This window comes from Macadamia integrifolia, chromosome 7 (genome assembly GCF_013358625.1).
Source record: "Macadamia integrifolia cultivar HAES 741 chromosome 7, SCU_Mint_v3, whole genome shotgun sequence".
NCBI classification, from domain to species: domain Eukaryota; kingdom Viridiplantae; phylum Streptophyta; class Magnoliopsida; order Proteales; family Proteaceae; genus Macadamia; species Macadamia integrifolia.
The window spans coordinates 11,834,471-11,906,559 of NC_056563.1; the positions used below are offsets into that span (position 1 = coordinate 11,834,471).

At 38.1% G+C, this 72,089-nt stretch overlaps 2 protein-coding genes, 1 long non-coding RNA gene and 3 pseudogenes across 4 annotated transcripts; 2 read left to right on the forward strand and 4 right to left on the reverse strand.

Moving 5' to 3' along the window:
• Window positions 1–14,734: 14,734 nt before the first annotated feature.
• On the forward strand, window positions 14,735–17,272 carry LOC122083802. Of its 2 annotated transcripts, none has more exons than XR_006141725.1 (2): window positions 14,735–15,365; window positions 16,618–17,272. It is a non-coding gene; the product is annotated as an uncharacterized LOC122083802 (long non-coding RNA). The 2 variants fall into 2 exon arrangements; XR_006141726.1 differs by lacking the exon at window positions 16,618–17,272 and adding an exon at window positions 16,163–16,495.
• Window positions 17,273–20,546: 3,274 nt separating this feature from the next.
• LOC122085179 (putative RING-H2 finger protein ATL69) lies at window positions 20,547–21,244 on the reverse strand. Its single transcript, XM_042653643.1, has one exon. The coding sequence runs from the start codon at window positions 21,129–21,131 to the stop codon at window positions 20,616–20,618; it is 516 nt and encodes a 171-aa protein (XP_042509577.1). The 5' UTR covers window positions 21,132–21,244; the 3' UTR covers window positions 20,547–20,615.
• Window positions 21,245–25,011: 3,767 nt separating this feature from the next.
• On the forward strand, window positions 25,012–28,817 carry LOC122083445 (annotated as a pseudogene).
• Window positions 28,818–29,719: 902 nt separating this feature from the next.
• On the reverse strand, window positions 29,720–36,867 carry LOC122083316 (annotated as a pseudogene).
• Window positions 36,868–38,072: 1,205 nt separating this feature from the next.
• LOC122084329 (exocyst complex component SEC15A) lies at window positions 38,073–41,633 on the reverse strand. Its single transcript, XM_042652492.1, has 2 exons — window positions 41,353–41,633; window positions 38,073–40,690 (listed from the first exon to the last, which is right to left on the reverse strand). The coding sequence occupies exon 2, from the start codon at window positions 40,675–40,677 to the stop codon at window positions 38,308–38,310; it is 2,370 nt and encodes a 789-aa protein (XP_042508426.1). The 5' UTR covers window positions 40,678–40,690; window positions 41,353–41,633; the 3' UTR covers window positions 38,073–38,307.
• A 7,430-nt stretch (window positions 41,634–49,063) lies between these two features.
• On the reverse strand, window positions 49,064–50,453 carry LOC122084740 (annotated as a pseudogene).
• Window positions 50,454–72,089: the final 21,636 nt, after the last annotated feature.

Consider the following 72,089-nt stretch of genomic DNA (forward strand, 5'->3'; position numbering starts at 1 on the left):
ACAAACTCATGTGAAAGTAGTTATTAGAGTGATTAGAAAGGCAAAGTGATCAGAGTAACGCTTTTGAAAACCATGTCCAATAACAACGCTACTAAACTTATCAAACCAGGTGTTTGAGTTTAAAAATATGTTACTGCAAGCGTACGGTATATTGTAGCCAACGGGTCAATCAGAAGGAGATTAGTCACTCTATTTTACCTACTCTAAGTACGGCGAGAGTGAACAAGGGATGGTTGATTTTAGATTATGGTCCTAGAACATGCATTTAAACGAAAGAAAACGACCTATACATTCAACATCTAAATTAAACAGTTCTAACGTCGGAGTACTTTAATTAGAGAAGTAAAATAAATGTTGAAAATAACAACTAAAAAAGAATCTGCAAATAATAAAGCCAAACTAACAAATAAAGAACTAAAATAGAAAGCAAGTAAGTAAAGAAAAATTCTCAATACATCGGCCGAATTTTCGGGAGAGGCACTACTGTAGGCAACACCTTCAATTATAACACATATGTAAATAAGAACACAAGGAAAAGAAATAAAGGAAAAGCATAAAAATCTTAATTCCACTACTTGTATTTAAATAAAAATCTTAATTCTACTAATAAATTTTGTCATACCTTGATTATATGTAAGCTGAATTGAAACTTGATTGATTTGGAGTGATGGTATTGGAACCGAATTATTGATGAAGAACTTGCTCTCTTGAACTGGAAAACTCTTGATTCTTATCACTTGAACCAATTCTTTCCTAGAACTAGAAAGTTTGAAAGCTAGAACTATGGATTGCACTAATTAAATTAACTAAACTATGAACTAAATTAACAAGGTAAACTAATAATTAAACAAACTAACAATTAAAAACTGAATTGCATTTTCATTAATCACTTGAATAAAAAGCTTGAAGAAACATAAGGAGAGAGAGAAGAGAACTAAGCATAAACTAGAAAATAAACTAAGGGGAATAATCCTCCTAGGAGGGGGAGAAAGGGGCTTTTATAGGGTTTTAGTCTTGCCTCATTCCTTCTACAAGTCTTCTTTAAGAAAGAAAAAAAAAAAAATTCAATCTTGGTAAAAATCCTCATTCTCTGAGATATTGTGTGAGGAAAGAGAGAAAGTGTTTCCAAAATTAACAGATTCTATTTCTTCCCTACAATATTAACCAATATCTTGCAATCTTTACTAAATCAGAAAGGAATCTCTGCATAACATCTTCAAGATCTTGTGAGGTGGCAAGGACAGAGAATAATCTTTAGGATTTTGTAGGAGAGAGGATGTGGTACCAATGAGTGGACTGCCTTTGGACAAGTTAGTTCAAGCTTGGACCGGTTCTTGGTTCACTTTAAGCACTTTCTCTTGTAGACTTGGAAACTGTAAAAAAAAAAGAAAAACAAAAGTAGTACTATCCAAAGTGGGGCAAAATATACACTTATATCCCTAAGATTTCACACATTATTGTGCTCATCACCAGGCTCGAGGAGATTTTTTCAAACCATAAATAGCCTTTCAAAGCTCAATCCTTTCCAACAGGAGGTGGTCCATATAAACTTCAAGCAAATCACCATAGAGAAAAGCATTCTTAATGTCAAGATAAAACAAAGGCCAATTAAGATTAACATCAATGGAGATGAGCACTTAAACAAAGCACTGGGGGAAAAAGTTTTCAAAGTAATCAACACCATACGACTGAGTATAGCCTTTGGTAACCAGTCAAGCTTTTAATCTTTGAATAGTATCGTGGGATCATGCTTAATGGTATACACCTAGTGTCGTTCACCATATCCCATGTCCCATGACTTATGAGAGCATTCATCTCCTCATCCATAGCATGTTTCGATTGAGGTTGAAAAAATGATTCATGATAGGTCTTAAGAATATAAGCGAAATATATGGAGTCAGACGAGGAAAAAGAGCAAAAAGAAAAAAAAGATGGTATTAGGATAAGAAGCTAAGTTATTTTGGTACAAAAACGGATACCTTTCCTAATAGCACATGAATATCAATATCAGTTCGAGGAGCTGGATCTCTCGATGAGGTACCAAAGTGAAGAGGTGATGTAGATCCGAGGTTTCAGCATGGCTCAAGATCTCGGCGAGATCACTGAGATCTCGATTTTTTAGATTAGAGAGACGAGATCACAGACGAGGTGTAAAAACGACAAGATCTCGCTAAATCTCGTAAAAATCTTGCCAAATCTCACCAGATCTTGCCAAGATCTCGCCTCTCTCTACTTTTTTGAAGAAAAAACACTAAGGGACAAGAATTTTGGTGCTTTTGCTTGAGGATCTCCATTCCTATCTTATGTCATTTCAAAATTTCAAATGTATGCTAATGTGACTCATCAGTCATCATTGTTAATTGTTAATCAATTAAGTAATTATCTATAATGTCTTTTAAATTCTTAAGATTATGGTGTGTCATGTGTTGGTTGTGGAATGTGGATTGTGGAATAGAGCATGGTAGCCTAGGGTCCGAAGAACCGTAGACTACTTACATAGGGTATGAAGTCAAAGTACCATGTTAAGTTTGATTTTAAAAAAACTGATGTTTCCATTGTGTTTAGAAGTCCTAAAATAGGGTAAATACCTAATTTCAGGGACTACAAAGACCATATGATGACCGAGACCAACCACCGAGTTGACCGCAAAAAAATACATGATCTCGGCGAAATCTGGCGAGATCTCTCTGTTTTGGATTAGCGAGATTGGGGGGGGGGAGAGCGAGATCTTAAACCATGGGTTCCAGTACAAGCGTAGCTGCAGGAATAAGGCCAAGAACCAGTCCAGAATCGCTGTAGGTGACACTGTGGTTCTTGGTTGGTTCAATGGAGCACATTCCAAGGGGCCTTAATTAATTTCCAGATTTGGATAGGTATCCATAGAAGGGGATTTATTTCCAGAATTAAAGTAGGAGATCACAGTTATTTAAGAAGATATTTTATGTCCTATTTCCTATTATATATTTATATATAGCAAACTATTTCCAGCACATTATGAGTTGATTGATTAGCTATTGTCCTGCCTGTCATTAGCTGTTGGCCAGCCTGTCATTAGCTGTTGGCCAGTCTGTCATGAAGGGGCTATTTTCTGGAATTGAGCCGATTGATTAGGAGGATATCTTGTGATCAAGTGGGCCCCACAGCCAGCTAGTGAATACAAATTAAAGACTCGATTGGCAATACATGGAAGGCTCCTACAACTGTTTAATTAGATATTAGGATTTTTTTTTATTTTATTTTATATTTTTCTTAAAGTAGTTATCTTTATGTAACCTGACATTAGAAAGTCAGTTGGGATTTGTTTCCAGTCATTAGAAGAGATTTTATTCTATCATCATCATCATCATCTCCAAAACCATATCCCAACTTAATGGGGTCAGCTACAAGGAGATTCCAAGCAAGGTAGAGCGCGAGGATCCATGCAAAAAGATTGACAGGTTATGGCTAATTATAATAAGTTGCGGCTGTCAACCTGACGCTCCACTACAAATAAGCCGTAGGCTTTTATCGTCAGACTATAATAAAGTACCGACTGTACCTGACTTACCATAAGAGAGATTTTATTCTATGTGGGGTTTTATTTGTTTCTAATAAAGAGCTTAGGATATAATCGATTACATTTCTAAATAAAGCTAAGGTTGAAATACAGCCCACGATTTGAGACAATGAATGTTTGAAGTTTTCTTCATGAAGTTGTGTGATTCTGTTGAGAGGTGAGATGCCTTGAGAGGGTGAGATACCCATGGGTGAGAGGCCCGGGAGAGGGAGAGTGACTCAATCCAGTTATCCTATTCTTATATTCTATCTTCTCTATTTTTCTGTTTTATTTTTCAATCGATCTCTGCATGGATATCTGAAGACTACTCAAAAGGCGTAAATCTGCTGCTGAACAAGGTGATTGATCTCCTGTTCTGTCCGGCAATTGAATATCAACTTTTGGGGATCAATTCTGCACCTAGTGAAGGCTACTTGATTGAAAGATCTGAGCCATCGGAGATTCTTAAAGTCTATTTGGAATTCTGAGATTTAACCTATTTTCTGCCATCTCAGATTTGATTATGATTGGGTTATTGTGATTTGTTACTTGAGTCTCAGATTTATTGATTGTGTTTAAGATCCTGCCTGGGGTTGGGTCATTCATGATCCAACCTTACAAGAAGAGGTCAGTGAAGAGGTAGCTTCATTAGTAGATTTAGGGTGCTGCTTATACAATTGCACAAGCTTTGACGACCCACCAGTGGGAGCCTGGGAGCAACAGCCTTGGAGGGCACATCACCGAGAGGAACTAGCAAAGGCATAGGTGGAGGAGATGCAGAAGGAACAAGACAATAATCAAATAATGAAGACGATCTCGTATCACTTCTGTGTACGAGAATAGCCAAGAAAAAACACATTTGGTAGCATTAGATGATCGTTTATCAAGTCTAGGACACAAATTATGAATGGAACAAACGCAGTGAAACACGTGAGGTAGTGAAGACAACCAATATAACTGAGGAAACAGGAAACATAATAGGAAAAGGTGATTTATTTCCAAGAAAGGAAATAGGCATTCAATTGATGAGATAACAGGCAGTATGGCAAGGAACTGTATCTCCCCCCCCCCCCCCCCCCCCCACAAACCCCCCACCCCCCACCCCCACCCCCCCCCAACCAAAAAAAAAAAAAAGTAAAAAAAACTTGGGAACACCTGTGAATTAAGGAGTGTGCAATTTCTAACAAGTGATGGTTTCTTTCTTTCAGCCACAACATTCTGCTGAGGTGAGTATGAACAAGAGGTTTGATGAATAAAACCATGTCCAAATAAAAGGAAGAAATTTCACTGTACATTATCAAAACGAAAAGACTTGAAACTTGAAAGTTACACTGAATCAAGTTTTTATCTTTGCGGTAATTTGTTTTGAAACTGACAAGAACTTTGAATGATCCTTCAGAAGATACTCTTGGCATGACATTGAATCCCAAATATTAGAATATACTAAAGAAGACAAACTAGAACTTCTAGGCTTGACACAAGAAGGAAGTGAAAGCCGATGATGTTATATAGGAAATGGATTTGCGACCTTTAACAATTTGCTGGATCTTTGAGAGAGACAGATGACCTCACTGATAATGCCATTGCATAGGAAAAACAGTACAATGTGAAAGTGGTGTAGCAACGGGAGAAAATGATCAGAAAAATAAATAATCCATCCTCTTTATGCCCTCCACCAATTGTCCTCCTTGTTTGGAGGTCCTGAAAAGTATAATAAGATAGAATAAATGTAACGGAACAATTTAGGGACTTAGAGAAGTCAACTGATTTACAGAAAGGAAAATCAACGGTAAAATAGGAATATGAAGAATATGCAATAAAGATAAAGATGAATTAGAGGTAACAACTCCATGGCCGGAAACTTGAGCGGATGACCCATCGGCTAGGATAATTTTGGAAGGACTAGAAGTTTATTGGAAAAAGGAATGCATCGGGCTTACTGGTCATGTGAGTAGAGGCACCTGAGTCAAGTGACTCAACAGGAAGACGATGGAGAGGTTTATAGTGCAGCTGTGCCTGTACGGGCAACATCTGCAGTGGATGAGGAAGGAGGTTGAGTCTTAAGTTCGTACACCCTACTTAGAAGACCTATAATCGTCATGGGACATAGCTATGGATCCTGTTGGTCCAGGTGAAGTGACCACATCAGTATCACTGGAAGAAATATTCTGAATTTGTTTCTATGTGGATTTGCTCACTTTGGTTTCGCATATTAGTTGCAGCACCTGTCCACCATATATGATTATCTATGCATAATGAGAACATTGACGTGGAATATTATTCTGTTCCTGTCCACCACGGCCAACCTAACTTCTGCTATGTCCTCGCCTCGTGGCATGGCCTCTACCAGGAACAAAACTCTTCTGCCACAACTTCCACTATTAATGAGTAATGACCGAGTCAAAACTTTTCTTGGAAGAGAGAAGTGATTCAGTTGTATTGAGGAAGGAGAAATAATACGTGAATATGAAAGAAGACTTCATTCATGGATGGAATACTCTCATAACCAAGGGTTGAATCCTAATTCCAAATAGGTTGGAGTCCAGAAGTAAGACTAGACAAGAACTTAGCAACTTGGAACTCTGTTTGCTGCCATTTCAAGTGTTTCAAATCAGTAGTGAGAGGCTGATATGCATTGAGTTTCTTCAACTTTCTTTTAAGAACACTCTATTACTCTTTCACTAACTTGTTGCTTTGTTTAAAATTGAAAATCTTCTCATATTAGATCATAAAAAGGAGAAATTTTTTTATGTTGAGAGGAACTTTCCTTTATATATACCTGAACACCTTTGGCAGTAATATGGAGCATAATATTGTCGAAGTTCTATACTATGCCACAGCTACACTAGAATAGTGTTATTCTCTGATCCATTCCTCATACTCCTCAGAGTCTTGGGCTGGATGATTAGTTGTAAGATATTTTAATTTTTATTTTGCATTAATTAACACTTTCACAGCTTGTGACCACGGGAGATAATTAGAATCTCCTTGCAGTTTGATGGCTTTGATCTAAACATTCATTGTATCAACCACAGCCTTAGAATCTCCCATTGTAGACAATACGATATCATATGCGGCAAGCCACACAAATCTACGTGGGTATACACTCTAAATACTAGATCACAAAACAATAGCATACACAAAAAAGGATCTACCAGATCCCATGTGACTTATGCCAGTTTCAGGTCACGAAACAGAGTTCTGCAAAATAATGAGATAACTCCAGGGAAAGAACAGCACATCGATCTTAGATCTAAAACTAACGATCCAATCCTATTGATTGTATGAATAACAAGTCTTCAGCTCACAAGAACAACAAAAGTGGCAGCAATAGCCATTGCTGCACAGCTCACAACCGATTTTTATGTAAGAACCTGGGTTTCTAGAAGCCTAAGATATTAGGTTCAGAACCTCAGTTGAAAACCAGATTTGCAGTGAAGAGGAAAAAACCAGATTTAGAAAAAAAAAAAATTCAGTAAAAATTGAATGCTCAGATAGGTCCAATAGTCTGATCGAAGGTCAGAATTAGATAAGGGAACAACTGTATAAAATGAAGTCTTGATCTGTTGGTCCGATCTGAAGTCATGTTAATATCCTATTAGGAATAGGATTCTTGAAGTGACTACCAATAGCAGATCTTGATGGGCTCAAATCAGTAATCAAACTGGATCAAAACATTAACAGAGTTTCTTGATGGGCTCCCCTCAAATCAGTAATCAATTTTGTTCTTAAAATAGAATAGAACTAAGAATCCAACTTGAAGTAGGACCCTAGATAAACAGTAGGATGATAAAAATTTGGAATCGTGGATATGTTTACAGCATAATCTGATTGCCAAAACTGAAGTCTGATTTGAAATCTCAGATATAAACAATGGAGAGATTGAAATTCCAGCAAATAGGGTATGTGCAAGAACCGAGCAGAAACTAGGAAAAAAACTGAACTGATTTGATGGTGTTTAAGACGAAGAAGAATGGAAGAAAGGCAGAATGAAATGGACCAAGCTTCTTGTCTGGAACTAGATTAGAATTTCATTAGACTTACCTTACAGCTAACCAATGGTTGCTGTGTCTCACAATTGGAGCAGAAGCCTTTATCCAACATAAAATCGTGGAGAGGCTTTAGGCCTTGCATGCTTAAATAGAAACTAGTAGGATAGTTGTATACTGGCCATGGGACAATGTAACATCCAATAGGAAACCAATTCTCAACAAATAGTGAATAGAATAAGAAGAAAAAATGGATTAGACTTCCTAACTGTAAAACAGTGTGAGACTTCTAATTCAACTGAAACCCTGTCCAAAGACCTTAGAAGAGGCTGAGAATTAATAGGGGATTCCGGCCTTTTCAAGTAAGGAAAGAAACTATAAAAAATGGGGAAAAAAATCCCAACTAGGCCTCATGACCTAATTCTTTTAGGACCAGAACCTGAACTGCAAGCCAGTAAACTGGTCCAAAAGTGACCCAAATTAGAACTGCCAGCTTTGGTTCTAGCCTGAGTTGCTTCTTCTTGCATTGGTACTTCAATTAGTACCTAACTTGATACTGACCTACATCAACTCTCCCTGGCTTGAAATCATTCATCCTCGATGAATGCATAAGGGTCATGTAGAGCTCATACAAATCTGGCTTGAGATTTTTTAAATCATTGGCTTGCATCCACTTGCATTCAGTTCTTGGGCAGCCTTTCCACTTGACAAGAAAAGAATGGTAACCACCTCCCTTCCGAGTAATAGTATTCTTGCTGTCCACAATATCCTCGATTTCATCTTCAGCGGGTGGAGCAAATTGAGGCAACCACAAGGTTTGTCCACAATCTCCCTCGTCCAAGTGATGACCGAGTAGATCGTAAGATCGGCCATATTGAAGATGTTGCTTATGCATATTGAAGATGTTGCTTATGGCCATATCAGTGGGCAACTTGAGAACATAAATATTAGGTCTAACCTTTTTATAGACCTTGTGTGGACCCATAAATAAAGACGGTGATACCTAAAAGTGACTATTTTATATTTTTGGGGTCAACTATAAATAAAGAAGGTAATATAGATGATGTTTCTCAGAGGATTAAAGTGGGATGGATGAAGTGGAGAACATAAATATGTGTAGCAAAGATGATGATGTTGAGATGGATGTGCGGCAAAACTAGGAAGGATAAAGTAAGGAAGCAACATATTAGAGCTGATTTGGGAGTTGCCTTGGTCCATGATAAGCTTTGAGAAAATCATTTGAGGTGGTGTGGATGTGTTCATAAAGGCTTGAGGATGCACTAGTAAAGATGAGCGATTTTCAAATTGAAAGAACTAAAAAAGCTAGGGATAGGCCTATAATGACCATAGGAAAAGTTTTGAGGAAAAACAGACATATTTAGGCCTTGTCCCAATTATAACCTCGAATAGAGTCAATTGTAGGGCAATAATTCATGTAGCGGACCCCATTTAGCTGTATTTCTACATTTTTTCTGTTATTATTGTGCGACTTTCCTTTCACTTTTACTATTTTTTTTATGTCCTTGTTCGGATCCATGTCGCGGACCCCATTTAGTTGGGATAAGTCTGAGTTTTTCGTTGTTGTTGTTGTATGGACCCATTTTTTTGGTGGGTGGAGCTTTGTATGTGTCAGGAGGAATTATTTTGTGGGTAATGCAAACAATTACCATGTTTCCAGGCTGAAACTGTAGAAAACGTCGATGACAGTCAGTCGTTGCTTTGTAAGAATCATTGCTAAGAGTTATACGTCAACATATGTTGGCATAAACCTCAGTAATATGGTTTATGAACTCATCCGCTTCAATACTAATGTGTGCTTGAGGTGGAAGAGGAGCAACGAACATGGTCGGCATGTCAATTAGGTTGAGCTCCAAGAACAATATCAAATGGAGTAAGACCCATAGTTGATGCAAGAGCGCTTCCTTGGACTGGCACAAACCCGTTTGGGAGCCTAGACGGAGATGAACAAGGTCCAAATTGGTTTTTGGGTCTAGTAAGATATTTGGCGATTTGTATGCTTATTCGAGATTATGTTGGGATATTTATTTTATGAAATGTCAGTTAATGTAGGAGATTGGTTTCTTGGTTTGAGGTAGTTACCTAGTTTACAGTTTCTATTCTAGATTGCTTATATGAGTCTTTTTCTTTTCTTATTTATATGCCTGGTAATGGATGGAGATTATTAGATAAAGAGAATTTATTAGTGTGTTCTATTCAACCCCAAAAAAGAAAAACTTTATTGATTTTTGGTTTTGAGTATTTGCCTGCATGGCCTGTTGCCAGAGCCGGTTGGTGCTTGCATCCTCTTCTCTCTTTTTCCCTCCCTATGAACTCCCTTCTCTCTCCGGTGAGTCTAGCTTTCTTTCCCCTTCTCCCCCTCCTTCCTCTCTTATTTTTCCTATTTTCTTCCCTATTCCTCGATATAATCTGTTTTATTCTCTTTCCTTGGCAAAACAGGGGTCCGAATTGAGTTTGGATCTGTGGTAATTTTAGATTGGATAGGAATCGATAGAGCTTTTTATTCCTCTATCTATTGAGCCCAAAGCTTTGAGAGCGAATACGGAGCCTTAGGGCGACCCAACTTACTGGATTTGAGATCCTAAGCTTCTTTGAATAGTGAGTTGCAGAATCAAGTTTGGTGCTGGTTCTTTCCTTGCTGTCAGTAATGATTTCAGAATGTTGTTAATTGGTTAGTACTTGCTTGGCGGGTTTTATGTCTTGGAATTTATATGATTGTAGGTTGCGAGACTATCTGAAATCTTAGGTTGATTGGCTCTCAATTTGCTGAGATTTCACATTTGAATCGAAAAGGGGATCGGGTACTGGATCTTTTTTCATTCGAAGGAAGGAGATGATTATGGTGATGGTATTTTTATTGCCATCATATCTTCTCCTTTCCCAAAATAACCTCCCCTTTATTTCTAATTCAGCCTTTGTCCTTTATGTTATTTCGTAGTCTATCCTTGATCAATAAATACTAATTCCTTTGGTATCTCTTCGCCCTTTTCATCTCTCTTAGTTGCCCTTTTTCACTTTCTGGTTAATTACAGATTTGGCACTCCACTTATAAAACTTGGAGATGTCTACAGATTTGCTTCCAAATTTATTCCTTGAGTTGTTTAGCACTTGGGTGGGCCCATAGGCGATACATACTGGCCTTTGGAACGCCAAATTGCATCAATTGGTATCAGATCTAGACCTGACTGTAGATGCCATGAATCCCTACGAGCAGTTTATTTTCTTTGAAGAATTTCAATCAAATTGGGAACACTTGTGAATGGTTAGTGAGCATCTTGAGGAATGTCGATAACTTGAGCAACTAAGAAGTTAGATGCTGTTGCCGTACCTTGAATGGCTGGATGCTTCGTTCAACAAACTGAGCTGTCATTGAACAGTGGGTTGAAGAACAAGAAGATGAGCCACCGATGATGGAAGACCAAGTGGATCCAGTTATCATTGAAGAACCATCTGTGGAGGAACATACACTAGTTGATATTTTTGATTGAACCGATCAAATTTGTGCTACAACATTGTGACTTCAACAACACTGCTTATCATTGATTTCATACCGTTGGATTGTGTTCTGATCGTTGGTTTCATCGGGTCGAGTAGAATGGATGCTGATTGTGTGTCGAAGATCCTCTGTTCTTCAAAGCTCGCGGGCAAGTTTTTTTTGAACACCGAGGGAATTGATGCAGGAGTGCTTCTTTGGATCGGCACAAATCCATTTGGGAGCCTAGACAGAGATCAACTGGGTCCGAGTTGAGTTTGGGTCCAATAGGATATTTAGGGATTTATTGGCTTATTTGAAATTTTCTTTTAATTTTTATTTAATGGAAAGTAGGATAACATAGGGATATTGGTTTATTGGCTTGAGGTAGTTACATAGTTTACTCCAATTTCTATTTTAGAATACGTGTATGAGTGTTTTTATTTTCTTATTTATATGCATGTAATGGATGGCGATCATTAGAGATTAAAGTATGGAATATTGAGTTAAAGTTAGAGAATAGTTTTCATGACATCTAGGAGACACAAGGCATTGTAGGGGGCCTGGAGGCATGGTGACACCAACAAGGTGACTCTGCAGATTTTACTCTCTGCTCCTTCTATATCTTCTCCCTGGTTCGATTTAGAACCCCTCCCATCAGATACCATCTTCTTTCCTTCCTCTGTTCATGTTTCTGTTCTCTCTTCTTGGTTCATCTTCTTCTTCTTCTTCTTCAACTGATGATATTGCTATTTGCTCTCTTTTGGTTCTTGTATTGGTGTTACCTTAGGATCTGGCTGAGTGCTCTGGAGTTTCCCTTACACAACCTAGTTCGATCTGGTACTTTAGATGAACTCCCCAGTGCAACTCAGACCCTAGGTCCCCGCTCCTATTAGTTTCCCCTTGAACCATAACCTGCACCTAGGTCTTCTCCTAACATTTCCACCCAGTCCTGCATGTATCAAATTTTATTAAAGTGATACATACTCTCTGGACTGGTGTTTGGCTGTTGGTAAGATGCGTTAGGGGTTATGAATCCGACCTCAATGTGTCATTCATATTGGAAATCTGGCAGAGAGTTTATATCAATCTCTTTGGTCCTGGTTTTCCTTGTATGACTGAGAAATCGTGAAGAAGTCATTGGTGACAACTGTTATATGTTATCATTTTCCCTTCTTTCCAAAATCACCACCTTTTTTTTTTCTAATTCAACCCCTATCCTTTAGTTTCAAGTTTGATCTTTATCCTTTAATTCTACTTCCCTTCTTATTCCTTTGCCTATTTAACTACCAAGTTGCCCTTAAGATTCAATTATTTACCAAATTGCCATACTCCTTTGGGAACTTAAGTTTAATTGCAGTTTTGCCATTTTCTTTCAGCTTTTGGCTAGTGTACACTTGGGGTGGGCCCATAGCGATCTAAATATGGGTTTCTTGGACCCATGGTCTCATCAGTAGTCCTGTTCACTCAACTATTATAAACGTATTTGTCGACGCCAAGAATGGATTCTTGATGAGCCAAACCTTCTCATAGTCACGAACAAGGCAACACAACAAGTTGCCAAAACTTCTGTTAACAACCTCCCTGTGAGTCTGTGACCGTCTGTTTGTGGATGGAAGGTTGTAGAAAATTTAAGTTTAGCATTGGTCTTCATCAATAGTTTTTTAGAGGAGACTCATAAACTTGACATCTCAGAGTACTGCATTACCCATCAAGACTACTACCACATGTTGGATATATATATGAAAAATTAGGGTGTCTAAAGTAAAAGAAGCTTTAAGGAGGGTGAAAGTAGGCAAGGCACAAGGCCCAGTTGTGGTCCCAATAGAAGTGGGGAAAAGCTTAGGAATTTCTGATTTATCTTGGTTAAACCAAGCTGTTTAATAAGATTATAAGCACAAAGAAAATGCCAGATGAGTGGAGGAGAAACAATGTGGTTCCAATTTACAAAAATAAAAGTGATATTCAGAGCTCAAATAACTATAGAGGCATAAAACAAATGAGTTGTATTATGAAATTATAAAGAGGGTTATTGAAAGCCTCATAAGACAAGAAACTACTATTATAGAGAACTAATTTGGTTTTATGACATGAGCTCTTTACCTTCTGAGGAGACTCATGGAAAGATTTAGAGATTGCAAGAAGGATCTCCATATAGTCTTTATTGACCTAAAAAAGCTTATGATGGAGTCCTTCGAGAGTTAATATGGCAAGTATTAGAGAAGAAAAATGTTCCACGTTGATATGTGGACATAATTAAAGATATTTAAGTAGAAGGAAGATGGGGTATATGATGTGTAACTTTAGTTACATTAGGGATGATAATGAGATGGTGAAAATCGATTAGCTGGACATTCCGCAAAGTGATTATTTTAGGTATCTGGATTCAATCATAAATGAAGAAGGTGATATAAAGGATTTCGTTTAACACAAAATTAAAATAGGATGGTAGAAGTGGAGAGGTGCGTCATTCCTTTAAAAATGGAGGGAAAATTTCAAGGACAGCCATGTGATCGGTATGATGTATGATGCAAAATTTTGGACGGTTAAGAAGCACCATATAGATAAACTCAGTGAAGTGGAGATGAAGATATTGAAATGGATTAGTGGCAAACTTTTGTTTAATATATGTTGTTTTTCTCTTATTAGGTCATTACTAGAATAATTATGTCCTATATATATTATTATATGTTGATTTTCTCATGTTAGGTCATTTCTAGCATAATTATATCATATTGCATTGACATGGCTTCTATATTGCATATAAGCATAGTTATATAAAATTACCATTGCTATATGTAATATAGTCATATACTGCATGCCTAGGACACCTAGGCAACTCTTAGGTTGGCTCCTTATTGCCTAGGCGCCCCTCCAATGCCTTGGATGGTTGCCTAGTCACCTCGACAACCATGCAAGTATAGCTTTGAATCGAGATGATTGGAGAAAAATGATCCATGTAGCCAACTCCATTTAGTTGGGATTAGACTGAGTGAGTTGAGTTGTATAAATGTGAAACCTTAAGGCATGGAAAACGTGTAACTGCGAAGAGTACTGGGTAGCCTAGCTGTTTGCCTAGGCGTGGTATTGTGGTCATTGTGTTCTGAGGGTTAAAGATGAGGTCAGGATTTCAGGGACTCTTTTTATTTTATCCGAGGGACTCTAATTAACTCTGATTGCATTTCTTCCAAGATGGAAGAGAAGATAGGCAACCTCTCTTTGCAGAGTTGTTGACCTATTAAAGAGAATAAATTTTGTGATAGGTCCTGTTCCTGGTCAGAGATTTGGTGGAATTGCTTTTCCTATTCTTTCCTCGGACCCTCTTTCCCCGGATCCCACTACTGAGAAAGATGTTCACTAACTGAATTATCTCTATTCTTCAATCTGCTATATCTCAGAGGTACTTCTCTGGTATAAAATATTTAGAGCTGAAGGATACATAATGATATGCATTTTCTTCAAAAATGTTGAAATTTCTTGTCTTTGAGGAACTTGAAGATCTTGCATCCATTTGTTACAGTATATGTTAAATAACTAAATTTATTTGTTTGTTTCTTGCTGTAGGAAATAAGATGAAAGTCATATTGATCACTGTTTTAGCTTTATAATGTTTTTTTTTTTTTTTTTAGACATATTATGCTAATTCCTTTTATGAATTTATTGATCTCCCAATGATTAATGTTTTCTCTAGCTTATGTTATCTCATTTTTTATGCAGATGAATGGTGGTTACATGGCAATACTTGAAAAAAAAAAGTTACTTCCAGTTCACAGGAAGAAGTGGAAAGAGGCCAGAAGAATAGTCTGTTGTTGAAATTGATTTGCTGTCAACTTATTTGGTACACAGAATTTGCAAGATGGTGAACTGGTGGTTAAATTGTGGAGCATGTATTTGAAGAGTTGTAGAAATATTCGATGACATGTCAAGGGAGGACTGAAAAGAAAGATCATCTTAATGTTTTTAAGTCTTACTCAGTATGACAAGAATACTTGACAATTGGTTTGCGGAATAGCCTCTGCCTCTGATCTTCCATTTGTCTGCTATATCCAGTTCTCTTGGAAGGTGTTCAAGGAGGTGAGGCGATAGGAAGACATTTGAATAGGATTAACTTGAAATAACCCAAAACAGGTGAATAATTTCTTGCTATGCGGTGATATGGACTCATTTTCTCATTCTCCTATGACCCCAAAGATCTTGTGAAAGGACAAAGTGACATTAATGATGGTAGGGAGGAACATCAACAGAGACGCAGGAGGGATACTGAATAATCAGGTTGATAGGTGCTAAATCCATGAGAGAACAAGTGAACAGGAACCTTTGCATGGATGCCATCTTCTATGGAGAGCCGCAGGTATGCCAATATGCTTAAATTAGGGGCCCGTTTGATAACGTTTCAAGAAACGCGTTTCTGCCGTTTCTGTTTCCAGAAACAGAAGAAACGGAGCTAAAAGCGTTTGATAAAACTGTTTCGTTTCACTTATTTTTAGAAATAGAAATAGAAATTTTTACTTATTTATGGTTCAAGAAACGACCCAGGCCGTTTCTTGAAACAACTTGTGGCAATTCTTTCACCGGTTACCATCGACTTCTAAAAACATGACTTATCAAACACCTTCAATTTCGTTTATGTTTCTAGAAACGGAAATTTATGTTTCTGCCGTTTCTTGAAACAGAAATGACAGAAACGTTATCAAACGGGCCCTAGGTTTATTTGCTTGACATGTCTTATTTACTTATTGTTTGAGGCATATTGGCTTCAGTTTTATTTGCGATTTCTTCAATGCTTTTCAAGTTCATGTTGCATATCAAGTAATTTGTAGATTAATTTGCTACTTTTTCTTTTTGTTTCCCGGTAGGGTGGGGGGTATTACAAGGAATCCCTCATAAACCCCCAATTTAACTTCCACCACATAACCACCTCCCCGACTAAACAACTCCCTCCCCGCGAGAGGGAATTGATCCTAGGTCTCCGATATCAATGATGGAGACTTTACTACGAGACGAATGATGGTGCCTCAAGTAACCTTGCAGGTTCAAATGCTGTGAACTGCAATTGTTGCCATTTAAGCATCTCCATTGACATTTGCAGCTTAAAGCATAAATTTGACTATGGATCCATGATGTTGGATATGGAATCTTTCTTTTCAGGTTGTGAGTGAAAAATTCAGCTGATTTAGAGGATAAATGTGGTCATTTCCCATTTATGAAGAGAATGTGCCATTCCAAATCATATTCCAAGCCCTGAAGACCTGTCCCCTTACCCTTACTATACGGGGTTTTGTGTGATTTTGTGCTTTTAATGCATACCTTAACATACATATTCAAGTATGGACATGTAGATGAATGTCTATAAGGTCGTGGGGTCGTGGGCTGTCATAAGCTACCTGTATGTGCAATTTGGTCCGTATTCTGTATCCATAGCCGGTGTTCGGATAAAAAAATGAACTGCAAGTTTCTTATATCAATGTATACTTATAATTAGCTGTTGATGATAGTAGATGATATCATTTCATTTCCGTGTATGCTAAGGGATAATTGAGTTAAGCCTTTTCAGTTGGATTGCAGAAGTTCTAACGATTTGGAATGTCCTCAATTTGTAGCAGATCAGGTGGTAATACTTGGCTATTGTGGGACTTGCGTACTTGATCTCCATGTTCTCAGCTTCCATGATTGATGATCCAAACTGATGAGCCAGTCAATCCGGTCAGAAAGTGGTGGTAATTTTTTCATTTGGGTAAAAGTGAATGGGAAAAGAAAAACCATAAAGGTTCTTTACATGGCCCATAGAGGAAGGCTCTCATGTGTTGTGGTCTGCCCCTTAGTGACCGAATGGTTCACATAGGTGTGGTGCTTCTGCTCATAATTCATGATACCATGGTCTGAAAGTCATAATGTAATGTGCTTGATAATGCAAGTGCTAGCTAGTGTAGCTGCCAAGGGTCAGAGCTGGTTGGTTATATGGGCGATTTTTCTGTTTCTCAATAAAAAAATAGAAGGAAGAACATTTAATTGGACAATTCTAAACCACAAAATCGATCAGAGTCTCTAATAGAGAGTAATATAAGGCCCACAACAAGTATAATTGCATCCCAGTGTCAAGGCAAGGTATGCATGCCTCTTCAGGCTCAATCGCCCCTCATAACTCTTCTCTTCTATCCAGTTAGACCAAGGGGACCACTCTGCCTTCCTGGCCTAGCTCGTTTTCTGTTCTGCTTGTTCACACACAGTTGTTAATTGATCGTATCGAGTTTTACCCTCTAAGCCTTCAGCCTGACTAGTCCTTTGGGTCTATATTGACCCAACAATTGTATGTATCCGATCATTTCAGGGTTGAATGAAAAACATTTAATTTTTATTAGTAGCAGTGAGGAGCAATAAACATACTCCCTATGAGGTAAGAGGCGTTGAAACGTTGAAACTTACGTTATTTTTGTCAATTTGCCTGCAAGTTTTTTGACAATACCAACTTAACCCTCTGCAAAGTGACAGCCGTAGGCATGTCTCATCAATGGGCAATCGATGGATTAACTCTTCCTTAACTGTGTTCCTGGATAATATCTTCTACTGGTTTGGAGCGACCTCATAGATTGATAACAGTTGTCAATTAAGCTCCTCAAGTATTGCAGCAAAATTGACAACTCTAACCTCTTGCATCCAGCTTGAAGATTGAATTTGAGCAATTACCCGTCTGCACCAGTGAGGGTGTAGATGATATCCCATCACCTTTGGAACCTCTCTTTAATTTGCCAAAAGATGAGGAATTTCCACCCGTCAAATGAGAACATTTCAGGACAGGGCAGAGCCATTATATCGACAGAGTTGCTGGATGATTTAGACCACTCACCATTATCTCTTCCGCTCCTCCTCCTGTCCCCAACCACCTACTTCATCCAAGTGAACAATACCCAGCATACTCGAGATGAGATATAAGCTACGTGAGGTGCAGAGGAGTAACTGGTTGAACCAAGAGCAAAACCTTTCTGAATGTCAAAATTGAACTGGCCATTTTCATCGTGAGGTGCTGATGAGTAACTGGTAGAACCAAGAACAAAACCTTTCAGAATGTCAACACTGACCCGGCTATTTTTTATGAAGGTTCAGACTGAAATAGCGTTAGTTTGCCAGAGCTCCCAGTGTTATTGATCCATGAGAGAGAAGTCTCACACTTGGTAACTCCAAAGACCGACTCATTGATATCTTGTGAGAGCATTCTCACAGCATCATGTGCTGGTTAAATAGGAATGTGAGTGGGCGGCATTGGAGCATTGGTTGAAGCACAGATCTAATTTCTGGGTCGATCAATCCCCTTGGGTCCATCTCTCTCTCTCTCTCGGGCACTCAGATTGCTTTGAAGATGGGATCAATCAAATCCTTCGGATGGCAACCAGGCAATCTATCCCTTTATTGTGAGGGTAGGCACAAGCCGAACAACCCTATCTTAGATCAGGGCATTTGGTAGGCCTCATGCGAATGGCATGCTAAGGTCTCAACGCAGGCAAACAAGCCCCTACGTTCTCATTTTCACTATTATCATATTCGATTTTTCTCTGTGAAATGAAGAGCAAAACACCTGAACTTAACTTTCTCCCTCATACTATGGTTTCAAGTATCGATATCATGGATTGGTTACCGGTATCACTTCAGGAGTAAATCAGTAAAAAAAAAGAAAAAAACTTTATCTTTTTGATTAAAAAATAATAATAATAAATAAATACTTCCTTTTCAATAATTAAGGGCAAAGTGGTTGGTACCTAAATCTGAGCCTCATACATTAAAGCGCATACCATAGGTTCATTGCAGTTTTCTTAGATAATGTAGTAGATGGGAATTAGTGGTGTTAATATGCATTTATTACTCATCAGCCCTAATCCCTTTGATCCTGTATGACTAATTTTTTTTGCTTGGAGGATCTCATGCCTATAGATCATGGTTTACAATTTTACATGGACCAATAAGCAAAAGCCACCCAATACCATTAAGTGACATCTTGACTGCTGCTTAGGGAACTTGGATGGCTTTCCCCGTGGCATAATGCATACTCCTAACACTTTTCCATCTGTAGGATCTGACCACACTTCTTGGTTGCTAAATACTTCAACAACAACAACAACAATTCAGTCTTTTCTCAATTAATTGGGGCCGACCTCTGTTGCTAAATACTTCAAGGGTTAGAATATTGTTTAGGAAATTATTCCACTTCCAAACTGCTGGTAAGAACATCTTGACTTTCAAACTTTTTTCACAACCAAATGGGAATCTGTGGAATAGGGAATCTAAGACACAAATAACCTAGCTGTACGTGTGCGTTAAATGTACGGTTAGATGATGACATCCATCTCTCGTGTTACCATCATGAATGCATGGGAGGGCATTTATGAAGAAAAAAAAAATGCATGGGAGAGCATTTATGAAGGAAAAAAGAAAAAAACAGAAGGATAAATATCATCACCTAACCATTTGTGAAGCATAGATGTATTTGGTGGTGATTTAAACTTGAAATCTGAGTCAAATTAAATGGTCCAATTTCTTGGATAGCCCACTAAGGCCTTCTTCATCATCCTAATATCTGCTATTGGGCCAAACTTTTGTTAGCATAGGAAGGTTTATGGTCCCCTAATGACATGTCAAGATTCAATCAAAACAAAGTACGAGATAAACTAAAAGTTTGAAAATCCACATTAAAAGTAGGAAAAAAGTTTTCAACTCATGAAAATCGGTTTATCCATCATCCTAGAGTTCACAAACCCTTTTAGGGTTTTAGTACCAACACAAATACTTTCCTGATACCGTGCATGCATCTCAAGCCCCATGATCAATAGATTTCCATTCACCTTGGCACAAGAAAACTCCATCTTTAAATATATATTATTTTTAAAGAAATAAAAATGAATGCTTTAAAGGGTAGGGAAATTTTCAATAGGTTTTAAAATATAATTAACTGGCTCTAAAAGTTGACAAGTGGTCAATTCAAACCATACACTAATTATCCAATGTTTGAAACCGGCATGTCACCTCACAATAGGGAGAAGTAAATCCTTCCTACATAAAGGGAAGATGGTTAGAGTGCGGCCCTTGCGCATAGACACATGGGAGGGGGGAGGAAAGATCTGCTCACTTCTCATGAAATGGAAAATGATTTACATCTCTATTGTTTTCATTGGTCCTTGCACATATATGTGGAAGCTGCACTTTTCACAGAAAAACATTTTCCCAAACATAAAAATGATATTTGGATTGGCTGGTTAGGTTCACACCGACAGGTGCTTAAACAGAGTAAGTTAGGGTTAGGTTTTTCTCAACTCTGATTATTGAAAGGATTGGGTGCCCAACAGACCCAACTTAAAGCTGAACCATTACCAACCCTTGTAATGAATTATCAACTAAATTCAAATCCAACGGCTACAAAAAGGACCACATTGATTCTTTAATTTATTGTGAGAATTAAAAAAAAAAAAAAACCTAAATTCAATTGAACATGCATGTGAAACGAATTTATTGCAATTTACTTATAGGTCTATTTAATGAACACAACTAATACTTAACCTTCCCAACGAATTAATATTTTAATATATAATTTCTTTAAATAAAAATAAAATGTGAGTCACCTTGCGTGAAAGGCAAGTGGAACCAGCTCCGACAAAGGAGTGTCAACCGGCGTAGGAACCGGAGACGGAACCGGAGAGTTACGGCAGAGAGGACACGTGGCACTCATCCGGAGCCACTCGTCGATGCAGTCGGCATGGAAGGAATGCTTGCAGTCGGGTAAGTACCGGATGGTTTCCTTTGGACGGAACTCCGATAAGCAAATGGAACATGGGTCGTTGTTGGGCCTGGGTAGTCGTTTGCTCTCACCTAAGATCAACTTTGGGTAAGACTCTATAATGGGCATGTCAAGGCCCACCACCACAACCGTCGGCTCCGGCAAGGTTTGGTGGCTATTGGTGTCTGAGCCACCACCACCGTCGCCACCACTATCGCTGCCGTTGGCTTTGACTCTGACGCAGACGTAAGAGGCGAGCATTATGGTGGAGATGAGGACGAGAATGCCTACGGCGATGGCGATGCCGTAGCCGAGGTTGGCACCATTGGCTGTCTCAGTTGGATTTGCAGACGACATCACACACAGAGAGAGAGAGAGAGAGAGAGAGAGAGAGAGAGAGAGTCGTAGAGTGTGTGAACTGAAGTAGTGAAGAAAAGGTGGGAGAAGTGGGTCTAAAGGGCTGGTGTGAGTTTATGGAATTCCGCGGGAGAAATTTAATGGCTTTGGGATTCGGGTTTTAATGTTGACGGTAGGTTTAAATTTAATGGGAATTGCCTCCACAGGTTGGTGTAAGATATTGAAGGGAAAAAAATACGTGGCATGCATGGGCTGCTGGGACCAATTGGGACTAAGGTTCTGGTTTTTACCAAAAGGGAGAAAAGAAAGAAAAGAAAAACCTGGTGGGGGAAGGGATTTATTTGAATGGTGGGTCCAACCCTTCAACCCTGCCCGACCTTATATCTATAAGATACTATATATATATAAATTTTTTTTTTCTAACAGTGTCTGGCAAAAGATGATGTTTCACTATTTGCCACTTGATAGTATATGGGTTAATCTAAGTGATAAAGGACCAGACAAGCATCATATTGAAACAATTTTAAATTAAAATGAGTGGAGGAAGTAGTTGAAAAAAAATTCGTATTCTATATTCATTTCTATTTGATGACATTTTCGTAATTTTACTAAAAGTTCGAGAATTAGAATTTGACCAACTTTTCTAGCATACTTCGGACTAAAATTTAGTCATTAACATAAATGTGGGGTCTTTTATCACATGTACTAACCCATGTAGTCCATGCACTATCCAAGTGATAAATAGTGAAATGTTATACTTTGCTGGCCATAGTGGCACTTAGAAGGAGCAACATTGGTTCATGCTGGGGTCAGTATGGGCCCGCGGGACTAGTCAGGCCGAAGGCCTGGATACCCGTCGTTAGCAAAAAGAAAAAAAAGGAGCAACATTTCATTTTTTTTCTTGGATTGGGCCAGGCTTGGGCTTCACAATCAAATAGGCTTCCTAATGCCCTCAAACTGCACGATACCCCAATTGTGCAATATGGTTCATTGTGGCAACGCCTTATCCTCTTATTTTTGTTTTCTCATTTTGTAGAGTGACTTTGTGGTCTCATGGTTTGCTTCCCTACAAAACAATCATGCACCATTCTTTTGAAGAAAAAAGTTATATATACAAAGGGAGGAGGTTAGGTCAGTCGTCGGCTTTTCTGAAGTTAGGAACTCAATCAATGGGAGGGTTAGGAAAAGAGGGGTGAAGGAGACTTTTTCAAGGGGAGAAGAAGAGAGATAGATACAAATATGAAAATACTAGCGGCATACCCAACCTTTTCCAATATGCAAATTAGGGGATAGAGGATCATCACACATGTATCAAGAAACCTTTCCACTATGCTCTCAACAATTAACACGTGCCTGCCCGCTTATGATCTAAATATAGTGAACATGTCATCTACATCATCATCTGACCATGGCTATGAATAAGAAAAAGTAAGGCGGCCGTGTAAGAATTTTCTTAAACATGGCTTGACTATTGTTTTTTGTTTTCTAAGAGAAATATTGTTGCAAAATGTTGACATGGCTTGAACTAGTTTTTCTTTGGGTATGAACTTTATTTTTTTGATAGGCGGGGTTTGCTGTCAAGCTGTATGCCGTGCATCAATATAGGGCCAATGGGAGTTCATGCACGGGCATTTAAGAAGAGGGGTGGAATGATCATTTCACTGTCTCATGTGAAAAGGCGTAGGAGGATGCTGTTGAACAACATTTTTTTTTTAGTGATAGTTTGGGCCAATTGGACTTCAAGAGTCTCAAGTCATTAATATTTGGTACATATGATGTTTCTTATATACAGTTTAGGGTTATATCCAAATCAAACTTTTATTTGAGTATGAGCTATGGTTTCCAGGAAAGCCGCTTACTCAGGAATGGCGTTCTTTATGGCCTAAATATCTGCAAATGGGCCTAAATTTTGTGGGCAAAGATACCCACAGGTCCTTTGATCCATGTAAATAAAAGTTCAGCCAAAACCAAATAGCTTAAGCTGTCTCATGTCAATCACACAGATTAAATTTTATGGTGAGAGAACACTATCCCATAGTGCACATATACATTAATGCCTGTGGTCAATGAGAGAGTGCATTGCACAAGTGAACATCTTTAGCGTAGTCTTTTCACACCCAATGTATCTTGGTGTAGGTACACACTATCGGGTAGCTCTTTCTCTTGTCAAAAAGGGTGAAAGATTGTTCCCAATCTGTGTGACCCTTGTACTAATGCAGAGCCAATACCACATCATGCGAGAAATCGACATTCATGAGATTTTAGATGAGGGTGGGACAGTCATTTTGCACACTGTGTGAGTCATCTATCACGGCCTCACCAGAAGTCTTTGCCCATCCCAGTTTGAGTCTTTGGGAGGTGAGACTTGAGAGTGCCATCTCGAGATGACAACAAAATTCACTACAAAAGGTGTCATTTAGAATTTCCCCTTAGCAACGCTCCTCATTTGATTCTTCTCTATTGTTCCACTCGTCTTCCTCATATAAAGCGCGAGTCCTGAAGGTAACGCAGTCAGCAGAGTCAGCCAGAGAGGTGCCGTTCCGACGGTAAGTGCCCTCTTCGTATCTGAGCTTTAGAGCTGAGGTTGTTATTCTCATTCCTAAGATTCTCAATATCTTATTTATTTATTTTTAAATTTATCATCCTCTCTCTCTCTCTCTCTCTCTCTCTCTCTCTTGCTAATTCCACAGTTTCATTTTTGGGTTGAATTAGTAATCTGTTGATTCCAGTTGCTGTTTATGCATTCTTCTTCAATTTTAGGACAAAAAATTAGTCTGTAGACAATGTTTTTGAGTATCATCTCAAATCAATTTGCCAATATTGGTCTTGTTCATGAGTTTTTCATCGTTTTAATTAATCTGAATCATCCACAATTGCATATACTTGGATCTGGTTTCTGGAAACCTCAATTATTGTGCTCTAAATTAATCTCTTGTAAGTTTTTTGTCTCCCTTAAATCTTTGATATAGGCCCTTTAAAAAAAAAAAAAAAAAATTGGAAATTACAGTTATCCATAACCTAGTGCATGATTTGTTGAGGTTGGATGGCATCATAATTTCCTAAAATAGTACATGAGTCCTTAATAAGCAGTTGAAGGCAGGAAACTTTTATCATTTAATGCTTCATGGCATTTAAAAATTCTTCTAGTACTGAGGACATGCACTTGCAACACTAAGAGAAACTAAGCAGCGTATGATAAATTTCTCTCAACATGACACCTCGTGTGTGAAGGTGGCACTCATCCATTGTCAAAATGGCATTATAAATGTTCCCTTTTGTTCTCTTGAAGAATTTTAGGCTCTTTGTTTCTCTTACTGTATTGGTGTTGTCCTACTTGTGTCTGAAATTTTGTAATAGGTGGTTAACTCTCTGTACCTACGGAATGAAAACCCTGAAAACATATTAGCTTCATATCACAATTTGCATTTTTTCTTGAGATGATAGTTCTATAGCTTGCCTTCCCTATTTTAACTTCTCACATTAGATCTATCCATGGAAGCTTCAACACTTTTTTACGCCAACATACTTGAATAGTTGGTTTACGCCACACCACCATTATTATTCTTGATACGTACTTCAAACCCACGACCACCTCTTACTGGATGTTCGCTTCACTTTTCCATCAATACTACAGAACTTCCATTATCTACTGGAGTAGCTACACACTTGTTTTGTCTCTTTCACTCTCTTACATGACAAACTTAACAATGTGATTATAGGAGGTTTATGTAAAGCCCTAACATGTACTTTTGGTTATAAAGCATTTGAGTGCATTATTATTAATTTATTGTCGTTGCTATCTTATTGTTGTGTTTGGCAATCAGAGAGTATTGTATCTGGAACTCATCAAAGTGCCAGTGTTCTCAATCAGTCTGCCCCGATGTGTTCATTGACGAGCTATAGTGTTTGCTGAAGAGAAGCAACCTTACAGCTCCCCACTTTCAAAAGTGCCAGTAACCGTAAGAGGTACCTCTCTCTCTCTCTCTCTCTCTCTCTGACACACACACACACACACACACACACACACACACACACACATATATTTCACTCGTTTCTAAAAGGTGTTTGCCTTTATGTTTAGGATTTTCATAGTTATTAACTTTTTCTTCTGGAAAATTTCAGATTATATAATCTGGCTAATCTGATAAAGAAAGATACTTGGTCTTTCATTACAGTATTATCTATTCAGTTATGATTGAGCTTCAGTGTCTGATTCATAGATATCTGGTGCATGTTCGTTATGCCTTTGAAACTTATTCCATAATGCAATTGTTATGGAGCACCTGGCTTGTATGATAGATGGATTTTCGTTTTTGATTGTAGGTGATTTAGTGCTGTCTATTTAGAAGAAATGTTATAAATTCTTTCAAAAAATTTTAACTAAGATTTATCAGTATTATATTGTGTAGGGTAGTCAATGGGTAGGTTAGGGTAGGGTAGAGTTGTGGCCTTACCAATGCCCTTCAAGGCATGGGAGAGGCCTTTACCCTTGGCCTATAGGGTTCAGTAAGGTTTTACCTTATGGTGCACTGGTAATAAATTGCATTACTTTAGGTAAACGGGTAAGGTGGGTAAAGATTGTAGCTATATTCTTTAATCTTTTTGTTGCAGGTTTCGAATGGACTACAGGCTATGGGCTTAGATGTAAGAGTGCTTGTGTAGATTAGATGGGATTGTTTATGGGTGTATGGGCTATCTAGAGGTAAATGGGAAGGGTAAGACTCTTTCACCTGGACCTTACCCGTTTAATTAAGTGGTACGAAGTCCTTACTCTTACCCTACACTGTTAAATCTAAATGGTATAAAAATTCCACCCTTAAGGAGGGTAAATGGGCAACTGACTACCTGTTGACAGTCATTACATTTTGGAAAGATGTAATATGGCCATGCTGATTGTTGTTACTACAAAGGTAGAAAAAGATGGGGCCTAAAATTGCACCCCCTCCCTTCCCCTATATCATCATTTCTCACCTTTATTCAGATTCTCATGAGAAAAATTCAACCCATCCAACAAAAACAACACCTCATTTTGGTTGATTTCTGATCTATTTCTTGATAGGTCAGCTTATTTTATCGACTCTTCTTTCTTAAATTTATTAATGATAAAGTTTCTTACTACAAATTTTAGATTTTTTTTTGTGGTGTGGGGTGGGGTGGGGTGGGGTGGGGGATGAAGTTGATTCTACCTTTTTGTTTGATATGAGAAGTTGATTCTGCTTACTGTGAGAAGTTTTTCCGCAAAATTGTGGTCCATTGTACTAAATATTTTCCTGTGGTTACTAAACAGGAGGAATGTAAGATGGTGTTCTCCGGAAGCAGCCATTCTCCATGGTTTCCATCTTCCAATGCCCAGTCTTGAGGTTAAAAATAGGTAGTTCGTTGTAGATTTAACAGAGCATTCTCCTAGATCGTGGTACACTTTATCACCATCTTTCTCACCAAACTCTTTTCATACCATCTCTTTCTATATTGGCTTTGTAATTTTTCTTGATTGTTATGATTCTTGCATTTCTTTTGTATTCTATCGTAAACTCATCTTGGCTCATATATTCTATGCAATATGTTTCTCATATCTTCAATTCATGAAGAAGATTTAGTACTTTTATTTCGAATGAGCGTTCATTTTGTCTTTTATCCGTTTATGGATTTTTCCTTAAAATGAACTGAATTAGCCTTTACATTTAAACTTTGTTTTATTGTAGTTAGTGTTCTGGTATATTACTATGTAGAACAGTTCATACATTTGAGTTGATTCTACTTTCTCCAAAGGCTTTATTAAATATGCCCTTTTCCTCTCAATTTTTTTCTACCAGGACTCTGATTTTTAGATAGAACAGTTGGCCTCATTGAATATCTGATCTCTTGAGGTGTAACTGTACTTGAAATGATCATTTCATCTTATCAGAGGTTATGCAAAGAACTTTTGAAGAGATACCAGGATGAGACAGTGACCTCAACAAAACTTAAAAGGCAGCATAATCCTGCAACACCTTACATATTACTGAGACATGATTATGTTAAAATTTTGTACTTGATCTAATAGTGGGCGAGCCTGTGGCACAACGGTTAAGTTGCACTATTGCAACATGTTGGTCACAGATTCAAAACCTGGAAACATCCTCTTCTGCGAAGCAGGGGGTAAAGCTGCATTCAACTTGCCCTCCCAGACCCCGCAGCAGCAAAAGCCTCATGCATTGGGTTGCTCTTTTTTTTCTGTACTTGATCTAATGATTATTATTCAGGATAGATTTCTCCGCTTGTGTTTGACACCTGAATGAGGGATGGTTGGATGCTGTCAAGTTTGAAAGGTTGTAGTACCCATTTGCATATCCTAATTGATAGTCTCCCTTTAAATTCGGCATGTGATTCTGAAGATCACTTTCTCTGTCGATACTTGATGAAAAGAAACATAAAGTAGAAGACTACAGACTTTCCCATAATATCTAAGACCTCTAACAGCTAGACACAACATGTTTCAGCGCATGCACCAATAATATTTTGCTTTTGGATAATGTTCAACTCATGCTCAATTCTGTTTCAAGATAATATTCCTTTTGACTGCAGGACATCAGTAGAGGAGATAAAGTCACTTCGATTAATCACTGCCATTAAGACCCCATATCTACCTGACGGCAGATTTGACCTTGAAGCTTATGATGCCTTGATGCATACGCAGATTTTAAGTGGTGCTGAAGGCATGATAGTGGGCGGCACGACAGGTGAAGGGCAACTCATGAGCTGGGATGAACACACATCATGCTCATTGGACACACAGTTAAATGTTTTGGTGGATCGATCAAGGTGATTGGTAACACTGGAAGCAACTCAACAAGAGAAGCAATCCATGCCACTGAACAGGGTTTCGCAGTTGGGATGCATGCTGCCCTTCACATCAATCCTTATTATGGCAAGACATCCATGGAAGGTATGGTTGCTCATTTTGAGGCCGTTCTTCCTATGGGGCCTACGATTATCTGCAATGTTCCATCTAGGACTGGTCAAGATATTCCTCCTTCGGTGATCCACACTATTGCACGAAGTGCTTATATGGCTGGTGTTAAGGAGTGTGTGGGCAACAATAGAATCAAAGAGTACACAGATAAGGGCATTGTGGCGTGGAGCGGCAATGATGATGATTGTCATGATGCAAGATGGGGCTATGGGGCCACCGGAGTGGTAGCTGTTGTTAGCAACCTGGTTCCAGGATTGATGCGAGAGATTATGTTTGAGGGCAAGAACTCCTCTCTGAATTCAAAGCTCATGCCTTTGATTGAGTGGTTGTTTCGTGAACCTAACCCCATCGGCCTGAATACAGCTCTAGTCCAACTTGGCATGGTGAGGCCGGTCTTTCGGCTCCCTTATGTACCTCTTCCTCTAGCAAGGAGGGTGGAATCCGTGAATATAGTGAAGGAACTTGGACGTGAGAATTTTGTAGGCGATAAAGACATACAAGTTCTTGACGATGATCAATTTGTCTTGTTGGGTCGGTATTAATTAGTATGTCCTTTTAATGCTGGTCAATTTACATTGTTTACAGGGTTATGTTCACTCCAAAATGCCCATTTGTGAGGTACAATGGTGATAATACTATCATACTATTATCCTCCCTCCTTTGTGACATTGGGACTTATTTTATGATCAGAAGTATGGGCTACACTTTTAGAAGGAATTTTTGCTGGTTGAGAAGATTCCTGTCTATCCCTTGCTCCTCTTAAAATGCTAATTGTGGATACTATGTTTTATCTTGTGTCGTAGTTGATAATTGTTCAGTTTTATTTGATAGAGAATGTTTGACCAATATTAATAGAAGTGGTACTTTCTTATCTACGGATTGTGGGCAGCAAGTAGTAACCTGAAAGTAGTTTCTCAGAAACGCTCTTAAAATCAATAACTTAGAACTTCAACTTTAGAATCAAATGTCAACGTTAAGCCCCCTTGAATATGTTTGTGTTTAGGCCTATCTGTAAAATCAGATTTCTTCTAGAGACACTGCTTTTCTTGCTGCTGTTACTATGGGCTGCAATTACCCGACTCCCAGTAATCACTGCAGTGTCTTCTCTGACTCCAGTATTTGCTTCATCTCTTACTTCTCCTCTGATAGGTCTCGTCTCCCTCGATGATGCTGCCTCTGTTGGGAATTTATGAGCAGATGAATTTAGTGGTTCTCACCTTCAACAGCAATAGCAGCAGAGGGGTATTGGTGGTTTGTCACGGTTAGTGTTGATTGGGCAGGGCTCTCATAGAGCTGCACATCGAGCATTTTAGCCACTGGTGGTGGAGTTAACATAGATGGTGCCGTTAATGGTGATGGATGACGAGGGAAGGGGAAGAACTGCTGGTGGTGACGCAGAGAGGGGATGAACATGAAAGTGAGGGAAAAAATGTCAAAAAATCATGTGGATCAGGGAGGGCACTGTTTTGGGTAGTTGTATATTACTGAGTCTTATTTTGAGTAATTTGGTTAAAGATAACATTAGGTGGATAATTTAGTAAAATTAAACTCAATTTATATTAATGAATTACAGAAAGCATTGAAGGCATTAGACTTTTCTGCTTGGATCAGAAAAACCTGAAATATATACAAAATCTCTAAATTCAGAGGTTTGCATTGAAGACGCTACAAGAAATCATGGTAGGTACTCTTATTTTAAGATGAAAAAGCATAGAAAGAAGACTGGTTCCCCCTTTGAACACCCATCTATCAACTCTCAAGAGAAGCTAATTTGATATTTGGGTTGTTTGTTAGGAGAGAAAAGGACCCCAGTGTTTCTCCAGCTCTGGACTCTTTTTGTCCCCATCAAACATGGAAAAGATATAAGTCTCTATAGCTCTTCCTGGCCTCTTGGATGTTCCATTCTTCACATGTTGAATCAGCTTTGAATTGTAAGTTTGTGCATTTTGCACTGAAGTCCCCTCATCTCCTTGAGTTGGCCAACCACTCTCCGATACAACAATCTGAACAAAAGAACCACCATTCTTCTCAAGAGCTGAGTATAAAGCATCTGGTAACCTCTTCCACCACCATCATTAAAAACAAATGATGGAGAGGTAAAAAAGGCATAGGAAAGCTGGATGTCCCTTTGGTTATATTGTAACTTAAAGTAAGGATACACATTAGCTAGTAGTGGTGCACCATTGCTAGCAAAGGAAGCTTATAATTGGGTCTATAAATGACCTCACGTTGCCCCTGAAGGCACCTTGAGATGGAGGGTAAGAGTTTCCAAGGAGGCCAGTATCAATGGCTGTCAACACTTTGATTTGGTTTTGTAGACCAGCTGATGCAATTGCACTTTGTATGTTTCACATTGCAGGGAGAACAAACTGAGCTTTTCCGTTGCCGGGATTCACTTCATTGCTGACGGCAATGTACTTGAATTTGACATTAGATGAGCATGCTTTTGTGTACCTTTGTACCCAATCATTTGCAGTGCACTGCTTCTATGCCTTGAAGGTGACCGTTTGGGACACCCAACATGAGTTCAATGTTAAAGCCTCCAAGAGCTTGGAGAGCTGCGTCATTTGGAGCAAAAGCCTCATCCTTTGGATGCTTGATGATTTATAAAGATTCACAACTACTTGTGGAGATGGTAAATTGCTGCCTGGTGATCCATAACAGACACCCGTTTGTGCAACTGCATTACATTGAATGACTCTAGTGAGGCTTAGGTCAAACTTGTTTGGAATTAACAATGCAGTAGAACAATGATTAGCAAAAGACAAAAAAAAATAAAAAATCACACACATAGAACACAATGTTTTAAGTGGTTCACCCAAGATGGGCTACGTCTACGGCTGAGTGATAACCAAAGCTTCAACTATTCTGATGAAGAATTATAAAACTCTCACCCTCATATCTTCTTTGGAGTTATAGTGTTTTGACGTGTTACAATATAGAAGAACCCTAATCTCCAAAAGTACAAAATTACCCCAATATAAATGACTCCCAAAAAATTCGAATAGGGGCTCCACCCCCTACCAGTATTTCTTGAATTAAATTAAGATCAAGTTCCACCAATTACAAAACTAACATCAAATAGAAAATGAAATTTACAATTTAGCACAGAGAGACAAGTCTAAACCGTGTTTGGGTAGAAGGAGGTGAAGTAAAATATTCATTTTCATGGGTAAGTGAAGTGATATTAATGAGAAAAAAGAAAGAACTTTTCTGTGGGGTGTTAAGAACTTTTCTGTGGGTGTTTGGCTAGCAGGAACCTGCAAGTAAGTGCAAAAGAATGTAGAGTACTTCAGTTCTAATCTAACAGATCCTTAATTCTGTTACACAGACCTGTAATGACTAGGCTACCCATTAGTAGCCCAAAGAGAAGCGACAGTACTGTGGCAGCAATAGGAGGGCTATTGTTTCTTGTTGCAGAGAACGTAGCCATGATAGTGGTGAAGAAGACAGCCTGATCAAATTTATCACATGCATCTCATTACCACCATCGAGGCCTCTTATATAGGAAGAGAAGAAGCTAGTATCTTGAGATCTTCCATGTTCCACTGTGAATTTAGTGGCAATCCTATGAAGCTACTTGGAAGCTTCTATGCCAAGATTTCCTTGTTCACGTAGAAAACTCTTTATGAAGGATGAGTTAACTATGGATGCTACCTCCAGACCTAGATTCAGATTTAGAAAGTGTAAGGAGTCCCCTGCTGATGGCAACGCTAAAGGTGGGGGTGTCTATTGTTTTATGGTCGTTTCCGGTGGCTCCTTCCTGATGGTTCTCTTTATATGATTTTATCATTTTTTGTTTCTATAATTTTAATAGAATCTATCCTTCTAGCAGAAAAAGAGTCGGAGGTGGGCTTAAAATGATTATAGGAGAAGTGGGAGGAAAGACATCTAAAGCTTAGGACTGGAATCTTTATGGCTCTGAATCATGGTTCTAAATATCTTGGCCCAGATTTCGGAAGTTTAGGCCATCTGGGTGGACCCTGAGACGAGATGGCCAAATTTCGGAAATAAAAAATACCAGATTTTGGTCAGGTTTCAAAAAATTTGGAAATTTCAGCCCAAATTTCTAGTAATAATAGCCTTGAAAAAAAAAAAAAAATACCAGGTTTGGTGGTTTTTGCCCAGATCTCGATTTCGGCCTAGGCCAAAACCTGTCCGAAAACTGAAATTTAGTTCCTTGCTTTGAATAGAGTTGAATGGAGAAATAGGCTCCATGTATCTGAACCACATTTAATTTGGATAGGGCTGAGTTGAGTTGAGTATTCCAAAATTTAATTGGGAGTACTGCTACTGGAAGTTCCTATCAGAAAAAGCAGAACCTTCAAAGAAGGTTTTTTTTTTTGGATGAATAACCTTCAAAGAAGTTACAGAAGAACAAATTCCAAATTCTAAATGACGTTCAAATTTGTCCAGGAAAAGCTACCAGAGAAAGAAAAAGAAGAAAGGGAAGGGCGGTGGAGAAAGACTCACTAGTGAAGATATATTAATTTTCTCATCACATGGAGTCTCCTCCCCTTCAAAACCCCAATAACCCATACTAGCAAATCTCCCATTTTCTGGATAAAATTTCCCAGGAATTGATAAATCATTTCGAGAATGATCAGAATAAGAAAAAGCAAGAGCCACACTTACCCATAATCAACCCAGGGCTGGCTTTGAGTAAGCTGTCAATAATGCCTCTATTGCCAGCATGTAAGCAGAAGATAATAATATGGCTGGTCCAGACCTAACCTTACAAGGTAAATAGTCAAGTGGCAACCAGGTATCATGTACAGATACCACCTATGGTTTGATAAGGGTTTCTAGCAAGTGTCAAGAACATCCATAGACCAAGCATGGTCTCTCATGTTTAAAACAATGGTAAGAATCTCCCACATAAGTCCCACCTCAATGACTGCCAACACCAGAACCATGATTGACCATTTTTCATCCAATATATGTCTTTTAATTATTATATTGGAGTCACCCAATAAGTTCTTTGCTGATGCAGTTGGTAATGAAATCTGAAACTCCAGATTATGGATTACAGATGCAAGCAATCCCAATAATCAAACTATAATTAGATCTGGGATAAAGGAAGCAACTACATTATTAAGGGAAGAAATCAGGTCAATGGAAGCAGAAGGAAAAGAGATGAGATTGATCTACTTGGGAGGAAGAAGAGAGAAATAGAGGGAAAAAAAAAAAGGTTTGAGATACCAATCCCTTACATGTTGCTCAACGGCACCACACCTGTTAAAAGACTCATATCCTTCACTCAAATTATCTCTAATTGATGAGGATGCATAACATATATAACGACCATATAAAATAACTCAAAATATTACTCTTAATCACATACACACTCTCAATAAAGTAAATAAACTCAAAACAGAATTCTATCCAGCTATTAAGAATCCTAGTCTAACTCAAAACACTTAACCACTAATCCCGTGTACTAACTTTCCCTACTTTATGAGCTTATAAACGAAGGCCATTATAATGAAACCCAAAAAATAAAAGCCCAATCTATAATGGCTATCCAAAGGCCAATTTCTGCCTATTAGACCGCTACCAACACCTTACGGTCCTTCCCAAGCTTACACATAGGCCCTCCCGTCAGGGATTAATGTTTAATGCAACTACATCAGTTGGGTTTGACATAAGGAAACATTGAAAATGTATTTAAGTATTTTAAAATTATAGACATCTCGATAATTAGGGTCCATCTCATCATTATACTTGAATTACTCTGTTTCAGTCAGTAATTACACTAAATCATTAACTAACCTATAATAACTAGTCAAAGCCTTAATAAATAGGTACCCAATACTTGAGAGGCACTGGGTAGGGTACATGGGTTCTGTAAGTATGGTTACAGATGTACCCAGCTAGCGATCAGGTACTCAAATATGATTTCAACCCCCACTAATCTGAACCAGGTTGATTGGTAATTGAGTGATTGGTTAACCCATTGACATTAGTGATATATTTTTTTATATTTCCATGTGACATATTCTTAAAACAGACCCAACTTAAACAGTTCCAAATGCAGGGCCAGACCAGCGGCAACATAGGCCAAAAATCTCAAGTTACCTGTGCCTGAAATCTATGTCCAGCCCACAATTAGGCCATAGCAGCCTAGCAGGACCAGAACAAAGCCCAAACAAAAAAACAAATCAGCCTGTGACACCCTTAGAGAAAGCTGCCCTCTCGTGGTCACAAATTGGATACCAGCATATATTTTAAGACAAATGACACTCATTCATCTTTTTATTTAAATTGGGGAGCGGGGCGTGAACCTAATGTATTCATGACGATAATAAACATCAAATCCTTTTTTGAAATCATGATAATCCGATAGAGAACAAAAATGTCTTCCAAATATCTGTTATTATAAATCTCTTTAGAAATCATATGATACTGGAACAAGAATTTCTTCAAAATATCTGTTCTTCTAACAGAAATCAGGCTTATCGTTTGCAACTGAGAAAAGAATACTGTAGGTTCAGAAACATTGGCTCTGCATGCACAATTACACAAAAGCAAATCTCAGGTATAGGAAGGCTCCATATTTGATGGGTCTTATGACTTCCAAGATCACCAGAGCCAAATGCAGTTTGAGCAGAAGGAAATTTCTAGGTGTTTTGCCTTTGTCGGAAATTTCCAAAATAGGCATTGTCTAGGCAAGAAAAATTTGTTGAAACACCACATGTAGGTGTGTAACTACTTTACAAGCCAACAAAGAGATTAACTAAGATTTTATAAATTAAACAACAAATTTTGAGGAAGAATATGGGTGCTAAGAAAGGTCATAATGGAAAATATAAACGTGGTTTGGGTAGGATGATTTGGAGCTTAAGGGAGGTTATAGACTGATAAGGTTGAAATCTCCAAGATGTGGTTATGACGAGTTAGGGTTAATGATTGGGAATGTGATGGAGGAAATTAGTACCTTGTATGGGAAGTGATGGTTGAGGATGATAGGGATAAAACATATTGAGGGAAGTCATGGGAAATAAGGTAGCGATGAACAGGAAAACCATACCCAGTTACCCGAATAATGGTTATTCCAGCATCCACAAGGAAGAAAGAATAAAAACACTAATCAGTAGTACCAACAGAAAAATCTCCAGTGTTCATGAAGCAAAACTTATCGACAGAGCTAGAATAGTAATCTTCTAATTCTTTTGCCAATATATAAAAGTAACCTATTTAACTCATTCTATCTTACTAAAAATTAAAACAACAAATACACTACCTAACCTGTGAAAACTAAACCAACTGGATCAAAGTACCTCACCTATGTGTGTGTGTGTGTGTGTGTGTGTGGGAGAGAGAGAGAGAGAGAAACAAGAACCAAAACAAGACCAATCAATAACCAATATAACAGAGCTGCCTCTTCAACATAGGGCAATGAGCTAGACCAAAGGATGGCCCAAAGTCCGCCCCACCCAACAACTGACCCTTGCTGATCAAACTTTTTTTATTTTTGAAAGAATAAAATAAGTGTACCTAAGGTCTCCCAAATCTACTTGTTCTTTTTCCCTTTTCTCCTATACAGAGGGTGAATTCCTCCCCAGTTTCATAGGGTGATCCATCCCTTGCCTTCAAATTTTACCTGAACATCTTAAAAGTAGAGAACACATACACATATGTACACACAGAAACACAAATAGCACTTACATAGACTCCTCCTGCATTCGACTACCGTCCTATATTATAAGGCTCACTAATAACCATAATTCCTAAAGACTAGGGGACTCCCAACAACCTCTTAACTGACTTGGGTTATTCAGCTCTACATGTATTCATTCAACTCTAGGCCACATTACCTGATCAACCCTACATACATGGAATTTATCAAAGAAAAACATACACAACATCCTTCTCCACTTAAACATCAACCTTGTCTTCAAGGATGAACTCATGAAAACTAATCTTGACTTGCTGCCCATCCTCTCAAGTCACATACTACAGAAAGAGCCCCTTCTAATGTATAAGAACTTCATCACACTGCTTTTGAGTTGGAGCAATGGCAGCACCTTCTTCTTCTTCTTGAAAATTGGGCAGTTCATATTGCAGTTCTACAGTTGTTCCCACCTTCTCCTTCAAACAAGACATCTAAAACACCCGATGAATCCTCGATTCACTAGGAAACTTGAGCTTATATGCTACGGGTTAGGGCTGCAACAGGGGCGGGTTGGGCCGGGCTTTTTAAAACCCTAGCCCAACCCTGAATCCCCTCAGCTAGGCCCAAGCCCGGCGCGAACCTGACTTAGGGCGTAAAAACCTCAGCCCAAGCCCAAGCATACCCTGCCAGGCTCAGCCCAGCCTAGCCCTGCCCTGATTGGGCCGGGATGGTCCTGACCCTACGGACTTCAAAAAGTACCCCCCAAAATTCAAACTTTACCCCTCTAAGATCGGACAACAAAAATATTCTCAATAGAAAGAAGGCAGTAATGGAGAAAATGAAAAGGTTCATGAAAACTCACAGAGTACAATAAGATCTTCAATTTTATCTCTCCAAGAACTTCTTTGCAGAAATTTTCCGATTTCATTGATGTTGCTGCTACATTTAATGGAATAATTAGAGCATTGTGGGAGATGGTGAGTCAAGGATCTATTTTCTTTACTTAAGTACAACATTTTCATACCTTCTAATAAACATGCCATTAAATAGAGAAGAGCTGAAGTTGAAGTTGGAGTGCAGGCTTCTAAGCACCACAGAGTTCGGAAAATAGAGAAGAAAAACCTTTATCATATTGAATCGACCAATGAAGATGCAGAAGCAGAGAGAGGAGTGACTTACCCGTGCTATTAAAATAGATTTCAGGAGAGAATCCATTACCGATCTCAAATAAGGAGCCATCCCTGTTAAATACAACCCAACTGATTCTTCTCTGTGAAGAGAAAACTTCATATCCTCCCAGAACCAGTGACGAAAATTAGAAAATGGGCTTCATATAAGAAAAAAAAAATCCCAAATCGGGATCATAAAGAACAGCCTGAGAACCCCCCAAGACCGAAGAATCATCTCTCTGAAACCTTAGAAATCAACTCCGATTTATCCTCCTCTTCTCACTAATTAACCGATATAAAAAGGCCAATTAATCTTCACAAGAAAAAAATTAGTAACCTGATTTTGATAATAAAAATAGAACTACAAAGGTAGAAAGGCTGGTGGCTATCAAGAGAAATTGAAGATCAGTGATAAACAGTTCATTAACCAGTTAAAAATCAAACACAATCAGTTCCTTTCAGTGCCAAGCTGGATGTGAATTGAAGATTTCAACAATCCAACTTTGATATAGGATATAAAAATAGCAGGATACACTAAGCACAATAACAAAACTTAGAATCCAAAATATAACAAATTATAACAGGCTTCAGTGAATGAAATATTGAGATAAAAATACCCATGTGGATGCAAGATTATTTGCCTAAATTTAGAAAGCAATAATGCCAGGTGAATCTTTATTTGATATAATTGTGGCAAAGTTATGAATTCAGACCTGCAGGAAATTATCAATACTTCAATAGTCCTACAAAGTCATACAGCTATGAACCTCAACATGCAAACTAAACCAAACAATCTTCCACTGCAGCTCGAGTTTCAGGAGGAATTTGTGTATGGAGAAAATTACAATTGTAGTCCATATATTATTGATGATAAAATGTACTCCTATAGCACATACACAATAGAAGCTAAATGGAGGCAATAATCTGTCAATTAAAGGCATACAGTGACTAAATTACAGGGCGAAGGTAATTAAAGAGGTCTTGTCCTCAATGTCGCAAATTCATTGACCATTCCATCTTCAAAGCCTCAAATATTACCATTTGAATAATTACAGTTGTAACACACACATGCTAAGACTAAGCAGGTCAAAGGTGTTGCATGATAATGTATTCCCTCAAACATATCTGGATTTTCTTCCACTTGATAATCAAGGCCAATATATGAACATTCTTAACATCTGAAAATCTCAAGTCAGATCAGCATATACAAGCATGCTGGCCAAGCCATAGCTCTCTTATAAATGTAAAATCATCCCCATTTGATCATTACTTAAAGTTGTCAATTACTATTGAGAATAAACATAAAGAAAAAGGAAACAGAAGGAGAAGACAATCCATTTAAGTCTATGAAATTAGAGGAAAGGGGGAGAAGGAAAAACAAAAAACAAACAGAGGTGAAATTGGATCTACATTAGTACTCGCTGCACACTTCAAGCATTCTCAATTGAAATCCCTGAGTCTTTTCTTCAGCATGTCCATTGACTTCTTCCGAGCATTTTGCTTAGTATTCCGACTTGAAAGGCTTCCAAACAGTCGATCTGGTGAGTCCTTAAATTTTTCACAAATGCTAGCTACCTTTTTATAGTCCAAAGCGCTATAGTTTTTCTCCCTTATCACAGGGTTCATAAAGTTTTCTGGCTGGCTGCTCATAAGAAGGTTAATCAGTTGTCGTGCTTGTATCAAGCAGTCTCTAAAACTACCTTCCTTGTGTATCTCACTCAAGCCAGTACTTTGGAATCTATCCTCTGCAAAAGATTCTAAAATTTTTAGATCATTGTCAATACCCATGACTGCATTCACATTGAATCTCTTGACACTGTCACTGAGAAAAGCTGACACAATTGAGTCAGAGATGTGCTCCAGGGCCCCACTCCCAACCTTGTACAAGGCATCCAATGGTAAGATTTGCTGAGCTGTGGACATCAGAGTCTCAATGTAGAACACCACCTCATTTATATACTCATTTCCATTCTGTGGAGTCTCCTCTGTTGTCCAATTGATATTGTCAGTAAGTTGCATAAATTCATCCAACTTAGTATTCACTAGGTTTAACAAAGCATGATAGGCCTCATCCCTTGATGTCTTTAGGACCAACTTGGCATTTAAACTAGCATGAGTCCTCTCAATTGATCGTATAGGAATGCCACAGTGTTGTGCTGCCTGTCGCAGAAAATAATCACAAGCTCGCTCAAGAACAGAAATGTTCGCAGCAATCTGCATTGCTTGGGAAATACCCGTGGAGGGACTGTGGATTGCCTTCAATAAAGCCTCATTCAAGACATCAATTAATAGCTTGTCCAGGAACTTCTTCACAACATCATAGAAGTTCATGTGGCCCCCATAAGACAAGTAACTGACAGAATCTTCAATAAATGATCGGACTATGCGGCAGCAGTCAGGAACAACAGAGGAGAAAGGCGCAATATATGGGAAAGCAGGAATTATATCTGATGTTTGTAGATGGAATGCTAAAACATTCATGTTGTATTCATATTCCTTCTTCATCACCATCTGCTCATAAGTTTCACCGGCAAACACATCGACAATCTGCTGCCGACACTCTTCTAGAAGAAGCTCATGGTATTTGTCTCTACTATTATCAAGAACCTCCAGTAGCGGACCTACCTGGTACCCATACCGTGTAAGAGTTGAACCTACAAGAGTGATATAGTCCTTGATCAGAAGTAGATGACTTGCGGTATCCATACGGGAAAACTGCTCACCCAGCACAGCTGTCATCTTTGCAATAGCTGTATCCCATATTGTCTCCACCTGATTTGCTGATAAGAGCCCTCCTGCTGTTCGTAGTATCCGGTCCTCCACTATAAAGTAACCAGCAATTTGAGCAAAAAAGGTTTGATGGGATTCTAGAAATGGTTGAATTGAGGATATTTGCAAGTCTGAATTGAGTTGCAACAACCGATTCTTGTAGTAGTATTCGCGGAACTGATCTTGGATTCCAAGGCAAGTGTGGATGTGGTATGCCCGATAGACAGGTGTGAGATCAAACTTCAGAATTGAATCTTCATCGATTTCCTCCACATCTAAAGTGTACACACAATCTCCTAACCCGGAACGGCTTTGTTCCTCAGCTTCCCTCTGGCGAGCCCGCATATCCTCATCTCTTTGACGGGCAGATGCTGCCTGTCCTATAGCCATCTGACCGATTTCTCTAGCAGTGCTCCTAATGTGAACCAACCACTCATTAAACTCACTACTTACTTTCTTCTCGATATGCAACTTTATTGCTGGTATTTGCTTCTCAATAACCTTCCGCAGGGCCTTAACTGGAATATTTTGCATAAAATTTTGCTCAATCAGGTCTAGAGTCTTCAGAGCAGGATAAAACCGACCTTCTGTTACATGTGCGTTACACTTCACGCAAAGCTCTAGGACTTCCACACACACCTTTGACATCTTAATAGCCTCAGTAACATTCTTTTTGACTGAATATGACTCAAGAAGCTCCTCAAGCTTCAACAGAAGTTCACTACCAACCTCCTGGAGTCGGAAATTATCACTTGAGAGCTCACTCTTCAGCTCTTCAGCATCGACCAAGAGACCTCGGAGCTCATCAACAGCTAAAATAAATTCCTCATAGTGGAGCTTGCAAAGCTCCTCAATTTCAACTTCCTTCTTCTTCACAACATTCTTGAGCTGATGTAAGAGGGCCTCGGGTCTTCCCATCTCAAATGCATGCCTGACAATAGGACCTAAATCCTCCCCATTCCCAATTGAAGTTGCAAGTACCAAGTCCTCTGGCCCATCCCCATTCTCTGTAACAGTTCTCTTTTTGGTTTTTGCTTGCATGGTTCTGATCAGTCTGTAAAATTGAGAAATTAATGCAATATACATCATTATTGAAGATTAAATAGCAACGTAAGTTTGAGCTTATTCATAACGGCGAAGTAAAAAATAAAAATATTTTAATTCCAAAATACTCTTCACTTGATAAAACGAAATACATAGAGAAGGAAAACCCAATAACAGAGTTTGAATAGTTCCGTGAACTAAACTTGATATTCACCAAAAAACACAATATGAAAGCAAAAGTAAGAAACTATTACTATGAAAAATTGAAAAGGAAAAACTATTATTGGGAGGATTTCTGCCATGTTAAATAGAAAAGAAATCAAATTAAAATCATAACCAGAAAATGAGACTAAATCAATCTAACCCAAAATAAAGTTCATGGGAAAAAAAAAAGAGAGGATTTTTATTACAATGAGTGGACATATTCAAATGGGTATTCTAAATAACAAAAACCATCAATCAATCACTTTACAGAAGAGGCAGAAGGATCAAATCAATTCCAGTTAACACAACCCTATAACCTCAATCACGACTACCCATTAACCAAAAACAATGAGAATGAGACACAGATTCCGTATTCAGGAAACCCATAAAGAGAAAAGGAAACAAATGTAGCGATTCTACTCAGAGGGCTCTAAATCATTGAGAGAGAGATAGTTTTTCCTGACTTACAGATGAGCAGAGAAGGGCCTCTCCTTCCTAGCAAGAACGTCGACAAATCCAGATTGGAGATCATAAAAGCAAGAAAGAACGCATTGTTGAGCTACTCTAAATCCACAGCACGGAGACGCAAAGAGAGAGAGAGAAGCGAGAGTTTTATTTTCTTTCCTTTGGTTATTTTATTTAATAATAATTTCTCCCAACAATATCTATTTTCTGCTTTTTAAAGTGCAGAAAATTTTCTCTTAGATTATTTAAAATACAAACCATAGCGACGTTAACGGGGATTTCCGATTTTACTGGTGGGGCTGTCCACCTAAGTTAGACCACTTCAGCCACCCCGAGAGAGAGAGAGAGAGAGAGAGAGAGAGAGAGAGAGAGCACTTGGAATAGATATGAAATGATGCCTTAAATCTTATATGAGAAAGAAAAAAAAAAAATGCCTTAAATCATGCTAACAGACATTCTTTCTCTATGCCCCATACATTATGTTCTCATCAGATCATATTTTACATGATTTTTTCTTCATCCCTTACGGTGGAGAATCTCTTCTCCACTAATGATGTGATTATGTGATTTTTTTTTTATTATTCGTATTGGGTGTAACTGAAGACCACTAGGTCACACTTTTTTTTTTTAATAAAAAAAGGGTGTTCCATGATAGTGATCATAGCACGAGAATAAACCCTCGAGTTGAAGACATTTTCACCATTAAGCTACCAACCCCATTGGTAGGCCACACTTATTACACACTTACTCACTTAAGTGTGACTGAAAATTTGAAATCTTAGTAATATTTAATTTTTTTTGAATTTTCCCAAAAAATGTGGTTTCCTAAGGGTGGGCTAGAGTGATTACTTGAGCCCAAACAAGAAGGGAACCCCAGCTTAAGGCCAAGTTCAAACATATAAAATAAGCCCAAGTTCAAACATCAAATTAAGGTTTTCCCAATTCTGCTTGTCTCCATGTAAAAGAGTGGGGTTAGTCCATGTGATAGAGAACCATATAAACATCTCATTGGTACAATTGAGTAGAGGGTGTAACCAAAATTACAAATATTTCATTTTGTATTTTACATTCAGCTGTATTTTATGGCATTTTGGTAATTTTGCTAAAGCTTGAATCAAAGTTTGTACCAAAACCGTGGCTGAAACCAATTTGTATAGGGCAAGGTGGCTCATATATATGGACCCATATGATAAGAAAAATATGATCGCCCAAGAACCTTTTGTGGGCCTCTACCTATGGAGGAAAATCTTCTCACAAAATTGGTTAGAAATTTTTTTGTCTAGATTGGAGGGGACACGGTACTCTATCTTAGGAAGTGAGGTCCCGTGATCAAACCTTTGCCATTGCACCTAATTTCTTAGGGCCACCACACGAGAGTTTCCATCTCAGAATGACCCGATCATGTACAAGCCGTATCACAATGACCCCAGGGATTAGTTAGGTAAAAAATCTGGACACTGTGGGTATCAAAAAAAAAAAAAAAAAATCAACTAATATATAACTTTATTTATCGATCATTCTATAATTAATCGATATTAGTTCCAAGGTTTGGAATTTATTAGTTGATCAGAACAATTCTGATCCAAAACCCAAAAAGGTGGTAGAGATTAGAACCCATCTTGATTAATTAGAACCATCCCAATTGACACCTCTAAGACAGATTAACATGTATATATTTAATTCAATACTAAAACATCATCACCATCCATGAACTAATTCTAGAACACTATACTTATATTATCCGACATTAATTATTTAGATAAGCACATACAACATAAAACTTCAAATCAAGTAACATTCAAGTGTTCCACAATTTGAAGATGGAAGTATGTTTCTGATGCAAAAAAGACTGAAGTCCATCAATCATGATCCGGTGGGTCAGATGGCCCTGATGGAGGGACTGGTGTTCCTTTAGGAAGATAATGGAACCTTGCATGAGGTGGTGATGGACATGGAGCTGGCTTTTCAAAACATGGATGAGATGGCCCGGAATAATCAATATGTATTCCTTCAGGAAGATCATGAGCTGGTGGGTCAGATGGCCCTGATGGAGGAATTGGAGATCCTTTAGGAAGATAATGAAATCCTTCATGAGCTGGTGGACGAGATGGGCCCGATGGAGGGATTGGAGATCCCTTAGGAAGATAAGTAAACCAGTCTCTAGCTCCAAAAACACCATTGATAATGGCCGGTGACAGAATGAAGATAAGCACTAAGAACTTCATTGTTAACGTAGCCATGTCTAGGTAGCAAGGACTTGGACTAATATATAGAGAGAACCTAAGATATGCTAAGATTGACGTTAGTGTTTGATTTAGTTGTGAAGATCACTTCTTTCCTTATTCAATGACTGGATTATGGATAAAAGATTATGTTAATGTACAGAATCTTTTATTTTCTTTTGGTAGATATTCATTTATAAAATCTAATATCTTTTTTGGGGGGAGAGCTAGGATCCTAGAGAATAATTTTCCACCAACCACTTCGGTTTGTCTCTCACTGGGTGGTCAAACCAGTTTGGTCCAGAACTTACTGGCTACTTTTCTGGTTTTCCAATTTGATTATAGAAGTCATGTTTGGTATCTGAGATTAATATTTATCATGATGTTCTAGGGATTGTGCATATGATGAGAGGACAAAATACTTATTTTCATTGGTGAAATTTTAGCTCAAAATAAATAGCTGAAGTGTTTGACAAATGATTCAGTATTTTTTTTTAAATTACATAAATACCCTTGCATTTAATTTCAGGACCCAAAAAGAAATAGTTGAAATGTCTCAAGTTCTCCTTCACATGGGTTGGGGGGGGGGGGGGGAGAGGAGGAAGAATTCCTTCACCTATTATACAGGGATGAGCAACCCTCACTGAGTCCAATCAGATGGGATCAATGACAGCAGTGAATGGATTCCTCCCTCACCGTGGTTGAAGGAAAGTGAGTACTATTTTTCTGTTATTATTTTATAAGAATTCAAACTTACTTTGTGACCTCTTATTTAATGAAAATTCAAATTCATATTTCGACTTGGATAAAAAATTCAAGATCTCTTATCCAATGGTGATTTGATATTATGATTGGACTCTAGATTCATCATTATCTCCCACTTCTTACTCCTCAATGTCTTAAACATCTTTCTCTAAGTATAATCAAAAGGTTAGGAATTAGGATAGATGAAGAGATTCTCTCTTCACCATGAATGTAAAGAAACAAAGTCTCAACAATAAATTATCTCTAAATTGATTTTAAGAGAGAGGGTGCCTTTGTTTCGAGTCAACCCATTGCAAAAACAATGGGGTAATAGGAGAGATGATCTTAGACATTGATGAAAAAATTTAATTAGAAATATATGGTTCAAGCTTGACATGGCGAAGGTCTATGACAGTGCGTATTAAAATTTATCACCAGTGCTTCATTGTTTTGGTTTTGCTAAACAATGGATCTTTTATTTATCAAAGAAAGGAACAATGGGTCATTTTTATTGAGATAACCTTGAATAATTGTTGGTTCTCCCTGTGGCTCAAAGAGGAAGAAGCTTAAGATGGTTGTTTAATGTCATATAAGGGTTTTGTACCTTGGTGATTGTCTTTCACCAGCCTTGTTTGTCTTAGCGTAAGAGGTTTAGAGTTTTGTCTATGACTTACATGAGGGGTGAAATTGAGTTTCACAGTTCCCAATAGGTTGCGATCATGTTACAAATTTTGGATTCATTTGGTTGTAAGGGAAATTGAAGAGAAAGGAAGTGAAAATTTTCAAACTTAATATCAAAAAATTTCGGTTGAACACACAGGTGTTGGCCTCCATAAATCTGAATGAATTTTAATAAATGATACATTTTAATTAGATGTTGAAGATAAAAAGGGGGGTCTGCATGATTTCCCCATAGCAAAACTAGAAAAAACTGAATTTAAAACACTACCAGAATTATTTAGTTCTATATGGATGTCCTAAGCGTTGATGCCACACCATCTTATCTGCCTTTTGAAACCGTATAGAAAACAAAGCTTGATGACTTCCACATGTATAGCTTCTGTTCTTTATAACAAAATTATCCCAAAGAATTCAAATGAGTAAGGGCATTCTGACGTTAATTGTCCTATAGGCAATAAATCCTTTTTAATTTGAGGAACTAACAAGACATTCTTAAGCACAATTTAACCTGAGTTTGTAATAATTTGTGCATCTCCAACATGGGTTATTTTAAGATTTGCACCATTCACAATCATTACACTATTAGAACCTATATAAGGTTTGAGATTGGTGCTGAACCGTATCATAATCCCTTACAAACATTACCGAAGGTTATTCAACAACCAAATTCAGTTCCACTAATAATTTTAAAAATCGGATTAGATCAGTCAAGATCACCTAAACAGGATCAGTATTCTTAATCGATCAGATATCGATCCACTAAGGTATAAGGGTAAAATGGTTCAAAACTCCAATAATTCCATCCAATAGAGTCTGATCCCAACCGATATCAATCCATATCAGATCAGCTCCAATATATCAAATCAAGTTTGTTTTTCAATAGCAAGGATTAAATAAAGTATTTTTCCTTTTTTTGGGGGGGTGATTGTGCTGGGGTTTATTTCACATCTAACCCTAAGTCCTGTACCTAACCGTAGCTAAAACCAGTTTGCATAGGGCAAGGTGGGTCATATATATGGACCATATGATAACAAAAATATGATCACCCAAGAATCGTTTGCAGGCCTCTACCTGTACTTGAGGATAATCTTCTCACAAAATTGATTAGTAACTCTATTACTCGATATTAGTTTTAAGGTTTGGAATTGATTAGTTGATCAGAATAATTCTGATCCTAAACCCTAAAAGGTGGTAGAAATTAGAACCCATACTGATTAATTAGAACCATCCTAATTGACACCTCGAAGACAGATTAACATATATAATTAATTCAATTAATACTAAAACATAATCACCATCCATGAACTAATCAGAACAATATATTAATATTATCCAACATTATTTAGATAAGCACATACAACATAAACCTTCAAATCTAAGTATTAAAGTGTTCCACAATTTGAAGATGGAAGTATGTTTCCCATGCAAAAAGACTGAAGTCCATCAAACATGAGGCGGTGGGTCAGATGGCCCTGATGGAGGGATTGGTGTTCCTTTAGAAAGATAATGGATCCCTCCTTCATGCGGTGGTGATGGACATGGATGAGGCTCATCAAAACATGGACGAGATGGCCCGGAATAAAGGATTCGTTTTCCTTCAGGAAGATCATGAGCCGGTGGGTCAGATGGCCCAGATGGAGGGATTGGAGTTCCCTTAGGAAGATAACCAAACCACTCTCTCGCTCCGAAAACACCATTGAAGATGACGGGTGACAGAATGAAGATAAGCACCAAGAACTTCATTGTTGATGTAGCCATGTCTAGGTAGCAAGAGCTTGGATTAAAATATATATATATATATATATATAGAGAGAGAGAGAGAGAGAGAGAGAGAGAGAGAGAGACTTTAAGTATGCTAAGATTGACAGTAGTGTTGTTTGTTCAGAGAGTCCGGATTAGGTCCACGAATGAGAACCTAATTTTCTGTTTTTATACAACTAAGAGATGAAAATGTGTATCCTATTTATTCTCTCTCCTAATTTATCGATGGTCTACTTTTCATTTCCTTTCCTATTTTCTGTCTATTCTCTTTTTCCACAACGATCCAAACACACTCCCTCTCTCTCTCTCCTTACAGTTTATCATTTTTTTTTTAAATTTCTTTATTTTTGATTTATTTTAATTTTAATTATAATTTAACCTTGGATTTTTATTTAATCTTGCAAAATTAGTTTAGATATTGGTCTCGGCAGATTAAAAAATAATGAAATATTAGTAAATTTTAATAGAAGAAAGTTTTACTCATCCATAGAGGATGGTTCACCCACCATCCTAGGGTTCACAAATCCCTATAGAAGTTTAATATAAATCCAAAATACCATCTTGATATCATCTCCCATTCATATGAAGCCTATGGTGAATTCTTATAAAAGAAAAAAAAATCCCTGTAAAAAATGATTCATCATGGCTGAAGAAAAAATTGATCACAAAAGAAAGTGAGATTCCTTCAGCTATAGAGTTACCAGGAGCGTATTTTAGACTTATATTAAAACCCTAGAGTTACCAAGAGAGTATTTTAGACTTATACTAAAACCCTATAGGGTTTGTGAACCCTAGGATGGTGGGTGAGCTATCTTCTATGGGTTGAGCAAAACTTTATACCAGCATGATGGTGGTTTAGAGATATGGCGCATTGATGATATGTCGATTTGGATGGAGATGATATCAAGTCTTTTCAATATTTACAATGCTTCAATAAAGATCAATATTGGTCACAATATGGTTTCGATCTAGAAATTGCCGATATCTATACATTGATTGGTATCAGATTGAATCGGATCAATATTGGTGTTGTGTCAGATTGGCATTTTTAAATGCCACTGTAGAGTTTGCAAATGCCGCTATATGTCTATGGCGGCGTTTATAGAAAATGCCGCCCACACGCCGCTATATCCACTGCCGCAAAAGAACTACGGCATATTTTGCAAAAGCCGCCATAAAATCTATTCGGCGGCGTTTATTTATAAATACCAATAAAATATTATATACAACGGCGTTTATTGTAACGCCGCTATCATGTTACATTCGCCTTTATAAGAAGGCATTCCAGCACTGTTAACTAATGAACGCGGGTGCATATAGAGGCGTTTATTACTAAATGCTGCAAAATATAACTTTTTAATAAATGAACATATAGTTTCGTGTGTTAGTAAATGACTAAACGCCACTACAAGAAGTATTTTTTATTTTAAAACAAAAGACCTATAGTGGCATTTATTAGTAAATGCCGCTAAATGTTTTTTTTTAATTACATATTATTGCTTATTTATCTCATTATGCAACCTATTGAAGCAAATGCATACATTCTTTATTCTCATCAAATTGATAGATTTTCACAAGACAATACACAAGAATCTGATGAATGGCTATCCATTCCATACAAAAGTTCAGTTGGAACAAAATAAACCATATTGTCATCATGGAGACAAAAAAAAATCTCATATCCACAGTAACATAGTAACATAATAAGTTTTTCAAAATAAAAGTTCACAAATCATGGTAGCTAGGTCAATCTCCAAGTCGATAAGTAGAAGACAAAATCCATGCAAGTACCTGGAAAAATAAAAAATACCAGTCAAATTCTTGTTAAAGATATATAAAAGTTCCATACATTTCACAAGTAACAATTGTTCAAGTAGGTTTCTATTTTTTAGTTTTGTTATATAAGGATGTTACAGATTACACAGTTAATATAATTTATCTTGTGAAAGTGTGTGACTTGTGAGCTCATCTCCCATACCCTCCTTATTTTCTCTTCTTTTTTATTCATTTTAGTGTTCAAAGTACTATACACAATCCTAGAAAAAAATAAAATAATTTCACATGTTGAAAATTCCAAGTTCATGATCAATGTTGAAGAATCCCAAGGTTTGGGACTATTCCAGCTTACATCTATTAAAAGACTTTTTGGTGTTTTTACCTTGTTAGTCTTAAATCTATTAAATTACATAGGTTTAAAAGCAAGTCGATGGCAACGAAAACTTTTGCAGGTAAACATTACATATATTTAAGTGCATTGCGAAATCCAAAAATTGAGGACGGAAAGGAAACATACGGGTTTTCAAAACTTACTTTTCCGGAAGGGGCAAAGTTGGATAAAGTTCACGTGAAGCTTTTACAATCTGTGAATAATGAGTAATCTCTCGACTATTATATATCTTCCATTGGCTGAAGGGGTCTCAAATCCTAGAATATGAGCATCTGCAACATCTTTGACATTAACCCATTCATATGTTTCATTGGGAAATGTTTGTGCTCCTGCAGCAAATAAAACATTGGCACTAATGTCACAAGAATGACATTTTTCAATATAAAATATATAGTTGCTAGAGAACTTTCTTTTTTGAAAAAAAAAAAAAAAAAACCACTTTAGGAAACACGTTATCTTAAAAAAGTTGCAAATTTGATTTTATGCAACATTCTACTAAATGTTATGGAATTAGTTTGAAACTTTCAGTGTCAAATAATAGACTTTCTGCTACCCACCTAAGACTACGAGTGCAAACATAGTTGCGAAGACATACTACAGAAACCAAAGATACTAATTATACTGGTTTCATTGATTATCACAATGTCTTTATCTGTTAGAACTTGTCATGTGACAAACATAAGTGGCTCCATGTGATAGACGGCCCCACAACCATCTAACTAGTTAAGTTTCGGTCCCAAACAAGTAGGGAAGTGTATTTGTAAAATCCCCAAAATGAAGACTCTTGGATTATCTATGTTAAACTTTGCAAGAGGCTTTGGATAACCTGAATAATACATTTTCATTCATGCCCATAACCTATTATTTGGGATGTATTGGGGGAAAGGGATATAGGAGAGAGAAAAAAGGCTTTTGATTTGGGGGTGGGGGAAGAGAAAAAAGAACTTCAATGATAGGTTAGCATACCATTTATTAAGTTCAAAATTGTTTCAGCACTGGTATTAAGGGTTGGCTGTAAAAGAGGACCTATCACCATTGCTGGATTTATTGTAACCATGTCCATCCCTTTTTTTTTTGCAAATTTCCAGGCAGCTTCCTCAGCCAAGTTCTTTGAAAGTTCATACTAGAGCTATAAGAGGAAAAAATCTCATTAGACATATTGGACTAGTAAATAAGTAATCTGCAAGGTAAAATTTTATTTTGTAGTTCAAAAACGTAAAGAACTTATTGCAAAATAAAATTAAAAAAAATATTTGTGACAGAAAATATCAAAAGCAAAGATAAGACATTATATGTAGCCAACTCCAAGACCTCAAGGGCCTATACAAGACTGCATAAATATACACACCTTAGACTCCTTGCAAAGCTTTGGATCTGAAAATTAACCAAGTCTCATCAATAACCACATCTGGCATCCGAGGTTTTCGATTAAATAAAACTGCAGTTAAAGAGGATGTTACAACCACTCTTTTAACAGATGGATTTTTTGCACAGGATCCAAGAACATTAAGAGTTCCTTTAATGCAGGATCAATTAAATCATCCCGAAATACAGAGTAAAAAGAGGTGCATTAATTCAAAATATTATAAACCCATGATTGGAAATGAAGACTTTTAAGAGTTGAGAGGATGGAATAGCACTACATGGCAAAAATCCTGAGATAACAAGGAAATGCAATTAAAAGGTTCCAAGAGGTAGTACTCAGAAGATGATCAAACTAAAACTTAACCCAGAAAAAAGTAACAATCCAGTATAGAACAGAGGAAGACGAACAGTGATGTAGACCAGTAGTTAACAGCCAAAAATTGCCCACATTAAAGTTCATGAACAATTCCCTTCTAGTAACTCACAATAAGGGTATTACTGCCCATCAAGTTCACCTCAGAATTTCAGTCTCCTTTGATTCGATGATTGAGCTCAAATAGCCATATTTCTCAACAACTAAATTCCACTTATATCAAGTTATGGATAAAAAAAGTGCAGCTCAGATTATTATTACTTATTTGCTAACTTATTCAAGTTTTCATGAATTTTTCTGAGTTTGGAGGTAATTATGATTAAATCCCCATGGACCCCACCCCCCAAAAATGTATTATTTTATTGCAACATGACTTATTAAAACAAATAGGACCAAGTTGCAGAAGCTTTGACTACCACTAGATCATTGCTTCATATGATCAGTAATTAAATTATATTGTTTTATTTATCTAAAGAAAAAGGAAACACAAAAAGTTCATAAACATCGCACTTTTATGCATACAGAAAACAGAGTAAACAATATTAACTGTGAGTAAAAGCATATAATCATGCAGAACAAAGCCTAGGGAAAAGGGATGTGGGGAGGAAGTCCAGTGGAGTACCATAGGAAAAAGTTCTTTATTTAGTTGCAGTATAGAAAATAGCATTAAAGCTAGATATTAAGATATCAAGCAAGTAAAGCTTTGAAGATTCATAGCTAAGCAAAGTTATAAAATGGAACTAGCAGTTAAAACTATTTTAGTGCTGTCAAAGGAATGAACCTGTGGATCCTTGGTTGCATAAGAAAAGAGGGATGCTGTATGAAACACACCTCCACACCCATCAACTATAGAATCAAATGAAGAGATGGTTTAACATTAAAAATACAAGCACTTATAATACAATACAATAAGAAGGGCAATACATCAAGGGCCAATCCATTGGTCCTCTGAATGGAGACCTTGATAAGAATCTGTAAATTTATTTCCCCCACTAATTTGTAACTGATTCTGAAACATCAATAGGCACAAATTTCTTCAGACAAAAAACAATTTCTCAAGTACAAGATAATAAGCAATATCTGAGATCACAAAAATCTGACAAAGTAACCATCAAGGATGGAATGGAATGTGGCATATAGTTCTATCCGCTGGCACATGATACAAATCATATAAACCAATGCTTCATATATCAAGTCCCTAATTTATTTCAATCTTGATCGGCCAATCCATTTCACAGAATTTTAAGGAAAGCAAGACTGTTGATCCTAGAAGCAACTAGGATTGGATCAACCTGGACTGATAATGATCCAATCTGGCCGATCTATGACGGAATTCATGGACCCCGAATCCTCACTTTTTGATATAAAGCATTCCAAAATTCATAGAAATAGTACAAACAGTGCAGATAAAAAATTATCAATGGGTCATATCTGGTTCTTTTTTTTGGCCATTAATCCAGCACACTGCATGGTAGTCCTCCTTTCCCTTGAGCAGCATATTTCTCCCCCATATTTTGTTTTAATGAAGATATCTTCATGGCTTAACAACTGTCTTATCAGATTGGAAAGAAGAAGGCATTAAAAACGTAACAGTTTCAATAGGATAATGACATAAGTCAGGTGAAGGAAATCATAGAAAGAGAGAAGAATCTGCAGAAATAAGGAAAAAGAGAAGATGTATTATACATACCCGAGGACTATAAGAGTCTCTCCGTTTTCTTGGATCTGCAAAGGCTCGCCGGTTAATCCGCTGCCTGAGAGAGAAAGAGAATAGAGACAAATTCCAACTAATTAGAAAAAAAGATTTAGGAAAACCCAGATTTGATTAATAATAGACCAGTAAAGAACTATTAAAGGAATCCATTATGTATCAAAATCGACCCTATGCTGATAACTTGCTGTCGTAAGTAAGAAGAAAAACAGAAGATAGGAGGAATACCTATGCAAAATCCAAAAACCTAGAAACCCCTTCCCTTCAAACGATTTTCTTTAGACCTAGCACTTGGAGATTTTGAGAAAAATTTTAGCAGGAGAGTGGGCAAAGAGCGATGAGGGAGTAGATTGCTGCAGGAGAGTGAAGAGGAAGAGAACTAGGGAAGTGAGAAAGATTGCAGCGGGAGACTCCGTTCTCAGGTGTCCATGAACCATGAGCTTGAGAGACTTTGAGTGAAGTCCATATCCTAAAAGTTTGGGCGCGCAAGAGGAGCTGTGAAAAGTAGGGGTGTCAACCGGTCAGGCCGGTTCGGTTTCGGTTGGGCTTAATTGGGCTTAGACTTTCAAAGGCTACACTATGTTTGCCCATTTAACTAATCAGGCTTAGTTATTGAGGGCATGGTACACTTTATATTTGATTGGTCGGCCTCGGGCTATAATCGGACTTTAGTTGGGCCTTAATCAGGCTACGGACATGTTTAATGTTAAACATGTTTTAAGCGATTTTTAAACGGGCCCTCTTTAAAATGTGCTCTTATATTCCAGCTCACTCATGCAAGCTAAAAACAATGACAATAAATCAATAAATGATACTAAATATAACCTTTATTTAAAATGTGAACATGTCTTTACTTTTTAGTTTTTACTCTTTAATTTGGGAGGTAAAATAAGTATTTTACAATCATTAAAGGGTCGGGCCAGGCCAGTGCACAATAGGTCGATCTCGATTGGGTGTTATTCGGTTAGTCTCGATCGGGCACCCGATGGTCCAAATAGAAAAACCAAGACCGACCATTTATAAACAGGTCGGGCTCAAGCCCGACATGTTTAATAAATGGTCTGGATCAGACTGGTCTATAAACGGTCGATCGCAAACGATTTAATCGGGTCGGGCCACGAATTGACACCCCTAGAGAAAAGTAGGGCGGGAGTGCTTTTTGGATGGGAAAGTGTTTCTATTAGCTTAAATATAGTGGCATTTATTGTAAAACGCCCCCCAAAAGTTGAGGTTACAACGGCGTTTTGCGTGATATGCCCCCAAATGGTGTTGCATGTTGTGGTCGTTTATTTTAAAAAGCCCCCATATTGTTTCAATTTGCCCTCAAAAGAGCAGGGTGAAAAACAAATGTAGAACCTCATCCTAAACAAAGAAGTGTGTAGAAACACAACGGGCAAGCGAGGGGTCCCACACCAGTACTCCCTAGATTAAACTACAACCGAATGTAAGACATCGTATATCAACAAAGTGTGATGTAAAATTAAAGGTTACCAACGTGGCAAGTCCAAAATGAACCAGGTCTAACATTGCCCAGTTCGATTATAAAGAGGTTTAACTTGGCCTGGGTTCAGTTCGTTTTAATTCTAGTTGCTTTGTTCTATTTTATTTTAAATGTTTTAAGTTGAATTCCAGTTGAATTGGTGGTCCAGTGGTTAGACGTGTCAATCGGTTAGGTCAGGCCAATCTCGGTCGGACTTAGTCGGGCCTGACTTATACCCTTGGGCCGTGACCTACCTATTTAAGAAATGATTTGGTCTCGTATCGGACTCGATCGAGTTCTCAGCTTTAACCAGTCTTCTCCTAATCGGGCTATTGGGCTTTGAATGGGATAATGTACCAATAAATCTTAAATGACCCTTAAACGGTCTTTAATTCTCTTAGATTTAAGATATTTTAATATGTTTTATTAAATCATTAACAATTTAGAAAAGATATTACATTTACTTACATTCAATAATTGATATATAAAAAAATATATGTACTCTATTCTATCCAAAAAAATCAAAATACACATACAAATGGTCGGCCTAAACGTGTCGGGCCGAGTTGTGCTTCTAAGCGGGCCGGGCCGATTGGACGCCCATCAGGCTTACCCCTTGCATTGAGTACTGCCTGTTTATAAACGGGCCGGGCCTAAGCCCGACTCATTTAGTAATCGGTGTAGGCCGAGCTGGTCTTCAAAAGGCCAGGCTCGATTGGTCTAACTAGTGCAGGCTTGTGATTGACATCCCAACCAATGGTTCAATCAAATTATTTTCTTTTATTTTCTTGAGAGCTTCAAGTTGGTTCCACATTATATTTGGCTTTTAAAAGGAATGGTGTAGCTTGTAAGGGGAACGGCTAGGGGGTTTCCTAGCTTATTTTGAACTCTTTTTTATTTTCAGTTATAAATAAAGAAAAGGGGAGTGGCGAGCATGTGGCGGAACGGTTAAAACTTGGAAATAGCCTCTACTGCGAAACATAGGGTAAGGCTGTATACATTTGCCCCTCCTAGACCTTGTAATAGCGGGAGCCTTGTGCACTGTATTTGATAAAAAAAAATGTATATATATACCCGACAACAAATAAGGCATCAAATCAAAGCACAAATCAAAAAAATGGGAGATCAACTAGCTAGGGTTGAGAGAGAGAGAGGGAGAGACCAAGGGAAGTCGATTTAAGCATGTTGGTCTCCTGTAGATTATGGTTATAATTGAGGACAATGCATGGTATGGGGCTAGGCAACAAGTGGGAGAAGCGAGGGTTTAAGGGCATATGCCAATTTTTGATATCTTCACAACTTTAATTAGGGAATATCAATAATACCTTTCGCTTCTTTATTGGAAAAACAACAAAATTAATATTTTTGTTCCATGACATGATTTCTCTATGGTAACTTAATAAGGGCATTTTGGTCCACTAATGTAGAGAGAGAGAACGGAAGAGCGGGCAAGGAGTGGTGAGATAAATTTGATAGAGGGGCTATAAGAATGTGCCGAGGTTATAAGAATCGAGGAGCGGGAAGGGAATAGGGCTTGATTTTTGCGTGGGAAAGGACAGATATTCGGTGATGTTAACACATAAACACTACATTATATATTCTATACTGTTGTGGGGTCAGTATGGGCCCGCAGGACTAGTCAGGCCAAAGGCCTGGACACCTGTTGTTAGGAAGAAAAAAAATGATACAAACATGATTTCACCTTCCTCATTGTATTATAATTTATAGGGGCATTTTATCAAGAAAAGCCTCAAAATATTTTTATATATTGTGGCATTTAGTAGGAAATGCCTCGATTTAATGTTATTATGTGTACAGTAAATACTCATATATACGGCGGCATTTGTTACTAAACGGCTCAAATATTCTTATATACCATGGCCTTATGAAATAAACGCCGCCAATAGGATTATATACTGTAGCATTTTTCAATAAACACCCCTAAATACTCATATATACAACGGCATTTATTACTAAACGCCTCAAATATTCTTATATTCTACGGCATTATTTCATAACGCCGCCAAGAGGATTATATACTGCAGCATTTTTCAATAAATGCCTCTAAATACTCATATATGCAGCGGCATTTATTACTAAATGCCTCAAATAGCCTTATATACCACGGCATTATGAAATAAACCCCGCCAAATAATCAAATATATGGCGGCATTTAGTAATAAATTCCGTCATATATAATATACAACGGCAGTCTATACAAAATGCCCCCTATTGTGTTATATAAGACGGCTTTTGCTGGAAAAAGCCGTTGAATGTTTACATTTAATGGCATTTGTAGGAAACGCCGCCAAAGGCCCCCACTCAAGTGCCGCCATTTACCACTTTTCTTATAGTGGCCTCTACCTGTACTTGAGGATAATCTTCTCACAAAATTGTTTAGTAACTCTATTACTCGATATTAGTTTTAAGGTTTGGAATTGATTAGTTGATCAGAATAATTCTGATCCTAAACACTAGAAGGTGGTAGAAATTAGAACCCATACTGATTAATTAGAACCATCCTAATCGACACCTCGAAGACAGATTAACATATATAATTAATTCAATTAATACTAAAACATAATCACCATCCATGAACTAATCAGAACAATATATTAATATTATCCAACATTATTTAGATAAGCACATACAACATAAACCTTCAAATCTAAGTATTAAAGTGTTCCACAATTTGAAGATGGAAGTATGTTTCCCATGCAAAAAGACTGAAGTCCATCAAACATGAGGCGGTGGGTCAGATGGCCCTGATGGAGGGATTGGTGTTCCTTTAGAAAGATAATGGATCCCTCCTTCATGCGGTGGTGATGGACATGGATGAGGCTCATCAAAACATGGACGAGATGGCCCGGAATAAAGGATTCGTTTTCCTTCAGGAAGATCATGAGCCGGTGGGTCAGATGGCCCAGATGGAGGGATTGGAGTTCCCTTAGGAAGATAACTAAACCCCTCTCTCGCTCCAAAAACACCATTGAAGATGACAGGTGACAGAATGAAGATAAGCACCAAGAACTTCATTGTTAATGTAGCCATGTCTAGGTAGCAAGAGCTTGGATTAATATATATATATATATATATATATAGAGAGAGAGAGAGAGAGAGAGAGAGAGAGAGAGAACTTTAAGTAGGCTAAGATTGACAGTAGTGTTGTTTGTTCAGAGAGTCCGGATTAGGTCCACGAATGAGAACCTAATTTTCTATTTTTATACAACTAAGAGATGAAAATGTGTATCCTATTTATTCTCTCTCCTAATTTATCGATGGTCTACTTTTCATTTCCTTTCCTATTTTCTCTGCCTATTCTCGTTTTCCACAACGATCCATACACACTTCCTCTCTCTCTCTCTCTCCTAGCAGTTTATCATTTTATTTTTAAATTTTTTTATTTTTTATTTTTTAATTATAATTATAATTTAACCTTGGGTTTTTATTTAATCTTGCAAAATTAGTTTAGACATTGGTCTTGGCAGATTAAAAATAATGAAATATTAGTAAATATTAATAGAAGAAAGCTTTATTCATCCATAGAGGGCGGTTCACCCACTATCCTAGGGTTCACAAATCCCTATAGAAGTTTAATATAAATCCAAAATACCATCTTGATATCCTCTCCTATTCATATGAAGCCTATGGTGAATTCTAATAAAAGAAAAAAATCCCTGTAGAAAATGATTCACCGTGGCTGAAGAAAAAATTGATCACAAAAGAAAGTGAGATTCCTTCAGCTATAGAGTTACCAGGAGCGTATTTTAGACTTATATTAGAACCCTAGAGTTACCAAGAGAGTATTTTAGACTTATACTAAAACCGTATAGGGTTTGTGAACCCTAGGATGGTGGGTGAGCTATCTTCCATGGGTTGGGGAAAACTTCATACCAGTATAATGGTGATTTAGAGATATAGCGCGTTGATGATATGTTGATTTGGATGGAGATGATATTAAGTTTCTCAATATTTACAATGCTTCGATATAGATCAATATTGGTCACAATATGGTTTCGATCTAGAAATTGCCGATATCTATACATTGATTGGTATCAGATTGAATCGGATCAATATTGGTGTTGTGTCAGATTGGCATGAGATAATCGGAAGAAAGAAAGAGTTTTGTATTAGTATTGTTTTAATTAAAATAAAAATAGAAAAATATTTAATTAAAAGAGTCGGTGTAATGGTGTATATTGTATAGCATTTAAGTTGAAAGAGAGATAAGGGATAACATTCACAGAGAGAGAGAGAGAGAGAGAGAGAGAGAGAGAGAGAGAGAGAGAGAGGCTGTAGGTAATCCTACTATAGTTTTTAATGAAATACTCATACCAACCAACAAAACATACTAGAATCCAAGATCAGGTTCTCTCGTACGATGATCTGATCTAGACTCGTGTTTGATTTGGTTGTGAAGATCATGGTTATCCTTCTTTTGGTATTAATATTTTCCTTCATTTACTGGATTTTGGATAGGAGATTTATGTTCATGTACATAATCTTTTATTTTCTTTCGGTAGATGGTCATTCATATAATCTAATATCTTTTTTTTTTTTTTTGGGGGGGGGGGGGGGGGGGAGAGGGGGCGGTGAGGGGGAAGCTGGAATAGCTCAGTTGGTTAGAGCGTATGGTTTTACTTGTGCAGGAAGAACAAGAACAAGAGCAAGAAGAAGAAGAACAACAAGAGGAATGAAGGGGGAAGAGTTTTTGACTTCTTACTAAAGCAAACCGATCAACGGGAGAGGAAGCTGGAGGCGATCAGAGGAAGCCGGAGGCGATCAGAGGAAGCCGGAGGCGATTAGAGGAGATCAGAGGCGATCAGAGGGAACTTTACTGGAAAGCTCTCTTTCCCTGCGATCTGAGGCGATCAGAGGCGAGCAGAGGCGATCGGAGGGAACTATTCTGGCGATCTCTTTTTCCCTGCGATCAGAGGCGATCTGAGGCGATCAGAGAAAGATCGTGACTGAGGAGTCTAACGAGAAGAGGAGATCAGAGGCGATCGTGATTTCTCAGAGAGCAGGACCGGAACGTGAGAGTCAGGAAGTTTGAGGCGATCGTGTCTCGATTTCTCTGGTGAGGATCAGAGGAGATCGTGACTTGATTTCTCAGGTGAAAGCTCTCTCTCCCTGCGATCGTGATTGAGATTTCTTCTCTGGTAGAAGCTGCAGTCGCTGGCACTGGGCCCTTCTAGTACGGTGGAGGCCGGTGCTCTCCTTGGAGGATGAACAGAGGACAGAGCTGAGGAACCACTCCTTCGATCTTCACTGAATGTTTCGATCGAACCTTCGGACCATCTGGTTGCCTCGGTTGAGCTTGAAGGAAGAAGCAAACGACTTAGGCTTTTGTTCATCATCCATTTGCAGGAAGAAGAGGAATTAACAAAGAAGCTTAAGATTAAAATCCAGGAGCAGATCCGAGCAGATCCGAGCAGATCTGAGATGCTATGAGAGTCTCATGTTAGGCAGGTGAGAGGTTTTCGGAGTTCTGTCTGGGGCTTGTGATGGGTGAAGGAGATCGAGCGACCTGCCTGACAGGGGAAAGAAATGATGGCCGGCTACTGGACAGAGGCAAACAACGATTGATCACGGACTTTTTGCGCCCTGCGTGTCTCTCCATTCCTGAAGTGGTGCCTGGTACTGCGGTGGAGCAAGGGGAGGAGAGGGAGGGTGAGAGAAATTATGAAGATGGACAGCCTGTGGATCGGAAAGCCCGCAAATCTTATGCTACGGTGACAAAGAAGACCCTCCCTGACGTGGAGGATCTCCCAAATCCGATTCGGGTTGGATCTCTGACGAGGATAGTGATTCCACAGGAAGCGTATGAAGAGAAACTGGAGACTTTTTCCTTTGCGTTGATAGGCAAAGTAAACTTCAGGTTTGTATCTATGGATGATATAAGGCGCGAGGTGGTTGCGAGTTGGAGGCTAAAGGGGAACGTGAACCTTTCTCCCCTAGGGAAGGGTTTTATTCTATTTCGTTTTGAGAAGGAGGGAGATATGGCCTCAATATGGAGGAGAGGACCGATCAAAGTAGGGGGACAAATTATTCGCTTTCAGAGATGGCGCCCAGAATTTAATATTAATGATAATTACTCTCACACTAAGCTCGTTTGGATCCGATTCCCTGAGCTTCCCATGGAGTATTGGCATGAGAGAATCCTATTGACCATGGCAAAGGTAGCAGGAAGGCCTGTCGCCCTGGACAATAAAACACTTAAAGCAACGATGGGTAATTATGCAAGAGTCCTAGTTGAGATGGAGCTCAATGGCATTAGAGTTGAGGAGATGCAAGTGGAACGAAGACAACCGAGAAAGGAGACGATATTCTGCTTCAATCAGCGAATCGTCTACGAAGACAATATGGTTCGATGCTTCTCGTGCAAAAAACTGGGACATCATGCGAACCAATGTAGAGGTAAAACGGTGGGGAAAACTGCTGTTGAGCAGCCTTCTCACAAGGGCGGCGGCGGCCAGGAAGCTGGTAGGAATGACAATCCTTCCCAAAAGGAGTCTCCTACCAGAATGGTAGATGCAGGAAATGGGAATACTTCCCAAATCTGTAATGAGCCAAACGAGGAGGGTTACCTAAAGTGCCAAGATTTAGTGGTGGACTTAAATGGTGAAGAATATTGCCCAATTGAGAATATTCCTCACAATGCTAAGGCTGGGGTGGATCCGATGGGTGTTGGGCAGAGAGTGGATAATATTTTGGATGTGGATGTCCTTGGGTCGACCCGGTCTTCTAACCCGTCTGAGAATGAATCGCAGGCCTCAGGTGAGGAGAGCGATCACAGGGAGGGTGATATTCAAGTCAAGGAATCTCAGACACAGAGGGAGTACTCTCAAATGGTGCGTGCTTTACGACCACGGCGCAAAATTAATTACAAACCAGGTGGTAGGGGTCGCAGAGGGGGAAAGAGTGGCAGGGACCAAGTTTGGGAGGGGGTTGAGAATAATTTGACTGAGCTTTCTCAATCGTGCCTGGTGGAAGGCCGAGTAGTTATTCATCATAAGGAAGTGGAAGAAATTGATATGATCATGCAGCGTGTTGAAGGGTCGGATAGACTTGGTAAGCACGTTTCTGAGACAGAGCAGAATGATGAGGCTGCTCACAACTCTGCCTCCATGTAACTGATCATGAAGGTTTTCTTCTGGAACATCAGAGGAATTAAGAAGGCGGCAGGCAGGAATGCCTTACGACATTTTATTAAGGAAAGAGCTCCGGACATTATATGTATAGCAGAGCCGATGATTGAGGTAAGTGCTTTTCCAAATTTATTTTTTAATAAATTGGGATTCAATAGTTCTTTCATTTACAATTGTAGAGTTGGGAAACCCTCTAATTTGTGGATTTTATGGAAGAGAAATTTGAACACCCCAGCTGTTGTCTCTGAGTCTGAGCAGCACATTTCGATTACTATTAAGTGGGAATCGAAATGGTTTCAGATTTCTTTCATTCATGCCAGCAGCTTTAGAGTAGGAAGAAGGGATCTGTGGTTGAAGCTTGTGGCTGATCTCCCCCAGCCTCTTCTCCCTTGGGCTATAATTGGGGATTTTAATGCGACTTTGTTCTCCCATGAAAAAAGGGGGCCAGGGAATTTTAGTATGGGTTCAGCTGCTGAGTTTGGTGCTCTGGTGGATGCTTGTGGGATGGCCCAAGTGCCATCATCGGGGAGGAAATTCACCTGGTCTAACAATAGACGTCGTGGTAATGTTTCGGCGGTTCTGGACAGATGTTTTTGTAATGAAGAATGGATTGACTTTTTCCAGGATTGTGACCAACGGGTCCTCCCTAGAATTGCTTCGGATCATTCTCCATTATTGTTCACCTCAATTTTATCTCAACGGCCCGTTAATTGCCCCTTTAGGTTCCATAAGTTCTGGATGGAACATAGAGATTTTGAGCAGGTAGTTGCCACATCATGGGAAGAGTGGGTCTCAGGGAATCCGATATTTGTTCTCATACTGAAACTCAAAAGGCTGAAGGGTGTGCTCCGTAATTGGGGGAGAGAGGCTTTCCCGAATTTCAATAAAGCCCTTGAGGAAGCCAAGGATAAGCTAGCGCAGGTGCAACAGACTATTGAAATTAATGGCATGGATGATCATTTGTTTGGGTTAGAAGCGGATGCGAAGACCTCTCTAATAAAAGCAATGGAAAACCATGAAAAACTTTGGGCCGAAAAAGCCAAAGTTAGATGGATGAAGCAAGGGGATCGCAATTCTAGGTTTTTCATTTTTCTGTTAAAATGAGAAGACTCAGAAACTCTATAAGAAGCCTCAAAACTCCTGATGGGACTTTGGTGGAAGGTAACGACCAGATTGGGAATTATACAGTTCAGTCATATGAGCAATTTTACAAAGTTGTGCCTTTAGTGGAGCATGTGGAGCTTCTTGAATCTATACCGATGGTTCTTCATCAAGGTGATCACTATATGCTTGATGTCTTACCAGGGAATGAAGAAATCAAGAGAGCTGTTTGGGACCTGGACCCAGATAGCTCTCCTGGTCCGGATGGTTTTTCTGGAGCTTTCTTTAGAAGATGCTGGAATATTGTCGAGTTAGAGGTGTGCAATGCAGTTAAGTATTTCTTTAGTACTAGTCAATTGCCCAATGGTGTGAACAACAATTTTGTGGTTCTTATTCCTAAGGAGGAGGGAGCATCTTCTATCGATAAATTCCGGCCACTGTGTATGGGGAATTTTTATTGTAAAATTCTTTCCAAGATAATGGCAATGAGGCTTGCTAATTTGCTCCCTAGGCTGATATCTGAAGAGCAGGGGGCATTTCAAAAAGGAAAGTTAATCCATGACAATATCAGTGTGGCCTCAGAACTGGCCAATATGATGTTTGCTTCTATGAGAGGGGGAGGTCTGGGATTAAAAATTGACATCAAGAAAGCATATGATACTCTTTCGTGGTCCTTTATGTTTCAGGTGCTGCGGCGCTTTGGATTCACAGAGAAGTGGATAACATGGCTGAACCAAATCTTGATATCCTCTAAGATATCGATTTTGATTAATGGAGGTCCACAGGGATATTTTGGTGTGGAGAGAGGGCTGAGGCAAGGGGACCCAATATCTCCCATGCTTTTTATTATTGCGGAGGAAGTGCTATCGCGAGGTTTAAAGCATCTGATTGAGATTAATCAACTGAAGCCAATTCATGGGCCTCGTGGTGTCAAAACTCCTGCCCATATTCTATTTGCAGATGACATATTCATCTTCTCCAATGCTTCTATGAGGTATGTGAGGACTCTTAAAGAATTTCTTCTAAAGTACCAAGAGTTTTCTGGGCAGGACATCAGCTTAGAAAAAAGTAAACTTTTTTTGGGAAAAATATCACCTTCCAGGAAGCATCGAATATCTGAAACTTTAGGCATTCCCATGTGTACCTTCCCTACAAGGTATCTAGGTGTGGAAATCTTCAAGGGAAGGATTAAAAAAGATACTTTGTTGCCGATTATGGACAAGGTTAAGGGGAGACTGGCGGGTTGGAAAGGGAAACTGTTGTCAATGGCAGGTAGGGTGGAATTGGTTAAATCGGTGCTTTCGGGGATGCCGACTCATAGTTTCTCTGTTTATTGGTGGCCTGCATCTCTCGTGGCGATGATGGAGAAATGGATGCGAAATTTTATTTGGACAGGTGATGTAGATACGGTTAAGGCTGTCACAGTGAAGTGGGACTCTATGTGTAAGCCCAAGGATGAGGGAGGGCTGGGCCTTAGGAGACTGCGAGATTCCAATAAAGCAATGCTGTGCAAATTGATTTGGAGGATCAAAACGGTGAAGACAGCAGCGTTAACCTTTCTCAGAGCTCGATTCCTAAAGAAGGATGGAAGATCCTTCAAAAATTGCAACACCTCCACTATTTTTGCAGGTCTCAGGAAAATGTGGTCCTTTGTGGATGACAAGGAGCGCTGGATCATAGGGAACGGTCAGCTTGCAAATTTCTGGAAGGATAAATGGTGGGGTCCAAAATCCATTATGGAACTTCTTTCGCTGGATAGTGACCATACTCTATCTACGTCAGCAAAGGTGGGGGAGTTTATCATAAATGGAGAATGGCGTCTACCTGAGGTAGTATCTCCTATGCTTAATGAAATTTTTGGACAGATTAAAAAGATTGACATTCCGAGTTTGCAGATGGAGGATTTCAGGGTGTGGTCGCTAGTTCCTTCAGGGTATTTCTCCTCAAGGTCGGCTTGGGAGGCTGTTAGAGTGAAATCCTTGAAGGTGAACTGGTCTTCTTTGATTTGGCAGAAGAATCTTCCTCCAAGACACTCCATTTTTGGATGGAGAGTGGTGCAAGGTAGAATCCCAACGGACGACCTGGTTTGCCAAAAAGGTGTTTATCTCCCATCCAGATGCAACCTGTGTGGAAAGGCTGAAGAAAGTATGGTTCATATTTTTTTACACTGTTCATTCTCCATATCAATATGGAAGAGTTTTTTAGATTTTTTTGGAGTGGCGTGGGTAAATCATCCAAGCATTCAATCATTGTTCCAGTGGTGGAAGAGGAAATCTCAAGTGATTCAGCTAAAGAAGCCATGGAAGTTGGGCTTGATCATCACTATCAACCATATTTGGTGGGAAAGAAATAAAAGAAGGCAGGAAAATAAAGAAAGGGCAGGGCGGTATGTCTTTCAAAGTATAAGGCAAGAGGTTCAGCTTTGCTGTGATGGATCAAGTGAAGAAGTTCGTTCGATTTCAGACTTGATGACCTGCAGGAAGATAGGTTTAAGTATTAGAAATCCAACTTCCCCTTCACCTCTTGAGGTTCACTGGTGTAAGCCTTCCAGGGCGTGGATGAATATCAATGTGGATGGAAGTTCGCTTGGTAACCCAGGTAATGCAAGTGCTGGTGGTGTCTTACGGGATGATAAAGGCAAGGTAATTGACTCTTTTAGCATTTTTCTGGGAGTCAAACAAATATATGAAGCTGAATTTGAGGCAGTCTTGGAGGGTATTCTGCTAGCTAGACACTATCATGCTAGGGGTGTTTGGATTGAGTCAGACTCAGCGTCCGTGGTCTCAGCAGTTCAGAGAAGGGAGATTCCATGGTTTGCCCTGCAGAAATGGAGATCTGTTATTTCCTTTTTGGAGTTGGTGCAATGGAAGATCACTCACTGTTTTCGTGAAGCTAATGTAGTCGCTGATTTTCTGGCTAGGAAAGCATCTAAATCTTGTACTTCAGAATTCTCAGTGGAGTTCCCGAGACATGTAGTTGATGAGTTAGCTTCTGATGCGTTGGACAGGCACCGTTTTCGATTTGGCTAAGCCCTTTGCTTGTTCCCTCTGCTGATGGCCATGCCGAAGGTGGAGGTTGCAAGTGGGTTTAGTGGGATCGGCCTGCCCTTTTGTATTTCTCTTTGTTTTGCTTTGTTCTCTTTAATAAAATGACCTTTTAGAAAAAAAAAAAGCTCAAAGGAAAATGGTATCTTGAAAGGTCTATAGGGCATTATGAATGGCACTATAATGCGTTGAGATGAAAACCAAATAGTGTCAGGAAAATGAGTCATTCTTCAATATTAAAAATTAAAGCAAAAAAATTCGTTTTGTAATTTTTTATTTAGTATAAAGTATATAAAATAACTTATAAAACTGAAATCACAAGAAAAATTACTACAATAATTCAAAACACAAATTGGTCGTTAGGCTACTTTACAGGAAAACCTTAAGCAACATCTCTATACCTTATTTTCCTTAAATTGTCACCGAAACAAGGGATAGCTAATTAGAGCATTCTAAGAAGCTGCTACAATGAACACAAATCTCAAAATAAGTAGTCATATAAGATAGCAAAATATGGTTGAATCAACTAAATAAATATTCATAAAAAATCATTAGAAAAAAAATCAAGTAACCTTCAATGCCTTTATAGTTGATAAGATTATGAGGCCCTTAATGTAGAAAAAAAAAGAAGAAGTAATAGTCTATCCTACGAAATTGAGAAATTCCATAGTATCTTCAACTTAAATATTTATAATGATAAGGAATTTGAGAGAAATATTTCATATTTCTAACATCTTTCACAGTGTCGACAAAGTTGCAGAGTAGTCCGACTTCCGATCATCGTTTCAAGAATGGGTTCGATCGCTGCTGCTCAATGCTAGAGTTGTGCCAACATTGTTGCTCTCACATATTCGAGATTGGATTCGATCGGAGACAAGTCGAGGGAGTGAGGGAGTGAAGTGAACTAAGAAGAGAACTATGAAAGAGAGAAGGAGAATTAGAAAAATCTCTATTTATCCGCAACAATGACAAAGGGATTTGAAAGAAATAATTCATATTTTTTACCGATTTCAGATTTAGATACTCACTCAAGAGTAAATCATTGGAAACACTTTGGTAAACTGCATGATATCACTTACATTGCATAAGATGAAAAGAAAAAACTCTATTGGTAATTGAAACCATCGACTCCTCTGAGCTCAATCAGCGATAAGGACCTACAAAAATTCCAATATTTTTTAAAATTTTTATTCTATACATATGTAAACTAAGAAAATTGGAACTGTAGGAACAAAAAGAAGTCCAAGAACAAAGGAACTATGAATTAAAATATATATATATATATATATCAATGCATAGATTTTGATTAAGACCATCCATAAATGCATTCAAAATATTGATACGGGTAAATAAAATCGATCATTTTGCCAATGTATCATATCCATTAACATAAAAATTAAGAAACATAAAAAAGATTTATGAAGAGCATAATCCATACCAAGACTGTACTACTCGAAGGTCCCAATAATATAGGGAGCCTTGGAAGTCTTATCTAGTAGTCGTGACTCTCTAATTGCCATGGAATTGGGTCAAATTCTTTCTTCACCCATTATATCACTGAAGAAATAAAAAATAATCAGAAATTAAGAACAATCTAATATTCAGACTTGATATCAGTTGATAAAAACAAATTTAACACCACCGGTCCAATCCAAATAGTCCTTCACAAACCTGCACCACCAACTCACCCCCCCCCAAAAAAATAGAAAGTAATAATCTAATTTACAACTTCCATGAACTGGTATTACCGAGAAATTTATAATTCCAATGTGTAAATATCTGCCTTGCATTTTTTATTCCTATAAATTCAAAAGTACAATCATAGGATGAAGAAACATAGGATATAGAAGAAATATACTCTTCTTCCATTGCATTAATTTCTGGAATCTTTGCAGGAGGAGGTATATCCATTCTAATGTCCTATAAAGAGCAAAAGTCCTTGTCAAATGTTGAACAATACTTGGCATTCAAAATATTAGAAGCTATAAGTATCGATGACTATAAGGATTTCCTTCAGCGGGGAACTGATTTGTAAACAAGATAAAACCAAACATTTACTCATATATTGTACAATTCCAATATATTTTCAGATAGAACGTTAAGAAAAAAAATAAATAAATAACATCTCTTAAGTGAAAGACAATATTATATATATTCCTCTGGTAGATTAACATCTCTTAAGTGACAGACAATATTTATTGACTGCCATATCCTATTGCTATCATGCCAAAGATACTCCACCTTCTTTGAATATATAACACCAACACCCAATATAAGGTGCGCTGACAATCTTAGCGCAATTGGGACTTCCCAAAACATTATACAATCTAAAGGCAACATCAGAAGAAATAATAATCTGTTGCATATGCACTGCCATCCAAATCGTCCGTAAAGGACTTCTCTTTGCGAGAAAGCTGTGTGAGTAGAACATCTTTAAGCTCTAGGATTTCGACTTTAGATTTTTTGTTTCTCTTTTATTCCTTCTTTGGTTTTTGATTTTTATCAGTATTAGAACACAGAATTTGAAATTATAAAAAGGAAAGAAGAAATGAATAATAGCACATTAGAGAGTTATTATTGATTATGAAACTAAAACGAAATTAGAAAAAATTAGGAAAGCAATTGGGGAATATAAGAGGAAATATTGCACTAATGGCTACTTCCACCAATGACCAGCTTATCACCAATCCCTTGATTGAGTAGCATATCAAGCTTGACCTCATCCCAAATCTTCTTGCCAAGCTGATCATTGGTGGAAGTAGCCATTATTGCAATATTTCCTCTTATAGGGAAAGATATAGATTTTTCTTTTTTCTTTTTTTGGTATAAATATAGAATAATATAAAATTAGATTCTGGCAAGATAGAAAGAGAAAGGAACATATGTGTTTGGGAGAGAGAGGGGATAGGGCGTGAGAGTATGAGTTTTTATTTTTTTTGAAAACGTGAGAGTGATAATATTTAGTTGATTTTTTTAATAGAAAGGCGTGAGAGTTTGAGAGAGAGAATGGAGGGTGAGTGATTTTAACAAAGAAAATAATTTTTATCTAAATAAAGAAACTATTATTTAAAAACTAATATTACTTTCTAAATATTAGACTATTAGAGATAGAGCTCGGGTGTGAGAGTTTAATAAAGAAACTAAAAATAATTTTTTAAATAAGTAAAGAAACTAATAAAAAAAAATCAACAAAAGTGATGATAAATAATAGCTCATTAGAGAGTTATTATTGATTAAGAAACTAAAACGAAATTAGGAAAGCAATTGGGGTGTGACAGTTTAATAAAAAAACTAAAATTAATTTTTTAAATGAGTAAAGAAATTAATATTTAATTACTAAAAAAACAAAGGATACCAAAAAAATTGAATAAATAAAAAGAACAACAAAAGTGATGATGAAGAAGTTAAGGTATTTAAATAAATAAGAGGGGTAATGTAGTCCAAGAAAAGATTAGCTAATAATAATAATAATAATTAATAATTATTATAATAATAATAATACGATAGTAGGATAGTATGATAGTATGATAGTATGATATATTTATATATATATATATATATACAAGTGTTAACCAACTTTCCTTATCACGTAACCCATCATAAATGTATTCTTCTTAGGAGGAGATGACATCCTTCTTATTCTGGCATGAAATAAGGAGATAGGATAGTCATTTCACCCCTATGTTTACGGCCATAAAATGTTGTAGTTCTCTTCTACTCTCTATATAGAGGAGGAGCAGGAGGAGGAGGAGGAGAGGGAGGAGTCACAGACCTGTGTTTGTGAATCACAACCAAATTAGCTTACTGAGGAAAACAAAGAGTGGTTTCAGTATTATGAGCAAGCATATAGTGGTGCTTTTAATCCTGATGATGTGGGTGGGTGAGTTCTCATCAATCACTACTGTTGATGCTAAGAGACATGTTCGAATGAGAAACGAATTGGGTGAAGGTAATGAATTGGGTGAAGGTAATGTACTGATGATTCATTGCAAATCAAGGGATGATGACATGGGTATGCGTTACCTTCCTTATAAACAGTATTTCGAGTGGGGTTTCAATGACAACTTTGAAACTACACTTTTCTTTTGCCGCATTAAATGGAGAGAAGCAGATATTTATTTAATGTTTATGATGCAAAGAGGGATCGATTTCGTTGGATCAGTGCTGGTGGGGTGCGAGGATTGATGCTCTTTATTTTGTGAACTACAAAACTGGTGCATCCGACTCTTGGCTTGATTGGCATGGCTTTGTGTAGTTGGAGTTGAGCTATATACCTTCCTAATTACCTTCCTACTTGCTTTCTCTGTGTGAAAATAAAACAGAACCAGGTTTATTATAAAGAGAAAATAAACTCCTTTTTGTGTAATCTTTCACTGTGAATTGAGTTCTTGAAGTTAGTGTTAACATGAGAAGGTTGATTTTTGTTTTCGTTTTTCCATTGAAAAACTGAAATGGGTACCACGAAGGTAAAGGAAAAAAGGCATACTGGTTTCGTTAATTAAATCAAAATCGCTAGGTTCGGAAGAGAGAATAGAGAGAATAGAGAGAACGGATGAGGAGAGACTAGAGACCATGCCGGAGTTGCTTGATCCTGATGGAGGCCGGGCACCGGATAGATGTAAACAGCTGCTGCTCACTGATTTTTGGAAACTTGCTATCAACCATCGCCCCGTGCCTGAGGGTGTAACCGATAGAGATGATGAGGTCTGTCATTTGGAGGGCACAGAGGTGAGGGGAGAGACCTATCGGAGAGACTGAAGGTCGCAGATCATATGCTGCTGTGACGAAGAAAGTGCTGCCAGATGTGGAAGACCTTCCAGACCCCATTCGAGCAGGGCCTTTGACAAAGGTGGTGATACCTTAGGAGCCTATGAAGAAAAGCTTCAAACTTTTATGTTTGCCCTGATCGGAAGGGTAAATTTCAAGTACATTTCTATGGATGATATTCGCCGTGACTTGTCAAATACATGGAACTTGAAGGGGAAGGTTAACCTTGCTCCTCTAGGAAAGGGCTTCATTCTCTTTCGCTTTGAGAGGGATGGGGATATGTCATCGGTATGGAGGAGAGGACCTATCAAGGTTGGGAACCAGGTGATCAGGGGTCAGAGGTGGAGGCCGGAGTTCAGTATCCATGATAACTACACCCAAACTAAGTTGGTTTGTTTTCACTTTCCTGAACTCCCGATGGAGTATTGGCACGAAAAAATCATACTGACCATGGCTAAAGCCGCAGGGAGGCCTGTGGCACTGGATCGCAGAACCTTGAATGGATCTATGGGCAATTATGCCAGGGTTCTTGTTGAAGTAGAATTGGGCGGCTCCAGGGTAGAGGAGATCCAAGTAGGACATAAACAGCCTGGTACGGACACTATCTTTTGGTTCAAGTAGATTTTGACGTATGAGGACGATATCTCCCGCTGCACTCTGTGTAAGAAATTGGCTCATCTGGCTACTCAATGTAGAGGGAAGTGGGAGGAAAGAAGAGGCGCTGCCCATGAGAATGCTAGCTTCGCTGGAGTTGAACATGAGAATGATAATCTCGCCAGAGTTGGAAGAGAAGCGTCAGCTCCCAACGCTTGCAGCCCTAGGCGATTGAGGAGTCCAAGAATGGTAGGAGAATATTTCCCCCCTACGGTTATGGAAACTGCCAATGGGGATAAATCTTGCCATGTGGAGGGGGATCTTGTCATCTATTTATGCCAAGAGAATAATCCTAATTTTGGGACTATTCTCTCTAACAACTTGGGAGTTTCAAATTTAAATTTTGACCAGCAAAGCATGGACCAAGAACTGGTTATGGTGGAAAACCAGTGGGTGAGAGTGAATACGGGTTGGACCATAACACATTGGTATCTGAAGAAGATTCCTTGGATCTTTGGAAAACCAGGGAGAGGATATTCCTAATACTTTAAGGGCTGACACTGAAAGAATGGAGGAGTCCCTAGATACTCAGAACTTAAGGCCTCGTCGCAAAGTTTGGACGATCTCTTTGAGAAATTCAACACATCTCTTTATGAAAGTCATCATGAAGTCGGCGAAAGTTCTCGAGCTTCTACCCAGCTGCATGGTACACGGCCTCCCGATATCAATTCGAATCAGCGCACACCTCCAATTCCCAATAAACTTTCACACCCAGGTTGGTTAAATTGGACTTCCTACGCTATAGCAGGGAGGAAGATACAACTAGTTGGGTTTGTTGAATTGAACAGTTCTTTGATTTCATAAGACCCCGGTAGAAGAGCTTGTTAAGGATATGCTTACACTCCTATAGTTGGTTTTGATGATAACAAACATATGAAGGTATTTCACAATTTGCATTCAAATATTGCTTTGTAGAGACTTCATATCAAAGATCGAATTTGATGAATGAAAAGAAGAATAAAGACTGAAGTCATCAAATGAGGAGTACAACAAGTTGGTATCAATACCTGAAAAAGGTATCAGACAGTATCAGGCTCCAAGAAATCAAGATATGAAGCTCATCTCTTAAGACAAGGACTTATAAATGAATTGATTGAAGAAGAAGTGCCAAAAAGTGGAAGATCTAGATGAAGAAGCTCAATGAAGATCTTCTCGGATAGAATAGTCTTTTATATGTAATATGTAACATTTCAAAATATACACATACATGCACATGTTGCATTTGCATTGCACATGCTAAAATGACCTTAGGATATACTTTGACCAAGTATGAAAGTCCCTAAGTGGTTAGGAACATATTAGAAAAAATATATGTTCTAATGAAATTCTGTGAAAATCATATTGACCTGACTCAAGGGAATTTTGGCTAATCTTAAAGTGGGTATCAGGAGATAGATCCCTCATGAAAATTGTACGAAATCGAGTCATGATTCCAAACGCAACTGGTTTCGAGTCAATCCAAGGTCAGACCGAAAAAATTATGGTCAAAACACTGACAATGGTCAGTATGACAGCATTCTAT

What these genes read in the sequence shown, in the direction of transcription:
- LOC122085179 (XM_042653643.1), bottom strand. Translation starts at nt 21,131, where the DNA reads ATGTCGTCTGCAAATCCAACTGAGACAGCCAATGGTGCCAACCTCGGC.
- LOC122084329 (XM_042652492.1), bottom strand. Translation starts at nt 40,677, where the DNA reads ATGCAAGCAAAAACCAAAAAGAGAACTGTTACAGAGAATGGGGATGGG.